Here is a 72,089-nt window from a genome sequence, read left to right as displayed (position 1 = left end):
ACAACCTCATGAATCCATCGACCATGCACGTCAGCAAGGGAGTGTTCAACCTTGTGGAGGGTGTGTAATGGTGTGGGGCGTGTGAACTTGGAGTGATATGGGACCCCTGATACGTCTAGATACGGCTCTGACAGGTGACACATATGTAAGCATTCTGTCTGATCACTTGCATCCATTCGTGTCCATTGTGCATTCCGACTTACTTGGGCAATTCCAGCAGGACAATGCGACACCCCACACGTCCAGAATTGCTTCATAGTGGCTTCGGGAACATTCTTCTGATTTTAAACGCTTCCACTGGCCGCGAAACTCCCCAGACACGTACATTACTGAGAATATCTCGGATGCCTTGCAACGTGCTGTTCAGAAGATGTTAAATCCAACCTCGTCGTCAAATATGGGTGTCTAGGAAAGCTTCATTATCGGATCGCTAGACAACATTCAAAGAAATCGTATTAATAAGTCTTATTACAAGAGGAAAAGATTACAAAACTTTGTCAGTTTCACAGAAGTGTCGCAAGCAAAGGGTGACATGAAAAATAAGCAATGTTGTTCAGTATAAACGATTCCCAAGTCTGTGTTACATAGATTTTACAAGCAAAGTAACTAGTGTCAATGCTGCTATCGGACTCGCTAATCTTGAACTCTTCAACTGGGCCGCGACCAGTCGGGAGCGTGGACGCCTTGACGTCCTGATGGGCTTGAAGCTGTCGCTACAGGGAACTTCACCTCCAGCCGTACCTCACCACCCGGTTTTCGCTCTGGTGGAAACGTGCCCGGAAAACCTCAAGAAGCGTACGCATCCACCTCCTGAGGCCCATAGCAAGATGTAGAAGGCGTCGGTTGCTGCGGCGCCGGCGGCTCCAGGTCCACCGGTAGGACGAGACGAGGCGGAGGAGGCGAAGGCTCCGTCTCCGTGGGGACGTCCCGCGTTGTCGTGATGACACCGTCTGGCGGCTGCTGTGGCCGCGCCGTCTTCGTGATACGTGAATCTGGGGGAAGAAGCAGGGAAGGATCACCGTACACATGACAGTGACGAAACTGATTGTGATGTCGGCGCTGCAATCCGTCTGGGCCTGAAATGAGGTACGCGCATGCGCCAAGTCGACGAAGGGTCTCGCCTCGCGCCCACCATCTGCTGCGGCTAAGAACCCTGTAAAAGACAATAACACACGGCACGAAACGGCACTTGCGACCTTCCTTCGGCGCCGGGCTCAGAGGAGGGTGGAACAGGTAGAGCGGTGTCCGATGGTGGCGGCTGTGACACGATTCCGCCGGCGATGGTCCATCTCGTGGATGCGAACGATAAGAGGCGAGAAACAGTTGCAATGCTTGATCCTAGTGTGTGCGGAGCGAAGCTTAGCAGTCTGCTGCTTGAGGGTTCTGACAAAACGTTCCGTACCGAGCGAGGTGGCGCAGTGGTTAGCACACTGGACTCGCATTCGGGAGGACGACGGTTCAATCCCGCGTCCGGCCATCCTGATTTAGGTTTTCCGTGATTTCCCTAGATCACTTCAGGCAAATGCTGGGATGGTTCCTTCGAAAGGGCACGGCCGATTTCCTTCCCCATACTTCCCGAATCCGAGCTTGTGCTCCGTCTCTAATGACCTCGATGTCGACGGGACGCTAAACACTAATCTCCTCCCTCCTCCACAAAACGTTCCGCTTCGCCGTTTGACTGTGGATGGGACGGTGCACTAGTTAGATGCTGTATGCCATTGGGTTGCGTTCACAGAATGTTTCAAATTCATTTGACATGAACTGAGTGAGCCGTGGGCTGCTCGTGTTCGCTTCACCTCGTATTTTACATCCTGTTTTTTTTCTTTTTTTTTTTTAACAATACCGCCACCTCGGTATGTTAGTTTCAATTTCGTTTGTCACTGCGTTGTTGCTTTGCTTGCCCGTGAGCGGCAGCAGCAGCGCTTACCGATATAGCCCTGCCGCATTATCATTGTTGTCTGCTATTACTTCCCGGTTCACGTCTGTCGTGCTGCGAGTAGGAACGCGCCTGCAGTGCAGTTCGGACCTGGCAATCGTAGAGTTGGGACGCGGCGGAAGTCAGTCGGATTGGAGCAGTAGTGAGGCTCGGATAGCCGTGACTCGCCCGACCGTCGCCGGCACACATGACTTGAACTGGAGACGGTCTCGGTTGATCGTCGGTTGGTCGTCGGTTGGTCGTCTTACCAGACGACGTGTATTTGCTCGCTGGTCGCTTACGGGTTGGCGGTGTGTGTCTCAACTTGTGGTTCGGCCGTGTCATTGCTCGGTCGCTGCTTTTAGCATTGGTTGCGATCTTCGTCTTAGTCTTTGTGAAATTGTGTGTAGCTTGTGATCTCAACTGCTCAGTTATTTTAGTGCTGTCTCCGTGCTGGTGTGCGAGCAGTCGGTCGGTTGGTGTGGATCAGCCAGGAAATCTCCGCGCGGCGCAGTGGGCTGGGCCCACTGCCGGTCTACACGCAGTGTCGGAGTGTGTGGGAGCTGTTCCGATTGCTACGAGGTTCGTGGCTCACCGACCCAGGACATTAAAGTTCAGTGGTTATTTAATGACCGAAGACAGTCGGTTCACATTGTGCCGTTGGTTTTCATGGTTGGCTGTTGGGGATATTCACGTGAGCAACAGCGAATGTTCGAGTTGGTGAAAGTTTGGCCACTATCAGGTGGAGTTTAATTGTACACTCCTGGAAATGGAAAAAAGAACACATCGACACCGGTGTGTCAGACCCACCATACTTGCTCCGGACACTGCGAGAGGGCTGTACAAGCAATGATCACACGCACGGCACAGCGGACACACCAGGAACCGCGGTGTTGGCCGTCGAATGGCGCTAGCTGCGCAGCATTTGTGCATCGCCGCCGTCAGTGTCAGCCAGTTTGCCGTGGCATACGGAGCTCCATCGCAATCTTTAACACTGGTAGCATGCCGCGACAGCGTGGACGTGAACCGTATGTGCAGTTGACGGACTTTGAGCGAGGGCGTATAGTGGGCATGCGGGAGGCCGGGTGGACGTACCGCCGAATTGCTCAACACGTGGGGCGTGAGGTCTCCACAGTACATCGATGTTGTCGCCAGTGGTCGGCGGAAAGTGCACGTGCCCGTCGACCTGGGACCGGACCGTAGCGACGCACGGATGCACGCCAAGACCGTAGGACCCTACGCAGTGCCGTAGGGGACCGCACCGCCACTTCCCAGCAAATTAGGGGCACTGTTGCTCCTGGGGTATCGGCGAGGACCATTCGCAACCGTCTCCATGAAGCTGGGCTACGGTCCCGCACACCGTTAGGGCCGTCTTCCGCTCACGCCCCAACATCGTGCAGCCCGCCTCCAGTGGTGTCGCGACAGGCGTGAATGGAGGGACGAATGGAGACGTGTCGTCTTCAGCGATGAGAGTCGCTTCTGCCTTGGTGCCAATGATGGTCGTATGCGTGTTTGGCGCCTTGCAGGTGAGCGCCACAATCAGGACTGCATACGACCGAGGCACAAAGGGCAAACACCCGGCATCATGGTGTGGGGAGCGATCTCCTACACTGGCCGTACACCACTGGTGATCGTCGAGGGGACACTGAATAGTGCACGGTACATCCAAACCGTCATCGAACCCATCGTTCTACCATTCCTAGACCGGCAAGGGAACTTGCTGTTCCAACAGGACAATGCACGTCCGCATGTATCCCGTGCCACCCAACGTGCTCTAGAAGGTGTAAGTCAACTACCCTGGCCAGCAAGATCTCCGGATCTGTCCCCCATTGAGCATGTTTGGGACTGGATGAAGCGTCGTCTCACGCGGTCTGCACGTCCAGCACGAACGCTGGTCCAACTGAGGCGCCAGGTGGAAATGGCATGGCAAGCCGTTCCACAGGACTACATCCAGCATCTCTACGATCGTCTCCATGGGAGAATAGCAGCCTGCATTGCTGCGAAAGGTGGATATACACTGTACTAGTGCCGACATTGTGCATGCTCTGTTGCCTGTGTCTATGTGCCTGTGGTTCTGTCAGTGTGATCATGTGATGTATCTGACCCCAGGAATGTGTCAATAAAGTTTCCCTTCCTGGGACAATGAATTCACGGTGTTCTTATTTCAATTTCCAGGAGTGTATTTTCGTTATTTGAAGTCCAAGTCCACCAGCCGGATTTTCTGCCCTGTGGCCGTTAGCGTTCCGGTTACCGGTCCTGGCCGCTGGCATAAAATCCAGGTAGTGTCCTTTCCGCCGGCCGCGGTGGTCTCGCGGTTCTAGGCGCTCAGTCCGGAGCCGCGCGACTGCTACGGTCGCAGGTTCGAATCCTGCCTCGGGCATGGATGTGTGTGATGTCCTTAGGTTAGTTAGGTTTAAGTAGTTCTAAGTTCTAGGGGACTGATGACCACATATGTTAAGTCCCATAGTGCTCAGAGCCATTTGAACCATTTGAACCTTTCCACACCGTGTTGTCGCTGTCCAACATGTATGTGTAGTTTTGATAGCTTATGCATACTTGGTTGTGGGCGGCTATGCCTTTTACGTTTTGGCTTTGGAGTTCCTTGTGTACTGGTCGGCTGGAAAGGAAGTCGTCTTGTCGGTGGGTCCGTTGACTGTCTCTTGGTTGGGTTACCGGCGGATCAGATATAGTTGCCCCGACTACCTGTCTCTCCTAAGCGAACGTTAATATTTCAAATGCAGACCGACCCCGGAAACTTCTCTGTGCCGTTGGCTGTACTGACTTTTCTCATTGGTGTTTGATTGTGTATTTTAATGGCTCATAGCCGATCGTTTAAGTTTGTATGCTTTTAGTTGGGTTTTAAATAATGGGCCTTCTGCCTTTTGAATTGTGTTTTTCAATTATGGACTTCCATCCGTGTTAAATTTAAATTTCCTTACTTACTAAGTCTTAGATTGTTTGGGCCTTCAGCCCCCTCTTTTAATATTAAGCATAAAGGTTTGGGCCTTCTGCCACTGAAAATTTATTGAAGTTGTGTTTTTAAATCTTGGGCCTTCAGCCGTTTTAAAAATTAAAGAGGTTGTGCCCTGAAGCCATAAGATTGTGTGACATTTTCAGTCGATAGTTAACCTCGGAAATTTGTACAGTAATGTTTGGACAACTGAAGTTGTGTGTGTTAGAGTGTAACTGACACCCGCTCATTTTTGGCCCCTTTCCACAATTCCAACTACCTTTTCTGTCCTGCGGATTTAACAAGGCGTTTCACTTACAGCCGTTGTTCAACACAGTCATTTCAGACAAACCTTCGAAGCAAAAAATAGAGGGCAACGCCTGAATTGTGCTACGTGACCTTGTCGAGTTCATTGCCACAGCAAAAGGAAACTTGCTGTAAGAGTGTTTCAAAAACGTCCCGCAAAGTCTATGTTCCCACGTTGCCATGGTGATTGCGACTTAGGCCAAGCAGAGAATTTTTGTGGCTGAGCGGAGTGATTTTGCGCACATCTACATCTACATCTACATCTACATCCATACTCCGCAAGCCACCTGACGGTGTGTGGCGGAGGGTACCTTCAGTACCTCTATCGGTTCTCCCTTCTATTCCAGTCTCGTATTGTTCGTGGAAAGAAGGATTGTCGGTATGTCTCTGTGTGGGCTCTAATCTCTCTGATTTTATCCTCATGGTCTCTTCGCGAGATATACGTAGGAGGGAGCAATATACTGCTTGACTCTTCGGTGAAGGTATGTTCTCGAAACTTTGACAAAAGCCCGTACCGAGCTACTGAGCGTCTCTCCTGCAGAGTCTTCCACTGGAGTTTATCTATCATCTCCGTAACGCTTTCGCGATTACTAAATGATCCTGTAACAAAGCGCGCTGCTCTCCGTTGGATCTTCTCTATGTCTTGTATCAACCCTATCTGGTACGGATCCCACACTGCTGAGCAGTATTCAAGCAGTGGGCGAACAAGCGTACTGTAACCTACTTCCTTTGTTTTCGGATTGCATTTCCTTAGGATTCTTCCAATGAATCTCAGTCTGGCATCTGCTTTACCGACAATCAACATTATATGATCATTCCATTTTAAATCACTCCTAATGCGTACTCCCAGATAATTTATGGTATTAACTGCTTCCAGTTGCTGACCTGCTGTTTTGTAGCTAAATGATAAAAGATCTATCTTTCTGTGTATTCGCAGCACATTACACTTGTCTACATTGAGATTCAGTTGCCATTCCCTGCACCATGCGTCAATTCGCTGCAGATCCTCCTGCATTTCAGTACAATTTTCCATTGTTACAACCTCTCGATACACCACAGCATCATCTGCAAAAAGCCTCAGTGAACTTCCGATGTCATCCACAAGGTCATTTATGTATATTGTGAATAGCAACGGTCCTATGACACTCCCCTGCGGCACACCCGAAATCACTCTCACCTCGGAAGACTTCTCTCCATTGAAAATAACATGCTGCGTCCTGTTATCTAGGAACTCCTCAATCCAATCACACAATTGGTCTGATAGTCCATATGCTCTTACTTTGTTCAATAAACGACTGTGGGGAACTGTATCGAACGCCTTGCGGAAATCAAGAAACACGGCATCTACCTGTGAACCCGTGTCTTTGGCCCTCTGAGTCTCGTGGACGAATAGCGCGAGCTGGGTTTCACATGACCGTCTTTTTCGAAATCCATGCTGATTCCTACAGAGTAGATTTCTAGTCTCCAGAAAAGTCATTATACTCGAACACAATACGTGTTCCAAAATTCTACAACTGATCGACGTTAGAGATATAGGTCTATAGTTCTGCACATCTGTTCGACGTCCCTTCTTGAAAACGGGGATGACCTGTGCCCTTTTCCAATCCTTTGGAACGCTACGCTCTTCTAGAGACCTACGGTACACCGCTGCAAGAAGGGGGGCAAGTTCCTTCGCGTACTCTGTGTAAAATTGAACTGGTATCCCATCAGGTCCAGAGGCCTTTCCTCTTTTGAGCGATTTTAATTGTTTCTCTATCCCTCTGTCGTCTATTTCGATATCTACCATTTTGTCATCTGTGCGACAATCTAGAGAAGGAACTACAGTGCAATCTTCCTCTGTGAAACAACTTTGGAAAAAGACATTTAGTATTTCGGCCTTTAGTCTGTCATCCTCTGTTTCAGTACCATTTTGGTCACAGAGTGTCTGGACATTTTGTTTTGATCCACCTACCGCTTTGACATGAGACCAAAATTTCTTAGGATTTTCTGCCAAGTCAGTACATAGAACTTTACTTTCGAATTCATTGAACGCCTCTCGCATAGCTCTCTTCACACTACATTTCGCTTCGCGTAATTTTTGTTTGTCTGCAAGGCTTTGGCTATGTTTATGTTTGCTGTGAAGTTCCCTTTGCTTCCGCAGCAGTTTTCTAACTCGGTTGTTGAACCACGGTGGCTCTTTTCCATCTCTTACGATCTTGCTTGGCACATACTCATCTAACGCATATTGTACGATGGTTTTGAACTTTGTCCACTGATCCTCAACACTATCAGTACTTGAGACAAAACTTTTGTGTTGAGCCAACAGGTACTCTGAAATCTGCTTTTTGTCACTTTTTCTAAACAGAAAAATCTTCCTACCCTTTTTAATATTCCTATTTACGGTTGAAATCATCGATGCCGTAACCGCTTTATGATCGCTGATTCCCTGTTCTGCGTTAACTTTTTCAAATAGTTCGGGTCTGTTTGTCACCAGAAGGTCTAATATGGTATCGCCACGAGTCGGTTCTCTGTTTAACTGCTCAAGGTAGTTTTCAGATAAAGCACTTAAAAAAATTTCACTGGATTCTTTGTCCCTGCCACCCGTTATGAACGTCTGAGTCTCCCAGTCTATATCCGGCAAATTAAAATCTCCACCCAGAACTATAACATGGTGGGGAAATCTACTCGAAATATTTTCCAAATTACATGTGTGATACTGTGAGGTCATGTGTTCTATTTGGGTGTGCACACCCTGCCAAACACAGTGTCGACGCGCTGTTTCGTACGAACAATCCCCCAGTGTCCTTGGTGAAGCAACTGCAACACTTCTTTTTGCAAAGCTTTGGGATCAACGCATGTCACTGTCCACTGCCATTCTGAACAAGAATCACTCCTTTCTATATAGCAAGGCTATGCCGACGAGCAAAGTGTCGGCGCACTACGGAGTTGTTTATCCTAGGGTCTAGGCAATGAGCGAGCGCAAGGTGTGCGAATGTATTTTAGCAAAATGTGCAGATCTGAATCAGCTTCCGTAACCTTTGCAATTTTCCTATAGTTCAGAGGAAAGGATTCAAGCAACTCAGAAGCGTCAAAGTCTGTTGAAAGATGTTAAAATGTGTGAATTCCTAAGGGACCAAACTGCTGAGTTCATCGGTCCCTAGACTTACGCATTACTTAAACTAGCTTAACCTCACTTATGCTAACAACAACAACACACACACACACACACACACACACACACACACACACACACACACAATCCTATATCCAAGGGAAGACTCTAACCTCCGGCGGGAGGGGCCGGCTCAAATGGCTCTGAGCACTTTGGGACTTAACATGTGAGGTCATCAGTCCCCTAGACTTTGAACTACATAAACCTAACTAACCTAAGAATATCACACACATCCATGCCCGAGGCAGTGTTCGAACCTGCGACCGTAGCGGTCGCGCGGTTCCAGACTGAAGCGAGGGGCCGGTCAAAGTCCGTGTCAGGGCTAATCGGAAGACGTGAAAGTGCGTCCACATTACCATGTTTAGCTGTCGTCCGATACACACTCTCGCACTGGGATTGAGACAACAACGAAGCCTATCTTTGCAGCTTTTGGGCGGTTCGCGCTGGATGCAACAAGAACTGCAATGGCTTGTGATCCGTTACTAAGCAGAATTTTCTGCCATACACGATGGCCAATGCCTCTTTCCCTACTTGTGAATAGTTACACTGAGCCTTGGACAACACTTATGGTGCGAAAGTAATAGACCTATCTTTGTTACCAATTCTGTGCGAAAGCACTGCACCTATTCCGTAAGAGGAAGCGTCGTCTTGCAAAACAACTTGTTTGTCAGAGTCAAAGTGAACCAAAGCGTCGATCACTGAGCAATGCTTCTTTCAGTTTTTGTAAAGCGTGTTGGCACTCATAGGTCCAAACAAAGGGGGACGTTCTTTCGACACAAGCGATGCAAAGGAGCTGCGATTTGTGCAGCATTCGGTATGAACCGAATATTATAGTTCATTTCTCCTAAGACTAACTGCAGTTCAGTGGTATTGCGTGGAACTGACAGGTCACGTATGGCTAACAAGTGTGATTGTAGACAATTTACACCGTGACTGTTTATGACATCACCAAGATACTGCTACACTTATCCAGTCTACAATTTGGTCGTGGAGCAGCTAACAAACGAAACAAACCATGCAAATTTGCAATACGATCTTCACGTGTACGACCTGCTTCGATAATATCGTCCAAGTAGTTTGAACAGTTGGGCACTTGTGCAGTCAGCTGTTCCAAATACCGTCGGAAAATGGCGGGTGCGGAAGCACTGTCAAAGGAAAAGGCAAATACCGAAATAAGCACGCACTTTTTGAGATTCTTCATCTAGTGGTATTTGAAGACACGTCGCGCAAATCAATTTTTAAAAAGTAGCGAGCAGCACTTAATTTGTCCATGAGATCCTCTGGGCGTGGCAATGGATAAATATCAATGACAGTTTGTGGGTTGACTAAGTCTACAGTCAACACAGAGGTTAATGCGAGCTGAAGGTTTGGGGAACAAAACCAATGGACTTGCCCATCGACTAGCTTGTACAGGCGCTATAGCTTCGCTGTCTTGCAATTCTTTAAGTTCAGCAGCGACTTTATCCCGTAATGCAATGGGAACAGTTCTGGACCGACAAAATTTCGGCTGCTCATTGTCTTTCTTACTAGTATGTGCAACGAAACTTGCAGACTTGTCTAAACCTTCCGGGAACTCTTTCAGCAAGCGAGCTACACTGTCTTTGGCGTTGAGTGCAGTCACTGACAACACATTGTCCTGAATTTGAAATCCCAACAAATCAAACGCATCAAGGCGAAATACACTCCTGGAAATTGAAATAAGAACACCGTGAATTCATTGTCCCAGGAAGGGGAAACTTTATTGACACATTCCTGGGGTCAGATACATCACATGATCACACTGACAGAACCACAGGCACATAGACACAGGCAACAGAGCATGCACAATGTCGGCATTAGTACAGTGTATATCCACCTTTCGCAGCAATGCAGGCTGCTATTCTCCCATGGAGACGATCGTAGAGATGCTGGATGTAGTCCTGTGGAACGGCTTGCCATGCCATTTCCACCTGGCGCCTCAGTTGGACCAGCGTTCGTGCTGGACGTGCAGACGGCGTGAGACGACGCTTCATCCAGTCCCAAACATGCTCAATGGGGGACAGATCCGGACATCTTGCTGGCCAGGGTAGTTGACTTACACCTTCTAGAGCACGTTGGGTGGCACGGGATACATGCGGACGTGCATTGTCCTGTTGGAACAGCAAGTTCCCTTGCCGGTCTAGGAATGGTAGAACGATGGGTTCGATGACGGTTTGGATGTACCGTGCACTATTCAGTGTCCCCTCGACGATCACCAGTGGTGTACGGCCAGTGTAGGAGATCGCTCCCCACACCATGATACCGGGTGTTGGCCCTGTGTGCCTCGGTCGTATGCAGTCCTGATTGTGGCGCTCACCTGCACGGCGCCAAACACGCATACGACCATCATTGGCACCAAGGCAGAAGCGACTCTCATCGCTGAAGGCGACACGTCTCCATTCGTCCCTCCATTCACGCCTGTCGCGACACCACTGGAGGCGGGCTGCACGATGTTGGGGCGTGAGCGGAAGACGGCCTAACGGTGTGCGGGACCGTAGCCCAGCTTCATGGAGACGGTTGCGAATGGTCCTCGCCGATACCCCAGGAGCAACAGTGTCCCTAATTTGCTGGGAAGTGGCGGTGCGGTCCCCTACGGCACTGCGTAGGGTCCTACGGTCTTGGCGTGCATCCGTGCGTCGCTGCGGTCCGGTCCCAGGTCGACGGGCACGTGCACCTTCCGCCGACCACTGGCGACAACATCGATGTACTGTGGAGACCTCACGCCCCACGTGTTGAGCAATTCGGCGGTACGTCCACCCGGCCTCCCGCATGCCCACTATACGCCCTCGCTCAAAGTCCGTCAACTGCACATACGGTTCACGTCCACGCTGTCGCGGCATGCTACCAGTGTTAAAGACTGCGATGGAGCTCCGTATGCCACGGCAAACTGGCTGACACTGACGGCGGCGGCGCACAAATGCTGCGCAGCTAGCGCCATTCGACGGCCAACACCGCGGTTTCTGGTGTGTCCGCTGTGCCGTGCGTGTGATCATTGCTTGTACAGCCCTCTCGCAGTGTCCGGAGCAAGTATGGTGGGTCTGATACACCGGTGTCAATGTGTTCTTTTTTCCATTTCCAGGAGTGTATATTCACATAATCGCGTGATTGTAGCACAATGAAAGTCACAATTCGTGTGTGCGAGCGATACATGGCAGGCAAAGTACATTTTCCGACAACTGGAATGTCTTTTCCATTCTAAGCCGTCAGTTGCGTGCTAGTTTTAGACAGTTGTGGGGAGCCTAACAGTTCATATGTGTTACACAATTCAGCAATGTAACAGAGGCATCCGTGTCCAACTAAAATTTCACCCGTCTTCCAGTAATATGCAAATAAAAAGTTTGATGAACTGGCGTAGCTTTGATGAAACTGTTTGTTGGCTAGTTTTGCTGAAGCCTGTAACATGCTTGCATTGATCACATGGGCCTTGTGACGAGATTTTTGTGAGTGAGTAGAATTCTTGTTTGTTCCGTGGCAAACATACGGATTTACGTAACCTTGCTTGCCACAAGCTTAACGCTGTGCTTGCCTGGATGGGAGATCTTGGCGTTTGTGACGTGAATAGCACCGTGTGCACGACTTAAATCTCTTCGCCTGTGTACGGAACTGTTTACGCGGGGTGGTGCAAGGGGGCTGTTGCTATCTACGCAGGTCGTAAGCAAGGGATGACAAATTGGTGGCTGCTCAGATGTGTCGGCCGCTGCGGCACCCGAATCGTACTGACCTACAATTTGTACTAAGTGCTGAAATGATGGGTCTGGCTGTTTCAAAACCTGTTCTCTGATATTAGTTACATTGTACATGATAACACCACGCAGCATTTCACCTCAATATAAAGCACGACAAGCACATCTGAATTTTCATTTCTTCGTCATAAGGTGCAAACGCGATAAGATTGTTCTGACCTTTTGTTGCAATTAAAGAATTGGCACCTAGCTGCCACCACATTCACTTGTTGATCATAATAGTTAGTTAGCGCATCTTCAGCCTGATCATAGGAAAGTTCACTCGGAGTGGCGTTAGGGATCGAATTCTGGACGAGGCGGAAGACTGCACTTCCTACCATGTACGTAAAGTAATGTAGTTTCACAGTACCTGGTACGTTATGAACTATTGCTACCACTCGAGCCAGTCCTCGAATTTTTTGTTAGACTGGTGTAAAGCTGGTATGACCGTCGGAGCCACAGTTGTTGCCTGTTGCATTGTATTGGCGGCCTCACTGGTGAGTAAGTAGCTGCTGTACCACGTTTAGCAGCGTGGCGATCTGCTGGGTCTGCATTGTCTACCGGTTGCAGCTGTGGCACCTGAGCAGGGGGTGGATTGTTCATACTAGAATAGACAAATGCAATAAACAAACAATGCAAGGAAGGAAAATAAGCACACAAGCAAAGAAAATTTCTGCAACGCCCGCCTGAAAACACGGATTAGCAAAAACACTACAAGATACTCCTAAAACATGTAAACACACCCCTGCAAAGAAAAGTCAAGGCAGAATTAAGGCGCCAGCAAAACACAGAAGCCCACAACAAAAGAAAATTCATGGCAGCCAGGCTCTGGGTTCTTCTTACGCCTCGTCGCCAAATGTTAAATCCAGCGTAGTCGTCAAATATGCCAACGGCCTTCCCGACAGATCACTGATGGTTGGTTGGTTGGTAGGTTTAAAGAGAGAGAGGACCAAACTACGAGATCATCGGTCCCTTTTCCCTAATAAAACAATGCCACAAGGGTGAGAATGAAACGGCCGAAACATACAACACAAAACGGAAAGAAAGGAAAAGCCACAAGAACAACGGGAAGGCAACGAATACTAAAACGAACTAAAGAGAACAAGAAAACAAGAGAGAGACGATAGAAACGGAAGGGAGTAAGACATGAAAGCAGATTACAGTGGCTGGACAACCACGTGAATAAAAAGGGAAAGCCAGTCACTCTGCAACACATTAAAACCTCCACCCTAGAAGCACTAGGGTGGAGGACACGGAGGGACAAAGGACATGCGCTAAAACCTACACAGAAGTATAAAACCAACTCTCACGAATAAAACGTAAACTACAGCTGCTGTAAAGGCATTGTCGCCTAACCCCGAAGGCAAGATGCTGGGAAAATTAAAAGTCTGCCGCAGAGCGGCTAAATGTGGGCGGTCCAGCAAGAGGCGGACGACTGTCATTTGGAAGCCACAGCGAGACTGAGGTGGGTCCTCGTGACGGAGTAGGTAACCATGCGTTAGCCACGTATGGCCAATGCGGAGCCGGCAGAGGACAACCGATTCCCTGCGAGAGGCCTGCATGGAAGACTTCCACATATTCATTGTCTCCTTAATGACACACAGTTGTTTGTGCGTGCTGTTATGCCATTCCGTCTCCCAAAGCCGGAAAACCCTGCGGTGTAAGACAGAACGCAGGTCAGCTTCGGAGATGTCTATCTCCAGAAGCGGTTTCCGTGTCGCCTGTTTGGCCAGCCTGTCGGCAAGTTCGTTGCCGGGGATTCCGACGTGTCCTGCGGTCCACACAAACACCACGGAACGGCGGGACTGTTCCAGGGCATAGATGGCCTCATGAATGGACGCTACCACAGGGTGGCGAGGTTAGCACAGGTCGATAGCTTGTAGGCTGCTCAATGAGTCAGTACACAGGAGAAATTACTCTCCAGGGCATGAGCGGATGTACTCAAGAGCACGAGATATGGCCGCCAGCTCTGCGGTGAAAACACGGCAGCCAACTGGCAAGGAGTGCTGCAAAACATGTCCTCCATGAACATACGCGAAGCCTCCGTGACCATCAGCTATTGAGCCGTAGGTGTAAACCATTTCAGAGCCCCGGAACACGTCAAGAATCGAGAGGAAGTGACAGCGGAGAGCGGCGGAATTAACGGAGTCCTTAGGGACATGCAAAAGGTCAAGGCAAAGCTGCGGCCGAGGCGTACTCCATGGAGGCGTACGTGAACGGACGGCAAGTAGAGGTGGTAAAGGGAAGGACTCCAGTTCGGAGAGAAGGGTCTGCAGATGAACCGCAATCGTTAGCCCCAATCTCGGCCGTCGATGTGGGAGATGGACTGCTGCGGGCAGGAAAACGAGACGGTAAGTCGAATGCTCAGGGGAACTACGAATGTGTGCTGCGTAACTGGCGAGCAGTTGCGCACGTCTGATCTGCAGTGGAGGGTCACCAGCCTCCACCAGTACGCTTGTCGCCTGACTCGTCCTAAAAGCTCCTGTCGCCAATTGAACCCCGCAGTGGTGCACAGGGTCGAGTGAATGAAATGCTGAAGGCGCTGCAGAACCATAAACCACATTCCCATAGTCAATTTGGGATCGGACAAGGGCTCTGTAGAGCTGCAGCAGCGTACAGCGATCTGCGCCAAAATTGGTGTTGCTCAGGCAACGGAGAGCAATGAGGTGCTGCCAGCATTTCTGCTTAAGCTGACGAAGATTGGGGAGCCAAGTCAACTGAGCGTCGAAAACCAGTCCTAGGAATTGATATGTCTCCACTACAGAGTGGATCGTCATTAAGATAAAGTGTGGATTCCAGATGAACAGTGCGACACCGACAGAAGTGTATGACACACGACTTTGCGGCTGAAAACCCGAAGCCGTGGGCTAGAGCCCATGACTGCGCCTTCTGGATGGCTCCCTGGAGGCGCCGCTCAGCAACAACAGTATTGGAGCAACAGTATGAAATTCAGAAGTTATCTGCACACAGAGAAGGCAAGATGGTGGGCCCGACTAGAGTGCTGCAACGCTCCATGTTTGACCGGTCACGGCTCGCCTGTTGACATGGGGACTGAGCCGCTCGTGTCCGGCCCCATAGGACTCGGCTCGGTCACGTACTCGCGCCATGTCTGTTGTCCGGATTCCGGACACGCGGATAACCGAGCATGACCGGTCACCGCTGACGGTTCACCTCACCTCGCCCCGGCTCGCTGCTCTGTACTTTACTGTACAAATCCAACGCCCCCCCCCTCTCTCTCTCTCTATTTCTGTCTCTCTCTCTCTCTCTCTCTCTCTCTCTCTCTCTTTCTTTTAATACAAAAGTAACGTTTCCAAGAACGGGTACGTTACACAACTAAATTCATTGAGCACTTTCTTTTATAATATTTAGTCCCGTCTTCCTAACGTCCGGGAATTTTGTTGTAAATAAAACATTGATCAGAAGAGACCAATCTGTGTTAATGTAATGAGATGTGTCAAATAGTGCACCTGATTATGCGAATCAGTCCACATATCAACTATCGCAGCACATGTTTTATTAATAACGTCCGCAATAACAGAAGGCATTATACTGTTTCGTATTGCATCAGTTTGTTCTTTGACATGTCTGCTTATAGTAGAGGGATGTGGCATGACATCTGCCACGTTAACTTTTCCATAATGCGCACCTAGATGTATTAATTCTTGGCCTAGTTCTCTGAAACCTTCACAGCAAACAGCATTAAAAGGTCTCATATCTTTAGCACACATTGCAACACACTTTGCTGTAATACTATTTTTTATTACTGCCGGTATTCCTGAAGGAGCTGTATCTTTGTGAGGTTTCTTGCAATTGTGTTTCTTTAAAAGAGTGGTTCCCGATTGGAAACACAATAATGTGGAGCAGTTTATGCACGATACGTATCCAGTAGACGCACTCTTTTCGTCTACAACCACCAAAAATATGCTCCGTACTTGGCTTTTTAGACCTTCCCGTCTCTTCAACTTGTAAACATTGATTTCAATCTTACGTCTTACTGCACTGGTTTCCTCGCACTGCATGATTGTAGAGAGAGAGAGACACACACCACAAATGAGAAGCCCGTACTGGCTGCAGTCTCACACGGATAATGACACGTGTAATGTGTTTGAAGTTGCGTGCTACGTATTCGGTCACGGCTTCTATGCTCGGTCACAAGCCCTAGTGCGGGCAGCCTATCTAGTTAGGATGTGCTCGCCCCATCTCGTATTTTGTGCTCGCTTACTCGGTCATGCAGGACTCTAGGCCCGACAGCCGCTGCTAGACCGTTAATGGCCACTAAAAATAGAGAGACACTCAATATAGAGCCCTGTGGGACTCCATTCTACTGGATATGGATGGAACTATGGGAGTCACCAACTTGGACATGGAAAGTACGGAGCGACAGGAAGTTTTGGATAAAAATCGGGAGTGGTCCCCGGAGACCCTACTCATACAATGCGGCAAGGATATGACGCCACTAAGTCGTGTCATATGCTTTACGTAAGCCAAAAAGGACTGCAATCAGGTGTTGCCGTCTGGAAAAGGCTGTTCGGATGGCAGACTCGATGGACACAAGATTATCAGTGATAGAGCGACCCTGGCAAAAGCCGCCCTGACATGGAGCCAGCAAGCCACGTGACTCCAGGACCCAACCCAACTGCTGACATACCATACATTCCAGCAGCTTACAAATAACGTTAGTGAGGCTGATGGGCCGATGGATATCCACATCAAGAGGGTTTTTAACGGGTTTGAGCACCGGAATGATGGTGCTCTCCCGCCATTGCGATGGAAATACGCCATCGCACCAGATCCGGTTGAAGATGACGAGAAGGTGTCGCTTGTAGTCAGATGAGAGATGTTTAATCATCTGGCTCTGGAAGCGATCAGGCCCAGGAGCTGTGTCGGGGAAATGTGCAACAGAACTGAGGAGTTCCCACTCTGTAAATGGGGCGTTATAGGATACACTGTGACGTGTAGTGATTGAGATGACTTTCCCTTCCAGTCGCTGTCTGAGAATGCGAAAGTCTGTGGGGTCGTCCTCTGATGCAGAGGCTCGAGCAAAGTGCTCGGCAATCACGTTTTCGCGTTTGCGTCAGTAGATAACACGCCATTTATTGTAACACTGGGGACAGCTGTTGGGGCCTGGTATCCGAAAAGACGTTTGATCTTTGCCCAGACTTGGGAAGGTGACTTGTGGCACCCAATGGTGGAGACGTATCTCTCCCAACACTCCTCCTTCCGTTGTTTGACAAGGTAGCGAACACGGGCATGGAGGCCTTTAAACGCTACGTGCTACTCAAGGGAAGGCTGCCGCTTATGCCGCTGTAGAGCTTCCCGACGGGGGCCGCGGGGGAGGAGGATTTGGAAGGGAGAGATTTGGGAGGCGGAGGTATAGACCCCGGATGGGGGGAGGAGGTGGAGGGGGGATAGGAGTGAGGATACCATGGAAGGAGTGGACACGACGGAGGCAAACAAAGTAGTCAACATCACGGGATGGAGGCGTTCATACTTCTTCCTGGCCTCAGAATAAGAGAGACGATCCAAAGTTTTGAGTTCTTGAATCTTCTTCTCCTTCTGATACGCGGACCAGTCTAAGGATCTAGGTGAGTGGAGGCCAGGACAACTAACGCACCGAGGTGGTGGGGTGCATGTATGTTCCTCATGAAGAGGACGTCCACAATCGCCACAAAGGGGCTCAGCCTCACACCGTGACGACATGTGCCCAAAGCGCAAACACCGAAAACAGCGCATAGGAGGCGGGACGTAAGGTCGCACGTCGCACCGGTAGCACATCACCTTTACCTTCTCCGGGAGAACGTCCCCCTCGAAGGCGAGGATAAAGGCCCCGGTGTCGGTGCGATGGTCTTTGAGGCCGCGCTGGACTCGCCGGACGAAATGCACGCCTCGGCGCTCCAGGTTGGCCCTGAGCTCCTCATCAGATTGCAGCAAGCGGTACCGATGAAAAATAACCTCCTGCGTCCTATTCAGTGCCAGATGCGGGACAATGGACACTGGGATGTCCCCTAGTTGGTCGCACGCCTGGAGCGGGCAATGTACAACCCTCAAAGGCCAAGATGAAGGCACCGGTGGCAACCTGATTATCCTTCGGACCCCAGTGGACACAGTGGGTGGAATGTACACCTCGCCACTCTAAACTGACATGCAGCTCATCGTCGCACTTCAAAAGAAGGTCTCTATGAAACATAATACCCTGGACCATATTTAAGCTCTTATGGGGCGTGATGGTTACAGAAATATCCCCCAGCTTGTCACAAGCGTGTAACTCCCGTGACTGGGCGGAGGATGCTGTTTTGATCAAGACTGACCCAGATCTCATTTTGGACAAGCCCTCCACCTTCCCGAACTTGTCCTCTAACTGCTCAACAAAAAACTAAGGCTTCGTCATGAAAGATTCCCCATCACCTCTCGAACATACAAGGTACCGCAGTGAATAAGATCCGCTGCCGTCCTTAGCCTGACGTTCCTCCCATGGTGTGGCCAGGGAGGGGAACGATTTGGGGTTGTACTTCTGTGCATTGAATTGAGATCGTGATCACTTAGAGACTGCTGGTGTTTCACCACCAGCAAGAGATGATGGACTATGCTTCTTCGCATGTCATCTGCCCTGATGCCACCCATTCTGCCCAGGGGCCCTCTCCACAGGCGCCACCAAGCCACAGAAAGGGCCACCTGGCAGGATGGCCATTGCCGGGAGTCCTGATGCTCCAGGAGGAAGGGCATCTATCCCTTGGCATACATGGGGATTTAACGGCGCAGACAACAGGGTACATAGTGGCCCCAACACAATGGACTGGCTACTGTGCTGGATGTCATGGTCATCGTCGACCCAGAAATCGGCACTGCATAGTGCCTGGTGGAAAACGCACACAGGAAGGTGTCCTCGCCCAAGAGATGGAGAATGGGCAGGACTGCAATTCGACGACGAGAAAGTGGGCTAAAGATCTCAATGCACATTGGACACAATGCACCTTGTAAGGCGCCCTTCCCCAGTTGGCTTTCTCTTCGGGAAAATTTTGAAGAATGGAAGTCAGACCATACAGGGGACCGTCACATAAAGACCGAAATATGTGAAACTCCTTTTAGTCGCCTCGTACGACAGGAAGGAATACCTAGGGCCTATTCTAACCCCCAGACCCGCAGGGGAGACAGATCACCGAAGTTAAGCGCTGTCAGGCTGGGCTAACACTTGGATGGGTGACAGAGCAAGTGGGATGCACTCAGCCCTTGTGAGGCAAACTGAGGAGTAGTACTTGATTGAGACGTAGCGGCTCTGGTCTCGTCAACTGACATACGGCCGGCAGAGCAGTGTGCTGACCACATGCCCCTCCATATCTGCATCGAGCGACGCCTGTTGTCCGAGGATGGCAAAGCGCCCGGTCGATACCGTTGGGCCTTCGTGGCCTGTTCGGACTGAGTTTAGCTCTTTTTAGTCGTCAAATATGGTGTGTCTAGCAAACCTGCTTTCTCGGATCCCCAGAAAACGTTCAAACAAATCATATTAATGAGTTTTATTACAAAAAGAAAAGATTACAATACAAACTTTGTCAATTACACAGACGTGTCGCAAGAAAAGGGCGACGTGCAAAATAAGAAATGTTCTTCAGTATAAACAATTCCCAAGTCCGTGTTATATAGATCGTACAAACAAAGTAACTAGTGTCGATGCAGCAGTAGAAGTCGCTAATCTTGAAGCTACTCTTCAACTGGGCCGCTAGCAGTCGGGCGCGGCGCTTATGTCCTCTTCGCATAGGGGCCGCTGCTGTCGCGTTGTCGTCCTGGAGAGTGGTCGGGCAGTGTGCTACTAGCTGACCTCTTCTCACAGCTACCTCTTCTCACAGCTGTCTCTTCTGTGTCGTTCCCGACTAGCTTGCCGGCGCTTACCTCTACCCCGTAACAGAAGAGATGTCCTCCGCCTCGTACTCATACTGATTTATGGATAGCCCTACATTGTGCCAGCTACCTCCGGCAATACTTCATACATTAGTCGAGTCCACACCACGTCGTGTTGCGGCAAAGCATACTTTTTCGTATATCACCGTATCCTGATGCTATTTTTCTTAATGATGATCAGGTTCAATGAGTTCATATATTGTTATGAGCTCTACTTTATCCACTAAGAAGGATTTTCGTAGTTATTTACATCAGGCATTAGCGCAGAATATTACTACCCAAACACAACGATAACGTGTTTGTACAGAGGACAACTAGCAAAGGCAGTCTTCACAGATTTATATTGTGTAACTATTGTTCTGCCTGTGACCCCGAAATTGAGATTTGAAAGGACAATCGCTTGTTGCAGTATGTAGACGCCTTGTATATAAATGCAGAATTTCATTCTTAGACATTCGGTATGCAAAGATGAAATCTCTAATGAGCAGGATAAAACAATGAGTCAGGCTGAATGAAACCTTACTATCATGAAATAAATCACTGATGCTCACCTAGTAAAAATGCTCACCTAAAAAAGTCACGTGGGCGTGATTACGACCATATCAAGGGATCTATTACACAACAGCTGGTGAAAGTAAATTTACTATTAATTTACTCCTGTGCAACTGCGTTCTGAAATTAGTATTAGCTGGTGACTGCAACTTATCTCGGAGATTTTAATGATTAATGAGTGTAGTAGGGACAGGAAACCTCGTAAAATTGTTCTACATGCCTTATCCGCGAGGAAAAACCGGACCGCTATATCTTTCCGTGGGAGCTGTTCAAGAGGGGAATGTCAGAGAGTGAATGTGAACGTGGTTCAATGAGCTGTCTGCCAGGCACTTACGTGTGACTTGCAGAGTAGCCATGCAGATGTAGAAGTGATCACACTGCCCGTATCTGCTTCTTCGCATGGAACATAATTTGATATCAGAAGTGGCGCTGGGTTTCTTTCCACGAATTACATTCCACCATCGACATACTTGCCCTTCATTTTAATTAACTAATTAACTAAATTGATGCCTGACCCGTTGGCCGTGCGGTCAAACGCACGGCTTTCCGGGCGGGAAGGATCGCCTGATCCCCGGTACCAATCCGACCGGCGGATTTGTGTCGAGGTCCGGTGAACCGGCCAGTCCGTGGATGGTTTTTAGGCGGTTTTCCATCTGCCTTGGCGAATGCGGGCTGGTTCCCCTTATTCCGCCTCAGCTGCACTATGTCGGCGATTGCTGTGCAATCAAGTTCTCCACGTACGCGTACACTACCGTTACTCTACCACGCAAACATAGGGATTACACTCGTCTAGTGTGAGACGTTCCCTGGGGCGTGCACGGGGGACCGAACCGCACAGTAACCCTGGGTTAGGTGTAGGACGGCGGAGGGGTGAAGTGGACTGCGGTAGTCGTCGTGGGGTTGTGGACCACTGCGGCTGCGGCGGGGACGGAGCCTCTCCGTCGTTTCTAGGTCCCCGGTTAACATACAGTACAATTAAATTGATTGAAAAATTGGCGATAAATAGTTCAGTTGAGTCACTTTCGGTATTCACGAACTGCTTCAGGTTATTCAAATAGATTCCCATACCACTGAACCAATTTGATTGACTAATTAATTACTTAAATTGATATCCTTCAATTTTCCTTGCCTCCGTCCTCCTCCTGTAAATATTGATGGATCTATTGCAATGTATGAAATATTGTGTAAGCAATTTAGACAGCATGTGGAATATTGTTTATTTAAAGAAATTTACGGGGTACAAGGTGGTGTATGAGTACAGTTTGTCAGGAAATCGATTGCAGTGTGTGTAGAATATTTAAACTCCCGCCGGAAGTTCGAGTACTCCCTCGGGCATGTGGTGTTCTTCGCGTGAGTTAGTTTGATCAGTGTGTAAGTCTAGGGGTCGATGTCCTGAGTAGTTCGGTCCCTTAGGAATTCACACACATTTGAACATTTTAATATTTAAATAACTCCGTCGCTTTTTGCATTCCGATCGTGTAAGGAAACGCGTAATTACACCGTCACAGATCGCTGAAACACACCTGAAGAAGTTTCTCGCACATGGCGACCCCCGCGCGCTGCCCCAGCCGCTCACCCCGGGGCCCGCGTCGCGTCGGCTGCCTGGCCGCTCAACACTGGCGACAGACAGCCTGAGGAGCGGCGGCGGCGGCGGCGGCGTGCAGTAGTTCTGAGCGCACCTCCTGTCGGCGTCCACAGCCACCTCACGTGGTCTGCACGCGTGAAGCAGTCTACCAGTACCTGCGCGCGCCCTTCCAGGGCGAATATCTGACAGGCAATCTATACAGAAATCTGCTCAAGTTAATAAACAATCAAAGCTCGATCACATGATCGTGATGCAGGGGATACAAGGCAGATGCGGTATCTGCTATCACACACACAAATTGACGATCTCACAAAGACAGTAGCAGGCTGACATGAAATAGAGTTTAAAAAAATATCGGTGCACACAAAGAGAGAGAGACAGAGCTGCAGTTTTTCCTTCCAGATGACATAGGAACTAGGATGTGATATTTCATTCCTCCGTGGGATCTAAGCTGCCTCGGCCTTCCTGGCGCATTTTCACGAACTGCTTCAGGAGTTATTAAATCTAGTGCTGAATATCTCATGTTGAACATGTCACAAATGTTGCTTCAGAAGACGTGCCACAGGAAATTGTTAATTAAATTGTTAGTATAGGTGTTTGAACAGTTTGCTCCACACAGTTTAAAACTACTTGAAATAAAAAAAAAAAAGATCGACAAAGCTCAGTAGTTTGCGTGAATAAACATCTGTGTTATGTTTTTGACGAGAAATTTCATTAAATAATCCATACCTACTATTATGTGACGTCACAATTGGAAGCGGTGATGTATGAAATGATACACTCCTGGAAATGGAAAAAAGAACACATTGACACCGGTGTGTCAGACCCACCATACTTGCTCCGGACACTGCGAGAGGGCTGTACAAGCAATGATCACACGCACGGCACAGCGGGCACACCAGGAACCGCGGTGTTGGCCGTCGAATGGCGCTAGCTGCGCAGCATTTGTGCACCGCCGCCGTCAGTGTCAGCCAGTTTGCCGTGGCATACGGAGCTCCATCGCAGTCTTTAACACTGGTAGCATGCCGCGACAGCGTGGACGTGAACCGTATGTGCAGTTGACGGACTTTGAGCGAGGGCGTATAGTGGGCATGCGGGAGGCCGGGTGGGCGTACCGCCGAATTGCTCAACACGTGGGGCGTGAGGTCTCCACAGTACATCGATGTTGTCGCCAGTGGTCGGCGGAAGGTGCACGTGCCCGTCGACCTGGGACCGGACCGCAGCGACGCACGGATGCACGCCAAGACCGTAGGATCCTACGCAGTGCCGTAGGGGACCGCACCGCCACTTCCCAGCAAATAAGGGACACTGTTGCTCCTGGGGTATCGGCGAGGACCATTCGCAACCGTCTCCATGAAGCTGGGCTACGGTCCCGCACACCATTAGGCCGTCTTCCGCTCACGCCCCAACATCGTGCAGCCCGCCTCCAGTGGTGTCGCGACAGGCGTGAATGGAGGGACGAATGGAGACGTGTCTTCAGCGATGAGAGTCGCTTCTGCCTTGGTGCCAATGATGGTCGTATGCGTGTTTGGCGCCGTGCGGGTGAGCGCCACAATCAGGACTGCATACGACCGAGGCACACAGGGCCAACACCCGGCATCATGGTGTGGGGAGCGATCTCCTACACTGGCCGTACACCACTGGTGATCGTCGAGGGGACACTGAATAGTGCACGGTACATCCAAACCGTCATCGAACCCATCGTTCTACCATTCCTAGACCGGCAAGAGAACTTGCTGTTCCAACAGGACAATGCACGTCCGCATGTATCCCGTGCCACCCAACGTGCTCTAGAAGGTGTAAGTCAACTACCCTGGCCAGCAAGATCTCTGGATCTGTTTCCCATTGAGCATGTTTGGGACTGGATGAAGCGTCGTCTCACGCCGTCTGCACGTCCAGCACGAACGCTGGTCCAACTGAGGCGCCAGGTGGAAATGGCATGGCAAGCCGTTCCACAGGACTACATCCAGCATCTCTACGATCGTCTCCATGGGAGAATAGCAGCCTGCATTGCTGCGAAAGGTGGATATACACTGTACTAGTGCCGACATTGTGCATGCTCTGTTGCCTGTGTCTATGTGCCTGTGGTTCTGTCAGTGTGATCATGTGATGTATCTGACCCCAGGAATGTGTCAATAAAGTTTCCCCTTCCTGGGACAATGAATTCACGGTGTTCTTATTTCAATTTCCAGGAGTGTAGTTGGAATGTCAAATTTCGACGTGAATTTATACCGTCACGGTTATAAAGTTTCGGAAATTGACAGCGAATACATAAAATTAGAGACAAATACCGTGAAAAGAATCCTGTGTAAAATCAATAAGACTGCGTGTTCTGTAGGAGGAGATTAAATTGATGCTACGTATACACATCTTAATAGTGAAGAGAGGCGGCATTCTAGAGACGTGACGTCAAGGCCATCTAGAGACGTGACGTCAAGGCCAAACGGCAATATTACCCCGCAAATGAGCAATACAACCTAACATCGGACCATGAAGTCTGTGTGCAAGAGGAAGCTTACCAGTGGCGGTGGTAACTGTGGTAAGGCACTTACATCTCCTCTGACAACGGACGTTAGTGTTTATTACCTCGTAGGTTGCCGCTGTCTGTCGGCTGTGGAGGATCATTTTTCGAACCGTAACCGAACGTAAACTTCGTAAACAGTACGTGTCATACACCTCTCGACACATATGTAGGGTTTGTGTTACAAAGAATCGCTGTTTTCTTTGGTGTGCAAGGTAGTCGTTTTATCCCTTTACAGATTGTCGACATAGTTTATTGTAGAGAAAACTGCATGGAGAATGCACTGGGGATATACTTCTTACATTGCAAGATTAAGAGCGTTGCATTCTGCTCGGCTAATAGGTCGGAAGCTGTACCGCCCTAGCGTTGTAGCGTGTTTTAAGTGCAGAACCGTGTAGCCTTAGGGATGCATGTGTTTATGTTCCACAATAATTTCCCTCTTACCAGTCTCGTCTTGGTACTGAGCTCAGACACTAGAACAATATTTCTGATTCTATAGCGCAGTTGATTTACGTGTAATGCTTCAAAGTACGTTCGTCTGGAGTCCGACCTTGCATAAACCACACGTTTCTTATTCATAACCATCTGTTATATCACCACAACACTCCCGTATCTACTGTTCACCGGTAGGGAGTGCTAACCTACTACACATGCGCTCATCTGGAGTGATCTTGTGCACATGAATGGGTGCCACGAGTAAATTGTATTCGGAATAGTGTTCGCTGAACATCATTATGGACTCTGGTCCTTCACGAGACGTGAAACGTAGCGGTCTACTTCTGGTCAGCTGGAAATTAAATCAGCGACAGTGTTGCAGCGAGACTTGCTCAAAAACAATACGAGGGGGTCTTTCAATCTCTAACTTCTTCCTAGGAATGCAAGAGTGCTCTGTACTCCCATCTGCCTGGGGAAAGAGGGGCAATCGTAATCGTGAGTTATGCCGTATGCTCTAAGTGCTAGAAATATGTAAATGGCTGAACGGCATACTTTAGTGTGTACATTAGAGAATTAACAGTTAATGGACGTACTGCACAGTCATCTATCTACATTCGCAGTGCTAAGCACAAAGTAGTGGAGGGGCGGTTTAGCGATGATACAGAAACTGGAAAACATGCTGCTGTGTCATTGGTCTGCGTTAAAATTACGGAAAAAAACTAGTAAAATGGAATAAACTGATCAAACTTTCAACTGTGACGCTTATTACAGTACATCGACGGTGTCTTTTGCATCCCATCCGTCCACTGGTGCACTGTCGATTACCACATAATGATTGACTGACAACACTTGTTTGAGATGAGGAAAGAGTCTCGGTGAAGGGGCAGCACCTCCCGGGGAAGGCCAGCACAGAAGTAGTGGTTGTGTACATGACCACAATATGAGTAAGCAGTCAAAATGGAACACTGAGTCATCTGCTACCCCGTCACTGTGAAACATGAGTTTAAATGCAGAGGTCATCATTCACATTCAGGCTAGTGTTTGGAAACGCTTCACAGTGCCACAAAACTCTTCCAGATTCCTAATGTTGTGACTTTCTTTCATTTCAGTCATGCAGTGTGTGCGTTGTGGACGCAGCAGCACACGATTTCCACCGTATGCTGCCCAGTTTCCTGTGAGAGCCACTGGATCGAAACACGTTAATGTCAGTTTAGAACCTGATACGCACCTCAGAGTCATGGTGCAAAAAACAAAAGGTATGGTGGTGTACAAAGCTGTAGTTGAAACCTGGTAGGGGAAGGCAGGATTCGGTCACGATTGTGGACGGGTCGTGATCAGTCACTACTGGTTGCCTTTCACAGTTATACACAATTTATTTTAAACCGGTAATTCCAGACTCAACAATAAATAATAATACCACACGTTACTAATGAACGAAAAAACAACTATGTAAATAATACTGTTTTCAGTGAGTTACAATTTAGCAAATCACCATCAAATACAGATACAGCAAGTAATGTTTTAAAAGCAAGCCACTATGATCTGGGCAGAAAGCTTTACACGCCAGAAATGGCAATAATTTGAGAATTGTTTAAAACTCGCTGCAACTTACGAATTTCAGGTAATGAAATATTAAAGGAAAGTCGCCAAAAACACACCAGAAGGCATCAGACGCCAGGAATGGCAGTAAATAAGTTTTTAAAGCCTTACTGCGTAAATACAAATTACCAAATTACCAAATTAGAATTTTAACACAAGTGATCACAATCGCGGCTAAAGGCCTTACACGCCAGGAACGGCAATAATATAAAAAATTTTGAAACCTGTTGTAAAACAGCAAACACAATAGCAAAGGTTAATTAAAAGAAAACAAGCAACTGATCACCAAATGGGTGAAATAAGATGATGGTAAACTTTGTAACACAACCCTTAACATCCACTGAACACTACACTGCTAGATTTATTCCAGAAGGCGATCGAAACTATTGACTGGACACATAAAACCTTTAATGTAGGCATTACCAGGTATTGTAATAAATAATACAATAATAAAACACAAGGACCGGTACATAAGTTCCTTAAAGAGTCTGAGGCAGATTATACCTGCAGAAGGCGTGGACTGAAGGAGCGTTACACTGAACTACTGGTCATCAGACATATTGTTTTTTGCACTACGACTTCAGAGTCTGTGTCACGTTCCAAACTGACATTAACACTTTCTGATCCATTGCATCTTACAGAAAACTAGACATCACACGGTGTAAATCATGTTGCTACTCTCACAACACATTAACATGTTCTGATCCATTGCCTCTCACAGAAAACTAGACATCACACGGTGTAAATCATGTTGCTACTCTCACAACACATTAACATGTTCTGATGCATTGCCTCTCACAGAAAACTAGACATCACACGGTGTAAATCATGTTGCTAATCTCACAACACATTAACATGTTCTGATCCATTGCCTCTCACAGAAAACTAGACATCACACGGTGTAAATCATGTTGCTACTCTCACAACACATTAACATGTTCTGATCCATTGCCTCTCACAGAAAACTAGACATCACACGGTGTAAATCATGTTGCTACTCTCACAACACATTAACATGTTCTGATCCATTGCCTCTCACAGAAAACTAGACATCACACGGTGTAAATCATGTTGCTACTCCCACAGCAAAACTCACACACACACACTCACAAACTGGATGATTTTAAATAAGAGACAGTTAAAGAGGCATTAAAAGATGTCAGAGACTGGATGGAGTGATCGGAAGAGATGGAGCTGTAACGAGGTACGATTTAATGGCCGACTGATGATGCATTCTAGAGATGGAGGGAGATGGTGCCGCAGGTCATCTGACCATTTTTTCGTTTTTCTAACAGTCGTGTGATACAGCGTGCGTTCGACTCATATGCAACCACGTGTTCTTTGTGTGACTTACAGCACTGTCTACTTGCAATCGTTAATATGGAACCTCTCGGTCATCATAGCACTTCCATCTCATGTGGGATGAAACGTGATCATCCCGTTTCGACACATACCTCTACACGAACTACGATTTCTCTGACGTACTCCATTCCCCTGTCGCATCTTGGGTATAAAATCGAGACTTCGGCTTCGTAACTGTAGTGACACTAAGTTAGAGACAGGTATTTGTGAGGTTCTGCAATCTTTCCGTATACATCTGCTTGACGGATGTCCTGTTTCCAGAGCTAGTGGCTGCATGACGTGTAATTTTAAATGTCAAACGCCGCTGCTATGCGTTTATGTTTCCTTGTAAGAGCTATTCTCCGTTACTAACAATCATTTCGTAAAGGACTGATACGAGCACAGTATAATTTCTGAACTGGGATCGGATGTGAACAATGGACGCTATACATCTCTGGAAAGCTACGTTGTGCATGTATCACACGGAATCGATATTTTAAAGAAGTAGTTTTTTCATTTTGCAGTGTCTTACGAAGCATATATGTCATGGGCTGGAAATAGATTTCTTGCATTGGAATGATAACAGCGTTACCTTCCATGCGACTAATAAGTCGGAAACTGCAGCAACTAAACATTATAGCTTGTCGTAAGTGCAGAACCATGATGCCTCAGGAGTGCGTTTGTTCGTGTTCTCTCTTACCAGTACCTTCCTGGTACTGATTCCAAACATTAGAACAATAGAACTGATAACGTAATTGAGTTATATAAAAATTCTTTGAACTACATCCGTCTGGAGATCTTTCGTGCATACAAGCCACCTTCTTCTAGTTCTTCTTAACAATCTGCTATTACATCAGAACACTTTCAAATCTACTACTCTACACCGACAAGGAGTGCTAACGTCCGCGACACGCGAGCATCTGCAGAAATCTTGTGCACTTGGACGAGTGCGGAACACCAGTTACGGACCCGGCAAGCTCCATACATTCACAAGACGCAGAACGCCACAGCCTACTCCTGCTCAGCTGCAGATTAAATCGGCGACGGTGCTGCAGGGCGGGTTGGTCAAAGACGGTGCGAGGGGGTTTTTCAGACTCTATCCCAAGAATGCGAGAATATCCTGTGACTCCCATCCGCACAGAAAAATATCGTAAATTACGCACTATTCTCGAGGTGCTAGAAACATGTAAACCACTGTCTGGTGTACTTTGATTATATATATATTCAAGAATTAACAATGACTGGAAGTACTGCACAGTCACCTACAGGGTGATCAAAAAGTCAGTATAAATTTGAAAACTGAATAAATCACGGAAAAATGTAGATAGAGAGGTACAAATTGGCACACATGCTTGGAGTTACATGGATTTTATTAGAAAAAAAAAATACAAAAGTTAAAAAAATGTCCGACCGATGGCGCCTCATCTGATCAGAATAGCAATAATTAGCATAACAAAGTAAGACAAAGCAAAGATGATGTTCTTTACAGGAAATGCTCAATATGCCACCATCATTCCTCAACAATAGCTGTAGTCGAGGAATAATGTTGTGAACAGCACTGTAAAGCATGTCCCGAGTTACGGTGAGGCATTGGCGTCGGATGTTGTCTTTCAGCATCCCTAGAGATGTCGGTTGATCAGGATACACTAGCGACTTCATTTAACCCTAAAGCCAATAATCGCACGGACTGAGATCTGGGGACCTGGGAGGCCAAGCATGACGTAGGTGGCGGCTGAGTACACGATCACCACCAAACAACGCGCGCTAGAGATCTTTCACGTAACTAGCAATATGGGGTGGTTCTAATAAAATCCCATGTCATTCCAAGCATGTGTGTCAATTTTTACCTATCTACATTATTCCGTGGTTTATTAAGTTTTCAAATTTATACTGACTTTTTGATCACCCATACTACATTCGCAATGGTACTCGCAAAGTAGAGGAGGGGTGCTTTAGCGATGATAGTGAAACTGGGAAGCATGATTTTGCAGCATTGGTCGGTTTTGACTTTATTCAATTGCTAAAATTGTTTGTACTATCAACTGTGGTGCTTACTATTACAGTACATTGGCGGTGTCTCTTCCATCCAATCTGTCCACTGGTACACTGTTGATTACCACATAATAATTGACTAACATCACTTGATTGAGATGGAGAAAGTGTCTTGGTAGAGGGGAACATCTTCTGGGTAAGGCTCAGTGATCGCGCAAATGACTGCAATATGAGGAATCATTCGAAATGGAACTTTGAGCCATCATCTATTCTGTCACTGTGCCAGATGACTTTAAATGTAGAGGCTGTCAATCACGTTTGGACAGCAGTTTGGAAAGGATCCACAATGCTGCAAAACTCTTTCAGTTTTCTTTTGTTGTGACTGTCTTATTCAAAATCATCCAGTGTGTGTGTGTGTGTGTGTGTGTGTGTGTGTGTGTGTGTGTGTGTCTGTGTGTGTGTGTAGTGGAACAAGGCAGGCGTCACCCTACTCCCCACCTGTTGCCAATATATCCAAGATGGCGGCGATGACGTCATCCAATATGGCGGCGATGACGTCATCCAAGATAGCGGATTTTGGTGGGAACTTTGAAATTTGGTGGGAAGAAGAAGGTCAATTTCGAATTTCGGTGTATATTCGGTCAATTTATGCCTATTCCCTCGTCATTTTTCGCATTTCTATCGATTTTATGTCAGATCTATCCATATGATCATGACATAACCTCTGGTTCCATGTTTTGAAATTGCTTGTAAATGTAGCACAGCTGCCAACACCTAGCCCAAATGCAGTGATCAAGACCGCGCGGGATTAGTCGAGCGGTCTGAGGCACTGCAGTCATGGACTGTGCGGCTGGTCCTGGCGGAGATTCGAGTGCTCCCTTGGGCATGGGTGTGTGTGTTTGTCCTTAGGATAATTTAGGTTAAGTAGTGTGTAATCTTAGGGACTGATGACCTTAGCAGTTAAGGCTCATAAGATTTCACACACATTTGAACATTTTTTTTAGAGTGATAAGGAGGTGTAATATAGCACTGTACTCGAATGTATCCAGTCACCTCCACATTCGGAGAGCGTTTGCTCTGTTTTCTGTATGTCTGTGTATATGCATGCCTCGCAAAAGGCTCCCAGGACCCTAAGTAGACCTGAGTTAGTGTTTGAACGTGGATCTGCCACACATTATATCCAGAGCAATGTTGAGATGCGGATCCACAATTTGCGTCGCACGGGATAGGGTTTGAGGGTGGAGTCGCCACGCACAATGTACAAAGTGCTGTCTTGGTGCAGATCCACAATATACCACATCCAAGTTTGCGTTTGGGTGTGGATCTGTCACAGACTATATACATCCACACCTATGTTCGGAGGTGGATCTACCACATATCATATCTGTGATAGAGTTCACGGGGACCAAACATGTGTTATGTCTGGACACGTATTCTATGTTCGAAGTTTGGTCCACAACCTTGATGGGAGGGGGCGGGGTGGGGGGGGGGAAGCTGGGTCCTGGGGGCCGTCTGTGAGGCATGAATCTACACAGACATATAGAAAACAGAGCAAACGCACTCTGAATGTGGAGGTGACTGTACGTAGTCTAGTACAGTGCTATATTACACCTCCCAATCAGTGCATTTGGGCTAGGTGTTGGCAGTTGTGAGGTTATGTCATAATCGCATGGATAGATCTAACATAAAATCGATAGAATTGCGAAAAATAACGAGGGAATAGGTATAAATTTACCGAAATGCGGGGTAATTGAGGAAGTACTTGGGTTTCTTCTGGTTCGCACAGAACAATTTGTACATGGGAACAAGTATGTGGAAAAAAGAATTATCTGAGAAAAGTCGATATCAAAATGAAGGGAATCAGGGAGGCAGTCAATTTTTTCCATCGAGGCTGCATTATATTGTATGTCTATTGTGGTAGTTTATTATAGTGAAACCGGGAAGAAAGATGTATGTCATCTGCTTGAAATGTATTTCTTATATTGGAGTATTAACAGCACTACATTCCATACTACTGATAGGCTGGAGAAGCAGGCGAGATACTCTAATAATAAGCATCACAGTTGATAGTGTGAATAATTTTAGCAATTTTACAGCAATTTCAACACCAACCAATGATCTGACAGCACATTTCCCAATTTCAGTATCATAGCTAAAGCTATAATGTTATTATAGCCCACTTTAAATGCAGAACGTTGTAGCCTTAGGAGTGTATGTGTTTATGTTCTCTCTTACCGATACCTTCCAGGAACCGATACTATACTCTAGCACATTAGTTTAGAGTTGATAAAAATGGCTCTAAGCACTACAAGACTTAAGATCTGAGGTCATCAGTCCCCTAGAACTTAGAACTACTTAAACATAACTAACCTAAGGAAATCTCACACATCCATGCCCCTGGCAGGATTCGAACCTGCGACCGCAGCAGCTGCATGGTTCCAGGCTGAAGCTCCTAGAACCGTATGGCCACTGCGGCTGGCTTTAGAGTTGATAGCTTGGTTTATTTAGGTAAAAATGCATCGAACTCCATCCATCTGGATCTCCATCGCGGATCAAAATAATTCGTTTCTTGTTCTTCTTAACTGTGTAGTATTACAACATGACCTCTGGAAATCTGTTACTATACATCGATAAGGAGTGCTAAGCTCCTTGACATGGGTGCATCTCGAGAAATATTGTGCACTTGGCCTGGCGAGGACTTGGTACGCTCCATTCATTCTTGAGATGTGGAATGTAGCGACCTATTTCTGGTAGGATGCAGATTAAATCAGTAGAAGTGCTGTTGGGTGGGCTGGTCAACGACAGTACGAGAGGGTCTTTCACAATCTGATTTTACCCTAATACAACGATAATGCTCTGTGACATCACCATAAATTGTGCACTATCCTCAGGGTGTTAGAAATATGTAGAGCATTTTCTGATATACTGTGATGATGTATGTGCTCGAGAATTAACATTGAATGGACGTATTGCACAGTCATCTGTCTACATTTGCTGTGATACTCATAATCTGGAGAAAGGGTGCTTTAGCTATGACACTGAAATTGGGAAATGTGCTGTCGGATCATTGGTTGGTGTTGAAATTGCTGTAAAATTGCTAAAATTGTTCACAATATCAACTATGATGCTTATTATTAGAGTACATCGATGTTGTCTTTTCCATCCCATCTTTCCACTGGAACACTATTGGTTACCACATAATGATTGACTGACATGGCTTGTTTGAGATGGAGAGAGAGTTTTGCCAGCTGGGCTATACCATCTGGGGTGGATAGCACCGAAACAGTGATCACGTACATGTCTGCAATATGAGGAATCAGTCGAAATGGAATGTAGAGTTATCAGCTATTCCGTCAGTGTGAGAGACGAATCTAAATGTAGAGCTCGAGAATCACCTTTTGACTGTAGTTTGGAGACTCTACACACTGCAAACACTCTTTTCCTAAATCCTCATGTTGTAACTGTCTTTTATTTAAGATCAGCCGATGTGTGGCATGTTATGGTATCTGCTGTAACAACATGATTTACACTGTGCAATGTCTAGTTTCCTGTAAAAGGCTGTGGATCAGAACTTCTTAATGTCAGTTTAGAATCTGGCACAGACTTCGAAGCCGTGGCGGAAAAACAAAATGTTTGGCAATGTACAAAAGCGTGTTGGAAAACAGTGTTTGAAACAACTAAACATGACCAGAGGGAGCGTCTTTTGCGACTTAGTATAATCTGTGGGATTCGATCATTCACCTAGAGTATAGGTGATGAAACTTTAAAGTGGACTCTGCAGTGTCTTTATTCGGTGAGGGACGGGGTTTACCGTTAGGAATGCTTGGAAGGCTGCATGCTGCGCTATTCTGGGGAGCATTGTGAAATCTCCCTCCCCACGCAGGAGCCCCACCACAGCCTTGCGTCATTGCACGAGCAAAGGTGAGTAGATCAGTTCTATATCGGATGAAGTTAGTGGAGCTTCTATAGTTCTTAATTTTTCTCTTTTTGTGGGTAGAGAATAACGATGATAGCATGTTGGGCTGGTAGATTTGAATCGACACGGATCTGCTTCGGTCTGTAGTATCTGTATCTAGTTCGGAGATGTACCACATTGCACACATTTCCACCGAATGGTCAAAACACAGTCTGTTCCACTAACTCAGGTCGTTATGTTTCTACACGGGTTGCAGAAGCTTGTGGGTATGTCTTTCTCCGACTTCTGCTCAGTTCCGACTTAAACTGGAACGATCACTTGCGCTAGGCTGTAGAAATGGGAGCAGTTGCGAGATGTGTTGGAATTTTACTGAAGCAGGTAGGTTTAGGAATGGTGACTCATTTCGAGATATGGGAGTGCCAGAAATCTGACTGAGTAGTGGTTGTAATGATTAAAGGAATTGTCAATAGGATCCAACATATGTACGTGCTTCAATGGAAAGAGCTGATTCCAAATCATGGGTATCATTTCTAGCGGATAGCACAACAATATATATCTGAGAAGCTAGTGTAAATTTACTTATGACCTCAATTAGCACACCATCTACTAATGTTTGTGATCCTTCTCAATCAACCATGGTCTATAGCTCAGGGGATATAAAGCGGAACCTCTGATATGGTCTCGAGACAGAATGCAATATAAATACCATAGAATTATCTAGCTAGGGTGGTGGGAGGGAGTCGCAAATACTGCTTACATACCACGTTCCTTAGCCGAATCACTTTCAAAATGCAGTAATTTTATCACTTGTTTGGTTCGTGGGCTACGTGTTGGTCTGATAATACACATTCCTATGATCACCATCACGGCATTTGTCCGGAAAAAAAACCCACCTCATTCAGAGGTAATGTCGTACCTTGATTCGTAAAGTGGGTATAGTTTTTAACATGGATATTTGTGTGCACCTGTAGAACCAAGATCGCTTGTGACAGTAACATACAGTAGTTGTTGGGATCGAGTTTTTTAACATCTGGTCGATAACGTCACTCTTTCTAAGACACAGTGGTAGCACTCGCAAGAGAAACTTAAGAGACATGTCCACCCATCGTTGATTTTCGGTCAGTATTTCGTATCATAGGCAATCACCTATTGACGAAGTATTGTACTTAGTAGTAGGGGGTGCATGATCGGTTCACCTTGAGCCTAAGGCTTATAAAGTATGTGTTTGTCTTTTGACATATGCAAAGGAAATGACTATGTCCATTCATGAGGAAGGTGTGGATTTGACGTCTAGTACTGTGATAGCAAAGGGTCATAAGAATGGTACTGATAATTCTATTTCCAGAGCCATAGCCATCAAAAGGGTGTATTTCCGAAACTGCACTCATTGTCGAATGTCACTCAACTGAGACCGCGATCGTAACATTTAGTTGTAAGTAGAGGGATTAAAGACATATGTGACCGATTTCTTAGGATGAATGATTTATAAATTGTTCAGTTGACTGCTTCTGCACATTTTGCAGTTTTATTTAATTGAGAGAAGATCAATTGCGGGGTGTGCATCTAGCATGGGAAAGACATGTTTGCCTCTGCTCTAGACATGAGGAACACCTTAGTTGATCTTATAAATTACAGGGATGATTTCGAATCTGTTACATCCCCAAGATTGGTATTTGCGTGCGGAAATCTCATTTTTCGTCTGTTTGTTTTTAGTTACTCAGTGGTCTAGAACATGCTCCACGTAGCTAAAGTTTCGAGTTTGTACAGAAATAATTCCCCATCTATATCTCTGGAATTATGTTGCTTGAGCGATCGATAGGATACTGCTGTGTGCGAACCAAGCGAAATTAGATATGTTCTTGTAATACCAGAGTCTGGAGATGGGTGTAGCAATGCGAGCAAGCTGACAGGTCTGGACCAGAAACAGTAACGCATTTGTACCGAGGGGGGCAATGAGCCAGTCTTTGCACAACTGTTCTAAGAGTGACTTAGATCCACTGATGGATTTTGTATGGCTAAGGATACGAATTGTATGTTTACTACATCAAGACAGTACGCAGTGATATACTGCTGGGTTGGAGATTGGTTTCACGCTCTAATATTCAAGCCCCTGTTGTCATTGGGATAGCAGTGTAATTGAGTAAGATTCTTTCCATATTTGACGATATGTATGGGACTTTGCGAGGTTTAGTTGTCAGTGCAATATGGCGATCAGTGTAAAATAGTTTATTGCGGCTGTATGTCCATCTGTAGAAGGAAAGAAACAGTAGACGCTGCTTCCCTAGAACTGAGGAGCATCGTGACATAGAACCAGTGTGAGTGTAGGCACACAATTTTTTTGGGTGCTGTGCAGATATAAAAGATAACTGCACTGTGTGTGAACACACATATTGCATTGTAAAGTTACTGTGGCTTATGTTGTGTAAAATGTATATATATTGCATTGCATAGTTACTGTGGTTTATGTTGTGGCATGACTAGAGAGGATGACTGTGAGGGACGTATAGATTTAGCACATCCATAACCATGAGGGTATGAGAGAGATTTTTTATGTGGAAAATTATGTACGCTATAGATATTGACATTACTTCCAAAAGCACAGCTGTCAAGAGGAGACATTACCTGTACATCAATCGGTCTCAGACTGTAGCTGCCATTGTAATATTTAACTGTGGTTACACTGGTGAGTATGTTCCTGGCTTCCAATATTAGAGTGAGTATCGTATGTATTTGATGCTCTGTAGACAACTTTCCGGGTTTAACTGTAAATGCTATTTAGCGGTCTGTGCAAAATAATTTCACCACTGAAAGTCCTGCCTGCAGAAAGAAAGAAAAGGTGGACGGTGCTTCGATACTGACGGCATCAGTTATCGGAGAGTAAATTTTGATAAGAGCCAAATATTACGCTCGATTCATTCACATCACGTGTGCTGAGATATAGGAACCTCTGCATAGCTGTGGGAACGTTTGTGTGTCTTGAAAGAAGGAAGAGTAACACATGATGGACTGGGGTATGACGTTAGGACCGCTGGGAAGAGTGCATTCGATGTTATTCTGCGCTATTTGCAGTTAAGCACGATTAGATACGTCTCATGTCACGCTAGGAGCAATGCTACTCAGTCATCAACGGTAAAGACACTTGCTGCCTTGAGGCGTCTCATTTACGAGACCAGCGTGAGCGTGCCTTGGAGTTATGTGATGTCAGTAAAACACTGGATGTGTACTTGAAAATAGAGACAACTTCCACCTGCATCCGGCGGCGGCTCGTGGCTGTGACAGCCTCTTCAGCGCCTTCAGTCCTGCCCGATCGCGTCAGCAATGGTGCCTAGGTGAACACATATTTGGAGAGGAATTCCTCAAGTTTCAAGTATGAAATGGATGTCGCCGCCTAATGTGTGTGGGCATCTGTACGTGGTTTAGCAGCTGATGGCCGCGTCACTTCGCAGGGCTGCAAGTAGCCTTATTTGCGGTCTGCAGGGGGTGGCAAGATGGTGTCTGCATACATTTTTTGCACGTTTGTTGCATTGTTTTGCAAGCAGGTCTGTAGACTGTGCTATGCATTATTTGGGTAGTTTATGGGTTGATTTCGTGTCTGCACATCTGTATACTGCATTATTTAGGAGGACTCTGCATGTCTGCACTGAAATTACTTCCGTAAATTAGGAGTTGTTTGCATGTCTGCAGAGCATTATTTAGGAGTAGTTTACAGGTCTGTGGGCTGTGTAGCATGACCCCAAACATGTGTTTCATATCTGTGATAAATATATTCCTTAAGTAAATTGTTCCAAAATAAATGAAGTACATTCCTTCCTCTCTCCAGCAGCCCAGTGCAGGCTGAGTCATTTTCGCGCCATTTTCCTCCTCCAGACCATCTTGGATTACTTCACAGGACGGATGACAGCACCCTCTGGTGGCAGTATTGTGTACTAGGCCAGTTGGAGTCTAGATCTGTGGTGGAGATATTGTCTGCAAAATAAAGACTTATATCCAGGACAGGGAGAGTCATTTTCCCATCATTTCCCACCCACCATCTTGGATTACATCACAGAATCGACGACAGTGACCTCTGGTGGTGGTACTGTGTGCTAGGTCAGTTGGAGTGCGGACCTCCTGGTGAACACACTGGATGTTGGTGCTGTCTCTAATTGTTTAAATAAAGACTGGTGCATGATTTCGACAATTGACAATTACCAAGCATGTTTGCAGAGTCCTTTATATGGATTATTATTTTGACAATTTGCGAATTGTTTGGCTCTCTGTACGTAAATATATTGCATTATTTACGAGTGGTTTGCATGTCTGTACGCAGTGGAATGCGTTATTTTGACAGTTTACAATTGGAAAGCGCATGTGCAAAGCATTATACATGAGTTATTTAGGATTAGTTTGCAGGTCTTTATGGTGTGTGGCATGTCAGAGCGTGTGATCTGTATCACTGTGATAAATATACTCCATCCCTAAATAAATTGTTCTAAAATAAATACACACCTTACCCCACGAATCCCTAGGAAGAGGTGCTGGTTGAGTGACTGAGTTTAGTGGAGGTGAGCTTTGTTTCCCACAATTTTCTTAGGTTGGCAGAGATAGCCGAAGTGACCTTTCTTTACTGCCAAAATTCAAACTTGGCGCCAGTTCATAGGATGAGGTGACAGTCAGGTGACTTAGGTTAGTGGAGGTAGCCCAAGTGTCTGATCTTCACTATTCAAGATTAAATCTAACTTTGGCACAGAAAGGGGTGAATTATACCGGCACTAAAGTCTTTGGTCACTTACCAAATAGTATCAAAAGTCTGACAGATAACCAACAAGTATTTAAGAAGAAATTAAAAGAATTTTTGAATGACAACGCCTTCTACGCCATAGAGGAATTTTTACATATAAATTAAAAAAATATTAAAAAATAAAAATAAAAAAATAAAGAAAAACAAAAAAACACAAAAATTAAGTTGTTATATTAACTTAAGTATGTTGTTAAATTAACCTAATTATGTCATGTACTGGAAAATTCGACTCGTTCCCCATCATTACGAAATATATTCATGATCCGTGGAACTAGTATTAATCTAATCTAATCTAATCTAATCTTTCCCACCATTTTCTTAGGTTAGTAGAAGTTGCATTGGTCTGATGGAATTTGAACTTCCCAGCTGTGGGAGCTTGGCAGGGGGGAGTGGCAAGGGGGCGTGGCACTTTCCCGCCATTTTGGATAACGGTAATTTGCGCCAGAATCACCCTTGGGGTTGGGTGACGTCATGGATGCCATCTTGGATAATGGTACTTTACGCCAGAATCCCCCTTGCCGCAGTACTTATGTGTGTTATTGTGGCAGCAGCAACAACAACATAATTTACACTGTGTGACGTCTAGTTTTCTGTGAGAGGCAATGGATCAGAACGTGTTAGTGTCAGTTTTGAACCTGACACAGACCCTGAAGTCATGGCAGAAAAAACAATATATATGACAGTGTAGAAAGTGTTACAGCAGAAAAAAACAACCTTTCAAACAATTACACAAGGTCGCAGAGAGTTTCTCTTGCTACTGGTGGCATAGTGTGTGGGATACGGTCGTCCTCCTACAGTATAGGCGTTGACAGTTTACACTGGTCTGTGCAATGGACCAAAACTTGTATATTTAATAGGGTCGCCACATGTGCTCGATGCAGGAAGACAATATTTGTTTTCGATTTATGGGAAGAGGGAGATGCCGTAAAAACTTTATCGAGTTCTCTATCGGATGAAGTTAGCAGAGCTTTTATAGTTTATCATTTTTCTCTATTGAATGGTACAGAATAAGGACGGTAGAACGTTGGGGTGATAGAAGTGAATGGACCCTGAGAGACGCACATCTGCTTCAACTGCAGAACCTGTATGATGTTGAGTCTTCCCAATTTTCCCGATAAGAAACACACCCGTAACTGTTTGTACAGTCTTTATGGTATCTCGTGTGTGTGTGTGTGTGTGTGTGTGTGTGTGTGTGTGTGTGTGTGTGTGTGTGTGTGTGTGTGTGTGTGCGCGCGCGCGCGCTCATAGTCCGCACGGATTCAGAAAACATCGTTTTTTTGGAACACAACTAGCTCTTTATACCCGTGAAATAATGACGGCTATCAACAGGGGATATCAATAGATTCCATATTTTTAGATTTCCAGAAGGCTTTCAACACCGTTCTTCACAAGCATCTTCTAATCGAATTACGTGCCTATGGAATATCGCCCAGTTGTGCGACTGGATTCGTGATTTCCTGTCAGAAAGGTCACAGTTCGTAGTAATAGACGGAAAGCCATCGAGTAAAACAAAACTATTACCCGGCGTTCCCAAAAAAAAGTGTTATAGGCCCTCCATTGTTCCTGATCTATATTAACGACAGGAAAAATCTGAAGAGCCTTATTGCATTATTTGCAGATGACGCTGTCATTTGCCGTCTTGTAATGTCATAAGCTGACGAAAACGAATTGCAAAATGATGTAGTTAGGGTATCTGTATGGCGCGAAAAGTGGCAATTCACCCTGAATAAAGAAAAGTGTGAAGTTATTCACATGAGTGCTAAAAGAAATCCACTAAATTTCAATTACAGGAAAAGTCACACAAGTCTTAATGCTGTAAATTCAACTAAATACACACATCAAAGAAAGTTTTGCATCAACCCGGTTAACATAACGCCTGAAGATAGATCGACTGTGGATATTGTATCACAGACACAGGCCCTTTGACTATTCAGAGATGTCGCTGAACCCGCCTAAAGATGTAAAAAACCATACATGAGCAGCGCCTATTTGACAGAGGGGGTGCTACAGCCGATCAGTTCCAGTCATTCCACCAGGTAGGACGTACACAGCTCGTGTTGTCTGTAGTTCAACCGTGCCTAGATGGTCAATACCGCGGTTCGATCGCATCCGCATTGATACTTTTTGTGCTGGAAAGGGCTCTCAACAATGGGAGTGTCCAGGCGTCTCGGAGTGAACCAAAGCAATGTTGTTCGGGAATGGAGGAGATACACAGAGACAGGAACTTTCGATGAAATGCCTCGATCAGGCCGCGCAAGGGCTACTACTGCAATGGATGACCGCTACGTACGGATTATGGCTGGGAGGAACCCTGACAGCAACGCCACGATGTTCAATAATGCTTTTCGTGCAGCCACAGGACGTCGTGTTATGACTCAAACTGTGCGCAGTAGGCTGCATGATGCAATGACGACCATGCCGAGGTCCATCTTTGCAACCACGGCACCACTCAGTGCGATACAGATGGGCCCAACGACATGCCCAATGAATCACTCAGGATTGGCATAATGTTCTCTTCATTGACGAGTGTCGCATATGCCTTCAACCAGACAATCGTCAGAGACATGTTTGGAGGCAACACGGTCAGGCTGAACGCCTTAGACACACTGTCCAGCGAGTGCTGCAAGGTGGAGGTACCCTGCAGTTTTGGGATGACATTATGTGGGGCTAATGTACGCCGCTGGTGGTCATGGAAGGTGCGATAACAGCTGTACGATACGTGGATGCCATCCTCCGACCGATAATGCAACCATATTGACAGCATATTGACGAGGCATTTGTCTTCATGGACGACAATTCGCACCCCTATCGTGCACATCTTGTGAACGATTTCCTTCAGGATAACGACATCGCTCGACTAGAGTGGCCAATATGTTTTGCAGACATGTACCCTATCGAACATGCCTGGGATAGTTTGATAAGAGCTATTTATGGACCACGTGACCCTCAAACCACTGTGAGGGATCTACACCAAATCACCGTTGATGTGTTGGACAATCTGTAGCAACAAAGCCTTGATGAACTTGGGGGCTGTATGCCAAGACGATTACAGGCATGCATCAATGTAAGAGGACGTGCTACTGGGTATTAGAGGTACCGGTGTGCACAGCAGTCTGGACCACCACCACTGAAAGTCTCGCTATATGGTGGTACGACATGCAACCTGTGGTTTTCGCGAGCAATAAGAAGGGCGGAAATGATGTTTATGTTGACCTCTATTCCAATTTTCTGTACAGGTTCCAGAACTCTCGGAACAGAGGTGATGCAAAAGTTTTTTGATGTGTGTACTTAGGGATTACAATTACAAATAGCCTAAATTGGAACGATCACATGGACAATTTTATGGCTAGAGCAAACCAAAGACTGCGATTCTTTGGCAGAACATTTAGAAGGAGCAACACGTCTACTACGGAGATTGCTTACACCACGCATGTCCACCCTATTCTGGAGTATTGCTGTGTGGTGTGGGATCCGCATCAGGTGGTACCGACGGATGACATCGAAAAAGTTCAAAGGAAGGGAGGCTCGTTTTGTATTATCGCGAAATAGATGAGATAGTGCCACAGATATGATACGTGAATTAGAGTGGCAATCATTTTTAAAAAAAGGCGTTTTTCGTTGCGACGGGATCTTCTCGTGAAATTTCAATCGCCAGTTTTCTCCTCCGATTGCGAAAACATTCTGTTGGCACCCAACTGCATAGGGAGAAATGATGATCACGATAAAATAAATCAGGGCTCGTACAGAAAAAATGAAATGCTCGGGTTTCCCGCGCGCAGTTTGATTTTGTATGGCGCAGGATACGAATGGCGTGTTTACTACATTGATAGGGTCTGCGGTGATCTATAGCTGGGTTGGAGATCGGTGTCACGCTGACATATTCAAGCCTTCATCGTTGATACTGTTAGTAACAAGTAATACTTTAAGATCTGATTTGGGGATTGGTGGCGTAGATGTGAACGTAGTTTCTTAGAGTTCCGTTCGAATGGCTGTAGATCAGTGACTGGACAGGTCTGTACTTAGGATTCATGAGACGCCTCTGAGCTAAAATATCTCTGCTGCCTCACCCCCACCACCCATCCAACCACCCACCGATATGAAATACAGGTATTTATTGAAGGTTGACTTGCAAACTTAAGAGTTATTTTTACAAAAATACAAACACTAGAAATTAATGTACTTTCACGCAATAAATATTAATGTAAACATTGAAATTGTGCTTTTACTGAAATTAAACAGAAACAATACAAACAATTTGTATTAAATTTAGAAAGGTGTCAGGATGCAAAACACTTATTACTGGAATAAGGAGTAGTTTTGTTTTTGCTCTGTCATTTGCAAACAAATTTACGACTTTTGCGTACTCGAGTTTCACTGTCAAGTCTGATTCCATAGCAGAGCCACCGATATAATTAAGACGATCCTGTTTTTGTAAAAAAAATACCTTACTGCTGAGTGTTCTAGAGTGTATTTGAAGAGCAATGTTCAGTTTTGGCTAAAGATTCGCCAAGTTGCTACCTTTCGGCATGTCGCAGAATCCTGAAAGAGTGTGACTCACTTTTATTCTTTACTTGAGAGGTGTAGCGTAAGAAGTGCAGTAACTTGAGTACAAATGCTTGTGGGAACGACGACGTCGCTGACCAGCTAGGGCAGCTGTGTGGACTCGCTCTGACTGTTTAGTGCGCTCAATCCTCGGTCGTGTCCACATGTCCCGTGACACTTGCGTCGACAACATCATTATTACTATATGTACGGGGTGTGTACCGCGTGTATTGTGTACTAACTGGGGTCCTGGAAACGACGGAGAGGCTTCTTGCCGCCGTAACCCTCAGTGGTTCACAACCCCACAGCATCACAGCAGTCCACCAACCTTGCCACCGGCCCTCACCGAACCCAGAGTTACTGTGCGGTTCGGCCCCCAGTGGAAACCCCCCCCCCCCCCCAGGAACGTCTCATACCAGACGAGTGCGAGTGGAACCCCAAATGTGTGCTTGGTAGTGTAATGATGGTGTACATGTGCGTGGAGACAGTGTTTGCGTAGAAATCGCCGACACAGTGTAACTAGGCGGAATAGGGGGAACCAGCACGAATTCGCCGAGGTAGGTGGAAAACCGCCTTAAAAACCATCCACAGGCTGCCCAGCAAACCGGACGTGACACGAATCGGCCGGAGTGATTCGTGCCGGGGACCGGCACGCCCTCCCGCTCGTGAAGCACGGCGTTAGCCCGCGCGGCTAGCCGGGGGCGGGCGTGTACCTCGTACTGCACACCCGTCCGTGTCCGAGTTCCTCCACTGGTGGCCCACAACGCAACACGCGAGCCGCCAAGGCAGCCACTGCGACCCGCCCACACCTCCTTCCTTGAAATCAATGTATGTGGTTGTGTGTACATGGACACGTTGGTGAATTATGCCGTACCCCATCTATGGGATATACAAGACACTATCATCTATCAGCGAGATGGCGCTCCCCATAATTGGGCTCGAGAAGCCCGGGGTTTCCTTAATGAAAGCTTCCCCAACAGGTGGATAGCCAGAGACATCCCAGTTCCGTGGCTCCCTAGATCACCTGACATTACCCCCTTAGATTTCTTTCTTTGGCGATATGTCTACAAAACAGCAGTTCCTGATATTGTGACAATGCAACACCGCATCAGAGAAGCCATTAGAACAATCACACCAAACGTGTTGCCGAATGTGTGACAAGAGATTAAATACTGCCTTGATATTTGGCGTGTTACCAGTAGCGCACATGGTGAAGTTATTTCAGTGTAATGTTCGAAAATGAATGAGATGAGACCTATGTGGTATAACAAATGTTTCATTTGTTGTATTCAGTGAACAGTTACATTGTTTTGGTATCAAGGTAAACGTTGATGGATTTATCAGAAAATCTCAAAAAAGAAGTGGAATGATTACAACATTTTGCTGTACTTTAGCCCACTAAATAGAATATGTGCTGAATAAGGAATATAGCGAGTGTAGAGAGAGACAGTTTTAATTATAGCTTGCATGCCAGGGTAAATATTGGGTGGTTATAATTAAAGTGCAATGTCTTATGGAGGTCCATTGCGGGCTGTAATTATCGTATGGAAACTAAACTTGTAGATATGTTAATGCGTTAATGTGAAGCCGATTTAAACGGGAAAAATAGTTTCAGTTTTCTCCTCAAGGTGCAAATCTGGCGCTGTAAACTGTATGACGGTATGACATCCACGCTGTCATCTGACAAGCCGTAACGTGAGTGAACAGTGTGGCTATCGAGACGAGATACGTGCACTGTGAGTGAAATTGAAATTTGCTGCCGCTCGCATGTTGCACTGAGATAGTATCGCTGACGGAAAGGTCTGGGGACAGGCCTGTTGTCAATACATGGTATAATGAAGATGGTAATAAAATTCGAAAACACGGCTGTGTTACAACTTCCTGGCAGATTAAAACTGTGTGCCGGACCGAGACTCGAACTTGGGACCTTTGCCTTTCGCGGCCAAGTACTCTACCGACTGAGCTACCCAAGCACGACTCACGGCCCGTCCACACAACTTTAATTCCGCCAGTACCTCGTCTCCTACCTTCTAAAATTCACAGAAGCTCTCCTGCTAACGGCTGAGCTTGATGTGGCATCTGGAAGGAGAAGGCCTCCTATACAGTGGACGTTACTGGTTACGTTGCTGTTGCTGTAACTGACCACGCAGTATGTGCTGTGGGAAGTGCTAGTGCATTTGCAGTGTCATCCATCCCATGATCAACAGTACAGAAAGTTTTGCGATATATTTATACCCTCTAATCCCCTCCCATGAACCACACACCTTGCACATGGTGCGGATGCTTACGTGCCTCAAGGATACAGATAGCCATACCGTATGTGCAGCCACAACGAAAGGGTATCTGTTGAGAGGCCAGACAAACGTGTGGTTCTTGAAGAGGGGTAGCAGCCTTTTCAGTAGTTGCAGGGGCAACAGTCATCATGATTGACTGATCTGGCCTTGTAACATCAGGCAAAACGGCCTTTCTGTGCTGGTACTGCGAACGGCTGCAAACAAGAGACTACAGCCGTAATTTTTCCCGATGGGATGCAGTTTTACTGTATGGTTAAATGATGGCGTCCTCTTGGGTAAAATATTCCAGAAGTCCAACAGTCCCCCATTCGGATCTCTGGGCGGGGACTACTCAGCAGGATGTCGTTATCAGGAGAAAGGAAACTGGCGTTCTACGAATTGGAGCGTGGAATGTCATATCCTTTAATCAGGCATGCAAGTGAAAAAATTTAAAAAGGGAAATGGATAGGTTAAAGGTAAATATGTTACAGTGAAAACCCGTTTTTAGTTAGAACGCGTTCTTACTAGTTAAAACTAGTGCATACTGAGCCAGTTCATCAAACCGCGTTTTGCCTAGTTAAAACTAGTTTTTTAAATGACTTTTGCTTTTGACCAGCAGTCAATTCTACATGTAACTAAGGCTATCAGTATCAACTAGTTTCAACTAGTACGAACGCTTCTTAACTAAACTAGACAGAACTAGTTTTCACTAAATTTATTCAGGGGCAAATATTAAAAGTAACTACTTCTCCGTTGAAATAAAAAAAATTGTATTGCGCAATATTTATTGAGAATATTGATAATACATCTAAGTCGTTAATATTAACTACAGCAATACAAAAATAACCACACACTGAAGAAACATTTTAAGGAAAATTACAGAGCCATTTTAACAGTATTAGTTACTAAAGTGGAAACAAAGTAATAATACAGTGAAAGTATATAAATTACTGATACATTTGACAGAAGTTGCCACAGTCTTAATAAAGGAGAAACGTGCCAAAAAAATTTAACAATTAAATTTTGATTATTTGTTATTGCAAGGCAAACTGTCGTGACATTTTGAGTTACAAAGTTTTCCTTTTTTCCTACAATAGCACCTTTTTGAAATATATGCCTTCTTACACACACACACACACACACACACACACACACACACACACACACACACACACACAGCGAACAAATTCTTGTCCTGCTCCTAAGGCTGCCATCTTGACAGCAGTTCTTAATGGTACCTTTGTCTGTGGCACGTCTTCCAGCAGCTAGAATTTCTCTTTGGACACGTCGAATTCGGATCTGGAAGAGAACTTTTAATTGGTTTGTTTGAAAGGCGATTAGGTACTTAATACATATAAAGTATATTACAATGTAAGTATTCAATTTTAAAATATGAATGAATTACTTGAATAGTCAGCGACGTTTTCAGAGCATTAAATCAATTAAGTAATGAATGTCTGACATTTGTCCTTGATTATTGAAATCAATTCAGAAATACATACCTGCAATACAATTTGTCGAGTATCCCATATTCCTTTCTAATCTTGTGCAAGCGCTGTTTATCATTCTGAAGAACAACTTCAATAAGATTGGGGAGATCTGCTTTTGCGCTGTCGATAACAGGAATCGGTATAATTATATTGTCACTGATTTCTACAATGGCGTGTATTCAATCTGAAGCCATCTTCATCCTTCTGGCCTGTTTCGTCAGGTTTTCATGAGCGTTTTCTCTAGTTGTTCGTATTTGAGATTGTCGTTTCGTAATAGCTTCAGCTTCTGGATCTTCGTGACAAGCTGGAGTTATCTGAGGCTCTGCACTCGTACTAGCTACGGCTTCTGGATCCTCTTGCTTGGCTGCTGCCGCTGTTGTTGTTGTTGTTTTTGTTGTTGTTGTTGGAGACTGTATACTTGTACTGGGCAAAGCTTCTGCATCTTCTTGTCTGGCTGCAGCTGTAACCCGTCCATTGCCACTAACCATAACCGCTATCTCCTCTGAGTCGTGTGAGGGTTCCAGTTCATCAGGTCTCTCATTTACTGCGTCTACCACAATTTTATTTAAATCCTCTTTAAGATCATCTTTTATCTCCTTAATAACGTCTAGAGCCAAACTCGAAGTCGTAGGCCCTACTCGTGGTTCTCTGCCAAACACAGCTATGTAAGGTGTTTGTTTGATACCAGAATAATATGTTCGATTTTTCATAAACTGTACAAAGCGAAGACCGTTTGACCAGTTGGTGGTAATGTTGTCTTTCATACATGAAGCCAATATTTTTTCAGTGTCTTTGTTGGCGCGTTCAACAAAACCTTGCCTTTGGCTGTGCATCTGTGGTCCGTGAACCAGTTTACACTCAGGCCAAAATACAGCCAGCTCGTTTATGACAGAACTAACGTATTCTGTGCCACTGTCAGAGTGTAAAATACAAGGAGCACCAAATGTCAAAAATATCGGCTAAATGATGTGCCATTTCCTCTGCCCTTTTGCTTTGCAGTGCACGTAACAAAATAAATTTTGTCATGTGGTCCTGATACACCATTATATACTTAAATCCGCGATCTTCTTGAGTCTCCATGTCGATCAGATCAACTTGGCAACGACTCTTCATTTCTGAATGAAGTTTCGACATGTTCCCCTTTTCTTAGTGCTCCTTTCGCGCTGACAAGTTTCACACATAGATAAATGGGTATCGTGTCCACTTTTATGTTTGCGTACTTTCTTGAAGTTTCAACGTTTAGTCTGTCTCCACCTCCATTACCGACGGCCTGATGAGCTGCTTCAATAATGTCGAAAATTTCTTCAACACGTAATGTAGTACTCCACAGGCTCGTTTCTTGTCACTGACTTGCTGGTCCCACAAATATTAATAACCTTGAATCGATTTAATCTTCTGTACTCCTTCTGTGTCTTTTTCTTATCTGATTGTGCTTCTTCAATATCGTCCACTAATTTATCGTAAGATTCTTTTGTCGTAACATTGTAGTGGTTTCCTCTTTTGCCGTGTTCTTGAATTTGTAACATCCTTCTCACAAATCCTTCTTTCCATCGACTTTCTTCATTTAAATGTGCCATGATAAATACGTACAAACTGATCTGTACGTGCTTAATCCCTCTACGGTGTTGTTTGTTGTGGCGAAAAGCGCCCAGTGGTGGGCTATTGTCGGTCGCTGCAGCTTTGCTCGGCGGGGGGGTTTTGGCGCCTGGAACTGTTCGTGTCGGCGCCTTCATGTTTTCACTACATGGAATGTGTTTGGATGTATGATCAAAATTCCAATAAATATTACGTTGCACAATACAAAAAAGCTATTTTTATTGCAATCAACACGTAGTTGCTCTTAATTTTAATATTCGCCTCTAAATAAATTTACTGAAAACTACTTCTGTCTAGTTTAGTTAGGAAGCGTTCTTACTAGTTGAAACTAGTTGATACTGATAGCCTTAGTTACAACTAAAATTTACTGCTGGTCAAAAGCGAAATCCAGATACAACAAGAATGAGATTTTCACTCTGCAGCGGCATGTGCGCTGATATGAAACTTCCTGGCAGATTAAAACTGTGTGCCGGACCGAGACTCGAAATCGGGACCTTTGCCTTTCGCAGGCAAGTGCTCTACCAATTGAGTCACCCAAGCACGACTCACGCACCGTCCTCACGTCTCCTACCTTCCAAACTTTACATAGCTCTTCTGCAAATCTTGCAGGAGAGCTTTTGTAAAGTTTGGAAGGTAGGAGACGAAGTACTGGCAGTAGTAAAGCTGTGAGGACGGAGCGTTAGTCGTGCTTGGGTAGCTCAGTTGGTAGAGCACTTGGCCGCGAAAGGCAATGGTCCCGAGTTCGAGTCTCGGTCCGGCACAGTTTTAATCTGCCAGGGAGTTTCAGTTAAAAATGGTTTTAACTAGGCAAAACACGTTTTGATGAAGTGGCTCAGTAAAAACTAGTTTTAACTAATAAGAACGGGTTCTAACTAAAAACGGGTTTCGACTGGAAAAGATATCTTGTGGATTAGTGAAGTTCAGTGGCAGGAGGAACAAGACTTCTGGTCACGTGAATACAGCGTGGTGGTTGTTGTTGTGGTCTTCAGTCCTGAGACTGGTTTGATGCAGCTCTCCATGCTACTCTATCCTGTGCAAGCTGCTTCACCTCCCAGTACCTACTTCAACCTACATCCTTCTGAATCTGCTTAGTGTATTCATCTCTTGGTCTCCCTCTACGATTTTTACCCACCCCACTGCCCTCCAATACTAAATTGGTGATCCCTCGATGTCTCAGGACATGTCCTACCAACCGATCCCTTCTTCTAGTCAAGTTGTCCCACAAGCTCCTCTTCTCCCCAATTCTACTCAATACCTCCTCATTAGTTATGTGATCTACCCATCTAATCTTCAGCATTCTTCTGTAGCACCACATTTCGAAAGCTTCTATTCTCTTCATGTCTAAACTATTTATCGTCCACGTTTCACTTCCATACATGGCTACAATCCATACAAATACTTTGAGAAACGACTTCCTGACACTTAAACCAATACTCGATGTTAACAAATTTCTCTTCTTCAGAAATTCTTTCCTTGCCATTGCCAGTCTACATTTTATATCCTCTCTACTCCGACCATCATCAGTTATTTTGCTCCCAAAACACCAAAATTCCTTTACTACTTTAAGTGTCTCATTTCGTAATCTAATTCCCTCAGCATCACCCGACTTCATTCGACTACATTCCATTATCCTCGTTTTGCTTTTGTTGATGTTCATCTTATACCCTCCTTTCAAGACACTGTCCACTCCGTTCAACTGCTATTCCAAGTCCTTTGCTGTCTCTGACAGAATTACAATGTAATCGGCGAACCTCAAAGTTTTTATTTCTTCTCCATGGATTTTAATACCTACTCCGAACTTTTGTCTCCTTTACTGCTTGCTCAATATACAGACTGAATAACATCGGGGATAGGCTACAGCCCTGTCTCACTCCCTTCCCAACCACTGTTTCCCTTTCATACCCCTCGACTCATAACTGCCATCTGCTTTCTGTACAAATTGTAAATAGCCTTTCGCTCCCTGTATTTTACCCCTGCCACCTTCAGAATTTGAAAGAGTATTCCAATCAACATTGTCAAAAGCTTTCTTTAAGTCTACAAAAGCTAGAAACGTAGGTTTGTCTTTCCTTAATCTTTCTTCTGAGATAAGTCGTAGGGTCAGTATTCAATCACGTGTTCCAACATTTCTACGGAATCCAAATTGATCTTCCCCGAGGTTGGCTTCTATCAGTTTTTCCATTCGTCTGTAAAGAATTCGCGTTAGTATTTTGCAGCTGTGGCTTATTAAACTGATAGTTCGGTAATTTTCACATCTGTCAACACCTGCTTTCTTTGGAATTGGAAATATTATATTCTTCTTGAAGTCTGAGGGTATTTCGCCTGTCTCATACATCTTGCTCACCAATTGGTAGAGTTTTGTCAGGACTGGCTCTCCCAAGGCTGTCAGTAGTTCTAATGAAATGTTGTCTACTCCGGGGGCCTTGTTTCGACTCAGGTCTTTCAGTGCTCTGTCAAACTCTTCACGCAGTATCATATCTCCCATTTCATCTTCATCTACATCCTCTTCCATTTCCATGATATTGTCCTCAAGTACATCGCCCTTGTATAGACCCTCTATATACTCCTTCCACCTTTCCGCTTTCCCTTCTTTGCTTAGAACTGGGTTTCCATCAAAGCTCTTGATATTCATGCAAGTGGTTCTCCTTTCTACAAAAGTCTCTTATTTTCCGGTAGGCAGTATCTGTGTTATCCCTAGTGAGATAAGCCTCTACATCCTTACATTTGTCCTCTAGCCATCCGTGCTTAGCCATTTTGCACTTTCTGTCGATCTCATTTTTGAGACGTTTGTATTCCTTTTGCCTGCTTCATTTACTGCGTTTTTATAATTTCTCCTTTCATCAATTAAATTCAATATTTATTCCGTTAGCCAAGGATTTCTACTAGCCCTCGTCTTTTTACCTACTTGATCCTCTGCTGCCTTTACTACTTCATCCCTCAGAGCTACCCATTCTTCTTATACTCCAGGGTTCTTCCATGTATACCACCTTCTTTCACGATTCTTGAACCTAGTGTTAGCTATCATTGAGTTATGTTCTGCACAAAATTCTACCAGGCGGCTTTCTCTTTCATTTCTCTCCCCCAACCCATATTGACCTATGTTTCCTTCTCTCCCTTTTCCTACTCTCGAATTCCAGTCACCCATGACTATTAAATTTCCGTCTTTCACTACCTGAATAATTTCTTTTATCTCATCATACATTTCATCAATTTCTTCATCATCTGCAGAGCTACTTGGCATATAAACTTGTACTACTGTAGTAGGCGTGGGCTTCGTGTCTATCTTGAACACAATAATGCGTTCACTATGCTGTTTGTAGTAGCTTACCCGTACGCCTATTTTTTTATTTATTATTAAACCTACACTGCATTACCCCTATTTTATTTTGTAATTATAACCCTGTGTTCACATTACAAAAAGTCTTGTTCCTCCTGCCACCGAACTTCACTAATTCCCAATATATCTAACTTTAACCAATCCATTTCCCGTTTTAGATTTTCTTACCTACCTGACCGATTAAGGTATCTGCCATTCCACGCTCCGATCCATAGAACACCAGTTTTCTTTCTCCTGATAATGACGTCCTCCTGAGTAGTCCCGGCCCGGAGATCTGAATGGGGGCCTATTTTATCTCCGGAATATTTTACCCAAGGGGATGCCATCATTTAATCATACAGTAAAGCTGCATGCCCTCGGGAAAAATTACGGCTGTCGCTTCCCCTAGCTTTCAGCAGTTCGCAGTACCAGAACAGCAAGGTCATTTTGGTTAGTGTTACAAGGCCAGATCAGTCAGTCATCCAGACTGTTGCCCCTGCAACTACTGAAAAGGCTGCTGCCCCTTTTCAGGAACCACACGTTTGTCTGGCCTCTCAACAGATACCCCTCCGCTGTGGTTGCACCTACGGTACGGCTATCTGTATCGTTGAGGCACGCAAGCCTCCCCACCAACGACAAGGTCCATCTTTCATGGGGGGAGGAATACATGGTTATAAATACAAAATCAAATCGGGGTAATGCAGTAGGTTTAATAATGAATAAAAAAATAGGAACGCGGATAAGCTACTACGAAGAGCAGAGTGAACCTATTAATGTAGCCGAGATGAACATGAAGCCCACACCTACCACAGTACAAGTTTATATGCCAACTACCACTGCAGATGATTAAGAGCCTGAAGAAATGTATAATGCGATAAAAGCAATTATTCAATTAGTCAAGGGAGACGAAAATTTAATGGTCATTTGGGAAAGGGATTCGTTAGTAGGAAAAGGAAGGAAAAGCAGTCGGTGAATGTGGATTGGGGGTCAGGAATGAAAGGGGAAGCCGCCTGGCAGAATTTTGCACAAAGCATAACTTGATCATAGCTAACACTTGGTTCAAGAATCATAAAAGAAGGTGGTATACACGGAAGAGGCCTGGAGACACTGGAAGATTTCATATAGATTATAAAATGGTACGACAGTGATTCTGGAACCAGATTTTAAATTTTAAGACAATTCCAGGGGCAGATGTCTATGACCACAATATACTGGTTTTGAACTGTAGATTAAAATTGAAGAAACTGCAAAAGGTAGGAATTTACGGAGATGGAACCAGCATAAACTGAACGAGACAGAGGTTATAGAGTGTTTCAGAGAAAGTATTAGTGAGCGATTGACAAGAACAGGGAAAAGAAATACAGTGGAAGAAGAATGAGTAGCTCTGAAAGAAGGAATAGTGAAGGCACCAAGTAAAAAGACGAGGGCTAGTAGAAATTCTTGGATAACAAAAGATATTGAATTTAATTGACGATATGACAAAATACAAAAATGCAGTAAATGAAGCAGGCAAAAAGGAATATAAACGTCTCAAAAGTGAGATCGACAGGAAGTGCAAAATTGCTAAGCAAGGATGGCTAGACGACAAATGTAAGAAGCATGTAGAAGCATGCATCACTACGAGTAAGATAGATACTGCCAACTGGAAAATTAAGGAGACTTTTTAGGAAAGAGAACCACCTGTATGATTATCATGATTCCTGAGATGGAAAACCCATCCTAAGCAAAGAAGGGAGAACATAAACGAGGAAGGGGTATATAGAGGGTCTTCAAAGGGGCGGTGTACTTGACAGTATTATGGAAACAAAAGAGGACGTAGATGAAGATGAAATGAGAGATATGATACTGCGTGAAAAATTTGACAGAGCACTAAAAGACCTAAATCGAAACAAGGCCCCTTGGGGACGACCAGCCATAATAAAAACTCATCTACAAGGGTTGGAACTTTAATAGTGGCAACTATTTATTTACAGCTCGTAGAAAATTGAAATATTTATCTAAGTTTTACTGACCTTCAAAGTAGCCACCAGCATTGTGTATAACCCGTTGCCAGCGATGTGGAAATCGTAGGATACTCTTAGCAGTGCCAGTTGTGTTGACAGAGAGGAGCGGTCTATTGCTGGACGAATTTGTAGCAGTTCTGAAGCGAATGCCATGAAGTGTTTCCTTCAATTTAGAAATCGAATTGAACTCACAAGGGCTTAAATCAGGGGAGTGCAGTAGGTGGTATAGCACTTAGCAGCCCCATCAGTCAAACAAATCAGTAACATCTTGCACTGTACATGCTTGAGCATTGTCCTGCAGGCAGAAAGTGTCATCGCTTCTGTCTCTAAGCTGGTTGTAGGTTGTGTTCCAAATTGAACAGCATAGTGACAGAAGCGATGACACTTTCTGCCTGCAGGACAATGCTCAAGCATGTACAGTGCAAAATGTTACTGATTTGTTTGACTGATGGGGCTGCTAAGTGCTATACCACCTACTGCGCTCCCCTGATTTAAGCCCTTGTGAGTTCAACTCGATTTCTAAATTGAAGGAAACACTTCACGGCATTCGCTTCAGAACTGCTACAAATTCGTTCAGCAACAGACCGCGCCGCTCGAACTGTCAACACAACTGGCACTGCTAAGAGTATCCTAAGACTTCCACATCGCTGGCAACGCGTTATACACAATCCTGGTGACTACTATCAAGGTCAGTTAAACTTTGAAACACGTATCTATTTTGTACGAACTATAAATAACTATTTGCCACTATTAAAGTTGAGTGTGTGCTTTAGTTTTCTTAGGTCTGTCCACATTCGTTCCTTTTAATGTGTGTCAGGGCACTGATGACTTCGATGTTGAGCGCCCATAAGCCCCAACACACCACCACACCACCACTATTAAAGTTCCAACGCTCGTATTTAGTGAGCAAGACGTAAGAGACAGGCGAAATACCCTCAGACTCCAAGAAGAATGTAATAATTTCAATCACAAAGAAAGCAGGTTTTGACAGGTGTGAAAATTACCAATCTATCAGTTTAATAAGTCACAGTTGCAAAATACTAACACGAATTTTTCACAGACGAATGGAAAAACTAGTAGAGGCCGACCTCGGGGTGCATCAGTTTGGATTCTGTAGAAATGTTAGAACACGTGGGGCAATACTGACCCTACGACTTCTCTTAGAACAAAGATTAAGGAAAGGGAAACCTACGTTTCTAGCATTTGTAGACTTAGAGAAAGCTTTTGACAATATTGACTGGAACACACTCTTTCAAATTCTGAAGGTGGCACCGGTTAACAACTTTTTACTCGAGTACCATTGCAGGAATCGTCGTTGCTCATTAGCGAGAAGCTGGATGGGGAACTTTCAGACTTATTCCAACATGTGCTCACCTCGACTTACTTTTTATTTAATGGACAATACTTTGAACAGACTGACGGCGTCGCAATGGGTAGTCCCCTGTCACCCATTGTGGCTAATCTTTTCATGGAAGACTTCGAGGAGAGAGGCCTCCAGACGTCGGATTTGAAACCTACGTGTTTTTGGCGATATGTGGACGACACCTTTGTTATCTGGCCTCACGGCTTTGTATCGTTGAACGTTTTTCTTCAGCATCATAACTCGCTTCATCCCGCATCAAGTTCACGATGGAGATGGAGAAAAACGGCGAACTTCCATTCCTGGACGTGTTGGTACGGAGAAAAGAAGATGGCACATTAGGTCACGCAGTGTACCGTAAACCAACGCACACGGACTTATACTTACAGGCCACCAACTGTCACCATCCTTCGCAACGAAGTGGCGTACTGATGACGTTGGTCCACAGAGCACGAGCCTTATCAGACTCTGACAGCTTATCCAATGAGCTACTCCATCTGCCTACCGCTTTCCAACAAAATTGATACTCCGAATGGGAAATTCGCCGTGCGTTACAACCGAAGCGGGTTACCCAACGTGAGGAAGTGGAACAAGGCGAAGAAAAAAGGGGAATGGTCATCTTGCCATACATCGGTGGTCTCTCTTCAAAAATAGGAAGATTATTGAAGAGGCATAACGTTAAATGTGTCTTTCGTCCGCCGGCAAAACTCAGAGCTCTCTTGCGCTCATCTAAGGACAGCCTTGGCCTAAGAAGACCCGGTGTTTACGAGATTCCTTGTAGATGTAGCATGCCGCACATCGGACAAACTTGTCGCACTCTAGAAGATAGATGTAAACACTGACGCTACATTCGTCTGGAGCAACCAGGAAAGTCTGCAGTGGCCCAGCATTGTCCCAGTACAGGCCATTCTATGAATTATCAACATACAAAAATTCTCGCATCGACGAGTTCGTACTGTGACAGTGTTATTAAGGAAGCAGTGGAAATACGTAGCTCGACGAATCTTGTAAACAGAGACACTGGCTTTCAGCTTAGTACAGCTTGGGATCCAGCACTGGCCATATTGAAGTCGCTTCGAGCAGAGAGGAGTACTATTGGTCATAAGACGAATGACGATTCGCCACCAACATAAATTTTTCTGTTGACAACGGGAGGATAATCAAGGCGCCTACGTGGACGCGCATTTTTGCTTGCGGCTTCCGACAGAGGTCGCTGGGGCGGCCGATGGCAGCGCAGAGCAGCGGCGGCAGCCTCCGCGCGTGCGTCGAAGTCTTTGGTTCTTCATCCTGTAGGTGGCGTTGCTGTCCTTCCAGCTATCGGTTGATATCGTCGCTATTGGCCATCGAATTTGGCGCCTCCACGCCTGCGCACTTCCTGCCCAAGACTGGCATAAATAGGGAGCTCTGGTCCTGCCTTAGAAGCGTGTTCGTCGCACCTGAAGATGTCGGCCAGTTGCGCTGACGAAATATTGTGGCGTTTTCACTATGACATCCGACGTCTCGCCTGAGAACCATATATATACATGATGTCCGTCGGGAAAGTCTGAAGCAACACAGGGTTATACCTATCACCGATGTTATTGAATCTGTATATTCAGCAAGCGTAAAAGAAACAAAAGATAAATTTGAAGTAAGAATTAAAACCCATAGAGAAGAAACAAAAACTCTGAGATTTGCCAACGACATTGTAATTCTGTCAGGGACAGCAAAGGACTTTGAAGAGCAGCTGAACGGAATGGACAGTGCCTTGAAAAAGAGGATATAAGATGAACTTCAACAGAAGTAAAAAGAGGATACTGGAATGTAGTCTAATTAAATCACGTGATGCTGAGAGAATTAGATTAGGAAATGAGACAAAGCAGTAGATGAGTTTTGCTATTTGGGGGGCAAAATAGCTGATGATGGTCGAAGTAGAGAGGATGAAAATTTAGACTGGCTTTTGGCAAGGAAAGCGTTTCTGAAGAAGGGACATTTGTTAACATCGAGTATAGATTTAAGTGACAGGAAGTCGTTTCTGAAAATATCTGTATAGAGTGTAGCCATATATGCAAGTGAAACATGGACGATAAACAGTTTAGACAAGAAGAGAATAGAACCTTTCGAAATGTGATGCTACAGAAGAATGCTGAAGGTTAGATGGGTAGATCACATAACTAATGATGAGGTATTAAATAGAATTAGGGAGAATAGAAATTTGTGGCACACCTTGACTAGAATAAGGGATTGGTTGGTAGGACATGTTCTGAGGCATCAAGGTATCTCCAGTCTAGTAATGGAGGGAAGCGTGGAGCAAAAAATCGTAGAGGGAGACCAAGAGATGAATACGCTTAACAGACTCAGAAGGATGGAGGTTGAAGTTATTCGGAGATGATGAGGCTTGCACATGATAGAGAAGCGTGGAGAACTGCATCAAAACAGTCTCTGAACTGGAGATCACAACGACAGCAACCACAGTAACACCCATACAGGATTCAGAAGTTGCAGCATCTGAAACCTCACGATCCACAGCAACGTTCTGAATTTTTTCTTGGGTTTCTGGCACAGATCGAAGTTGATATGTCATGTGGCCAGACAATATTCAGTGGAATGACGAAGCACATTTTACTTTACACGGAGCAATGAATAAACGGAACTGCTGAATTTGGGGCGATGTTAAAACGTGTGTTGTGTACGTAGAGCCGCTGCACTCGTCGTATGTGACTGGATGGTGTCGTCTCTTGACCCGTTCTTCTTTTCAAGAGAGTACACCAAGAGGGCCTGTCCGGTGTACTATGGCGTCTGCATGTTATCGAAACCTGCTGGTAGACAGAGCATGTCATTCCTGCTGTGGAAGAGCGCACCCATGTGGAAACCACTGTTTTCATGCAAGATGGAATAACCTCATGTCGCTCGCCCAGTGAAAGATCTGCTTAATGCAACATTCCAATAACGTGTTATTTTCACAGGTTTTCCAGATACATGGCCTGCAAGATCACCTGATCTGAATCCGTATGACTTTCTGCTCTGGGGGTTATCCACAAGAACGCCCTTACGAGTTGAAAATAGGGTTTCTACATAATAAGGAGGCCATTACACAGGAACACATGGCTTAGATTCCACCAGGACTGCTGCGAGCACCTGATGTTGACGTTATATTATGGATGTAGTCTCTCTTCGTCCTCTCCAGTGCTCATATTGAACAAATTGTGTAAGCAGCAGTTAATAATAAGATCAACATTATGGCTTCCTCACTTGTTTGACCTCGTCTGCCCACATTCCGTTCCTAATCCACTACACTTCTATTCGTATTTCTTGCAGATTTGCACCTATGGGTAAAACTGGAATTATGCCTTTCCGTTGTAAACCGGCTCCGCATTAACGCACTGGAATATCTATCAAATTCCACCGCCATATGACAATTACAGTCCACACTGGACGTCTGTGAGCAGCTGCACTTTAATAATACCCAAACACTACCTGACAAGTTTGGTGCATTGATCTCAACAGTTCCTTATGTCCAATCCTTATCTGTCAAGAAAGTGGAGTACCGCGTCAGCCAGCTCCTCGCCACCATGTCGTGAATCGGCTATCAATTCAGCAATACGTTCTACTGCTAACCATAGTTATTTGATATAGCACCACAGCTTAACTAATCATTGTGCGCAATATGAAGACTGGGGTCAACAATAACAATTTAATATTTAGCTGCAAAAATTACTGTCACTATTTGTTCAACTACTCTTCCCCATGATCCTTATTAAATCCTCTTATGTAGTGAAAGTCAAGTATGGCGTTTTTTCCTTCCCAGAATCTTTCTTTGTAACAGATGCCTGGCAAGAAATAATCCAAATTCAGCAATACGTTCCACGCCCATTAAGAAGCTGCCCTTCTGAACACTTTCACGTTCATCATCATCATCATCATCATCATCATCATCATCATCATCATCATCATCACGACGGAAAGGCAGAATTCGGGTACAAAGTTTGTTAACAACAGTAGTAACTCCTTGTAACATACGTTTTTATTTTAACGAATCATTCTCTTTATTTTGTTTTATCCCGTTCATAGCAACGTAGTTCCATATTTTTCAGATTTAAAAAAAAACAAAAAAACAAAAAAACAAAAAAGAAAGAAAGAAAAGTATCAGCACCGTGAAACGTTCCTCGACAATGCTGGGCAGTCCATTTTCCAATTACGTATGGTGAAAATGTAGTGTGTTCATCTTTAGTGTGTTTCCTCCTAGTCTTCTACAATTTCACTTGGAGAGTGCGTTTATTGTCTACCTGAATTCTTTGAGGATTTTATAAAAACGTCGAGAAAATATCTTCAATGCTTACTTTCTTTTCCTTTTGCTGGAGATCAATACTGAGCCCCACTTAATCGTTTCTTCAGTGATTACCAAAATATTGTAAAGCAGCACCCATTACCCCTGCCACCCTGGGCAGTTGCCTAGTTTGCACCACCCACCTCATCCCCTAAACACGACCGTGACCATGTGCATTCGCAGGTTGACGGTTGCCAGGTGCGTTAGAAGAAAGGAAGAGGGTGGTAACCTGAAAATGCGACATCATTCTGGAGCAGCAGCTCACGACCGGTGGATATTTTCTTTCAGTGATTAGCCCTCCATTCTTCAACGCACGACATATTCAGCAAGTTTTAAGCTTCACTGTTATCAGCAGGACAGTCATTCGTCTTCTAAGGAAAGCAGAACTGAGAGCAAGAAACACTGTTCTCAAACAGACATTGTCTACTTGCTACAGAGAAGCCTGCCCAGGCTTTGCTCCTGTTAATAGCGACACAACCCTCCACTTTTGGAGACGAGTGGTTTTCACTGGCGAAAACTTTCCTTTATGGCATCGACGGGAAAAGTACTTCTTTACCAGCCAAAAGGTGCTAATTATGATCCAAAATATATACTATAAGACAGAAAAAGACGCATCACGAAGTGGTTATCGGAATAGGACAGAAATCGGCAGATGTGTCGTACAAGTACAGACAAACAAATGAGTACTGTTACAGAAAATTTGGATAATATAATCAAGAGAAAGAGCTTCACGAACTGAGAAAGTCAGTAATGCGTTGGTCTACGTCTGGCCCTTATGCAAGCAGTTATTCGGCTTGCCACTGATTGACAGACTTTCTAGATGTCATCCTGAAGGACATCGTGTCAAATTCTGTCACACTGGCACGTTAGATCGTCAAAATCCCGAGCTGGTTGGAGCGCCCTGCGTGTAATGCTGTGAACGTTCTCTGCTGACGAGACATCTGACGACCTTGCTGGCCAATGTACGGTTCGGAAGGCGCGAAGACAGGCCGTAGAAACTCTCGCCCTATGAGGGCCGGCATTATCTTGCTGAAATGTAAACCCAGAGTGGCATGCCAGGAAGGGGAACAAAACAGAGCACACAGTGTGGTCGGCACACCGCTGTGCCGTAAGGGTGTCACGGTTGACAACCGAAAGGGTTCTGCTATGAAGTGAAATGAAATGCCACCCAGACCACCACTTCTGGTAGGTAGGCTGTGTGGCGGGCGGCAGTCAAGTTGGTATCCCATCACTGTCCAGGGCGTCGTCAGACACGTCTTCGCTGTTCATTCGGGCCTGGAATCTCACTGACCGGAGTAGAATTGTCTTCAGTGAGGAGTCCCAATTCGAACTAAGTCCCGATGGCCAGCGAGTACACATCTTGAGACACCCTGGAGTGTAGTGGTATATCGACCTGTCTTCCACACTCCGTACAGTCTGACACAGTGATAGCCTGGGATGACATTTAATTTCGTAGCAGGAGCCCTTTCGTTGTCACCTGTGACACCCTTACAGCACAATGGCACGTCGACTATACAGGCCTATTACAAATGATTGAAGCGATTTCATAAATTCACAGTAGCTCCATTCATTGACATATGGTCACGACACACTACAGATACATAGAGAAACTCAAAGTTTTGTTCGGCTGAAGCCGCACTTCAGGTTTCTGCCGCCAGAGCGCTCGAGAGCGCAGTGAGACAAAATGGCCTCAGGAGCCGAGAAAGCGTATGTCGTGCTTGAAATGCACTCACATCAGTCAGTCATAACAGTGCAACGACACTTCAGGACGAAGTTCAACAAAGATCCACCAACTGCTAACTCCATTCGGCGATGGTATGCGCAGTTTAAAGCTTCTGGATGCCTCTGTAAAGGGAAATCAACGGGTCGGCCTGCAGTGAGCGAAGAAACCGTTGAACGCGTGCGGGCAAGTTTCACGCGTAGCCCGCGGAAGTCGACGAATAAAGCAAGCAGGGAGCTAAACGTACCACAGCCGACGGTTTGGAAAATCTTACGGACAAGGCTAAAGCAGAAGCCTTACCGTTTACAATTGCTACAAGCCCTGACACCCGATGACAAAGTCAAACGCTTTGAATTTTCGGCGCGGTTGCAACAGCTCATGGAAGAGGATGCGTTCAGTGCAAAACTTGTTTTCAGTGATGAAGCAACATTTTTTCTTATTGGTGAAGTGAACACACAATGTGCGAATCTAGGCGGTAGAGAATGCTCACGCATTCGTGCAGCAAATTCGCAATTCACCAAAAGTTAACGTGTTTTGTGCAATCTCACGGTTTAAAGTTTACGGCCCCTTTTTCTTCTGCGAAAAAAACGTTACAGGAGACGTGTATCTGGACATGCTGTAAAATTGGCTCATGCCACAACTGGAGACCGACAACGCCGACTTCATCTTTCAACAGGATGGTGCTCCACCGCACTTCCATCATGATGTTCGGCATTTCTTAAACAGGAGATTGGAAAACCGATGGCTCGGTCGTGGTGGAAATCATGATCAGCAATTCATGTCATGGCCTCCACGCTCTCCCGACTTAAACCCATGCGATTTCTTTCTGTGGGGTTATGTGTAAGATTCATTTGTGAATGCCTAAAAAAACTGAGTTTTTGTATGTGTGTGCAAAGTATTGTGAAAATATCTCAAATAATAAAGTTATTGTAGAGCTGTGAAATCGCTTCAGTCATTTGTAATAACCCTGTATTCTATTCCCCTTTCTTCTGACCTTCGTGGCAAGCTCTTCTGTACTTGCATTTCAGCAAAATGACCTGCATGCATGTAGAGTCTCTGTTACTTGTATCGCGTTTTCCAAACCCTACCTGGGTCAGCAAGGTCACCAGATCTCTCCCCAGTGGAGAAAGTTTGGAGTATTATGGGCAGCGCCTTCCTAGCAGCTCGGTATTTTGACGATCTAACGCATAATTGGAAAGAATTTGGCTCGATATTCCTCAGGAGGACTCTATCGTTCCATGCCACGCTGAATAACTTCGCATAACGGCCAGAGGTGTACTAACGCGTTACTGACTTGCTCAGTTTGCGAAACTCTTTCTCTCCAATAAATTACGGAATTTTTCTGAATTTGTAATTATTAGCTTGTCTGTAGACGGCGTATCTCTATAGTCATCACGTGACAAAAATGGCAGGGACCCTCTCTCAGCCAATGAGAGCCCCAATCGACCAATGTGGATCAAGCACCTTTCCCCATTATCTGTCATAACTAGCTCAACTGCCCATAGCCCTTTACACTCGAGGTCTGAGCATCACGTGATAGAGGTGCAGATTTGTTATAAGCAATACCAGATTATCAATAGTAATTCTTTCTCTGTAGGTACAGCTGAACTGGATGAGCCCAGTCAGTTGTACTCTTTAGTGAAAGGGTTTCTAATTTGTAACATTCTTCCGCAATTTTTCTTAATTTCCCATATTTTTGGTATCTTCCCCAATTTTACGCATTTTTTCGCCAATTTTCGTAATTTTTTTCGGGCTTCCCTAAATTATAATTATTGTGTCGAATCACACAAGATCCACCCCACTGTTCCGACGTCGGGTCAATGTCTTCATGCCCTCAGGCGATCAGAACGAAGCATAGGTCTTATTTATTTATCATTGCTAAGTGATACAGATGTCTAACCAAATATGTAACATAAGAAATACCACACTCCAATAAACAAACCCCTTCCAAACCACCACTACATTACTATATTGTGTGACGACATAATAAAATACCGACGCCTCCAACGGAAGATACTGTTTCAGACGCTGTACAGCTCTATCAAATACGCACCTAAAGATACAACCGTCCAATAACTGAAACCACCTCAGCGAACATCAGTTCGCTGACGGTAGGCTACCCCTTTGACTGCAAACTGTGGATGGATAGCCGCGGAAACTGCTGCTTGGAATATGACCGCGGACATGCGGAGCAACTGCTGAGAACGTTGGGGTGTAGTCATCCCCAGCCTGGTGGCTCACACTGCTGCCGTATCAGTTTTGGCCGAAAAGTCTCCTGCCCGCTGTAATATAAAAGCAAACAGATCAGAACATGTCGGTGTAAATTCAAAGAACGCTACCTGGATGACGAGGATATCCTCCCCTGTGTTCACTGGATAATGCCAGCAGGGTACCGAACTCCCTGTGCGGTCGCGGCCACAGAGTCGCGAATGGGAGAGCACTGCATGTCTGCCTAACAGTACACCAGACTGTCTCCCCAAGCGTGGTGGAGAAATTTGCGTTATTTAAACAATACGTATCTGTGCACACGCAAGAGACCTAGTGGCTGCCACAAATAGCACTCAGTCACTGGGGGAGAGAACAGTCCGCCACAGCAGACCTGTCGTAATGTACCGATGCCCTTGCAGATAAATGTTGCTAACAAATTTAGCGCCGAGTACTCCCTTTCCCAACCCCTTTTCTCTAGACCAATCAGAAACAGGCTTGCTCTGCTACCGCCTACTATCATTCTTTTAAAACCTCTGTGGGCTACTGCCATTGTTGTGTCCATTTTCCATTTTATATGGCTTTATGACAGATGGATTACATATATAAGTTCTTTTACACAATCTGGTGATGCTACAAAAGGGTAAAATTCATCGTCGATGTTAAATAATTTCGCAGTCCGGTTTTTTGTTATGCTGAAATTGCATGGGTGACTCCATTTTCAGCCAGGTGGACTTCCATGTTGAGTGAAGATATGTGATTACGGTCTCTAAACAAAGTAAACCCTGCAATATTGTTTTGTATATGCGGCGGAAAACCAGAGTTTGATCATTGCTACTAACATTATTTGACTGATCCATAGAAATACAAAGACACACGCTGGACAGCTAGTACATTGTGCCATTTAAACATTTCTACAAAAATTTATCTGTGCATGAATATAATAGTTGTATTTTCCAACAGTTTATTGAATGTAACTTCTTCTACAATACAATAGCTGGCTGTACAATAGATGTACATCGATCTAGTCAGATGTGGTTCCTCTTAGTCGACTGGTACTTCGATCGGCGATGCAGTACAGCGGCTTCGGTGATACCTTCTCGGAGACTCTGCTACAGCGGTTGCCATTAGCAGTGGGCGAAGACTGGTCTTCCTTCGACTGGCCGGGCCTATATAGTGAGCTGGAGCCAATAGAAACCCAGTGCAGGAATCCGTGGCTGGCTACCTCGCGGTGACCTCTGCAAGGAAAGGTTCCTATTAATCGACTGGAATCTTTGGCGTGTTTACCTGATGTCTTCGGCTGTTGGTTTGTTTCCCTCATAGTGTGGCTGTTATGCGGTGCTGCCTGCCATTTAGGGGAACCCAATGGCAGACAGTACATGAGTGTCCTTCAGTTGTGAGCAGGACCAGTGCAGCTGACGTATTACCTCACTACACGTCAACCATACCGGGTATATCGGGAGAAAATTTAGCGACAAAATATAGTCCTGGAATCACGTTGACGGTGGGCTGTATCTTCCCGTGTTCCCAGACAGAATGTAAAAACATGTAACTCTCACAATATTACATCGCTATGTCAAAGTAAGACTCATGAACAGATGCGGAACTACTCCGAAGTAAACGCGTCCTCACCACACACAAACGAAACTGAGTGAAGACCACAGTGTAGGAAAAAGAAACTATTTACGTACGCGAAGTCATATACTCACAGAGTCACAGTACAATAAATCGCGAGCTTAGAGAGTTGCAGAGATTGAGGACCGTTTGTCGATAACACTATTCTCCAAAGACTGTGTGGATTCAAACAGCGCACAACACACGCACAATGAGCTCTGTAGAAACAGGCTGCACATACCCGATAACACTGCAATCGGCACCATATTTGTGATGAAATGCTGTTCCTCTCTGCAGGTGCTACTGCTGCAGCAGTGAACCATGAGGTTTCACGTCGCCATTGCGAGCCTGTGGTCAGCCGTGGGAATACTGAAGGCGGCAGCCATTCGTCACATCTCCGAATGTGTTGCCGCTACCTCTAAGCTGGTTGAGATAAAGTGTCGAAGCGGCCTACGCAAAGCTGGAAAATTGGGGGGACAGAGCGACCTGTGTGCGTCATTAGGAGTAACGGACAAGAAATTTCTTTCATCCCCACCTGTGTGTCAGAAGACTATGGCTCCAAGGCGGCCGTTAAGGAGCCATATCTGAACACCACCCACACACACTAGCGACGCGCTCCAATCGCAGGAGGATGTTTGGTTCAAAAATGGTTCAAATGGCTCTGAGCACTATGGGACTCAACTGCTGTGGTCATAAGTCCCCTAGAACTTAGAACTACTTAAACCTAACTAACCTAAGGACAGCACACAACACCCAGCCATCACGAGGCAGAGAAAATCCCTGACCCCGCCGGGAATCGAACCCGGGAACCCGGGCGTGGGAAGCGAGAACGCTACCGCACGACCACGAGATGCGGGCAGGAGGATGTTTCGATAAGGCTAACAGCGTGGCACCTGCCGAAAGTACAGAGAATTCTTTATTAATAAAAACGCACTGAAATTAATGATGCATTAAAACCACACCCTTTTACAACATCTACACATCCATCTCAAAGTGTCTGATGTATTCCAGTCTCATGAATCATAACAATAAAAAGACGTCACGGTCAACAACATCTAATCGAGTATTACTGCCCCAGAAGACAAATTGCAAGACCATCTTTGGACTACATGTCTTTATATGAAAGCTTTAATGGGTAATGGCCTAAGTCTCCTCGACAAACAATTACAACGTAACCTATCAGGAAGGTATAATTTGGTCTATATCGTAACCAGTAATGCAGTCACGAATTATCGTTGCGTTATCAGAATTATTTTCTAAATTTTTTGCCATACTCATCTACATCTACAGGATTACTCTGCTATTCATAATAAACGGCCTGGCAGAGGGTTCAATGAACCTCCTTAAATCTGTCTCTTTACCGGTCCACTCTCGAACGGCGAGCGAGAAAAACCAGCACAATTTTTTCTGTGCGAGCCCTGATTTCTCTTATTATATCGTGATGATCATGTCTCCCTATGTAGGTGGGTGCCAACATAATCTTTTCGCAATTGGAGGAGAAAACTGTGGTGTCACCGCCAGACACCACACTTGTTAGGTGGAAGCCTTTAAATCGGCCGCGGTCCGTTAGTATACGTCGGACTCGCGTGTCGCCACTATCAGTGATTGCAGACCGAGCGCCGCCACACGGCAGGTCTAGAGACACTTCCTAGCACTCGCACCAGTGGTACAACTGACTTTGCTAGCGATGGTTCACTGACAAAATACGCTCTCATTTGCCGAGACGATAGTTAGCATAGCCTTCAGCCACGTCATTTGCTACGACCTAGCAAGGCGCCATTACCAGTTACTATTGATACTGAATCATGTACAGTCAAGAGCGACGCTCCTCATTAATGGATTAAAGTTAAGTATTCCACCAGCAACGTCCGTTTTTCTAAAGTCTAATTTCCTTGTCCTGTTCCAGACCTCACGCCAGCCTGCGTGAGCTAAAACGCGTGCCTTTCGGCTTCCACTAATAATACGGTGCTGGCTCTCCTGCCAACCCACAACAAAAACTTGTGATTAAAATTTCATGAGAAGATCCCGCGCAACGAAAAACGCCTATGTTTTAATGATTGCCACTCCAATGTCTGTGGTACTATCTTCTCTATTTCGCGATAATACAAAATGAGCTGCCCTTCTTTGAACTTTTTCGATGTCATCCGTCGGTTCCACCTGATGCGGATACCACACCGCATAGCAGTACTCCAGGATAGGGCGGAGAAGTGTGGTGTAAGCAGTCGCTTTAGTAGACCTGCTACACCTTCTAAGTGTTCTGCCAATAAATCGCAGCCGGCCGGAGTGGCCGAGCGGTTCTTGGCGCTATAGTCTGGAACCGTGCGACCTCTACGGTTGCTGGTTCGAATCCTGCCTCGGGCATGGATGTGTGTGATGTCCTTCGGTTAGTTAGGTTTAATTAGTTCTAAGTACTAGGGGACTGATGACCTCAGAAGTTAAGCCCCACAGTGCTCAGAACCATTTGAGCCAATAAATCGCAGTCTTTGATTGCCTCTATCCACATTTTCTATGTGATCGTTCCAATGTAGGTTATTTGAAATTGCAATCTCTAAGTATTTAGTTGAAGTTACAGCCTTCAGATTTGTGCGACTTTTGGCGCAATCGAAATTCAGCGGATTTCGAGAGCTCGTTTCTCTGGATGGGGCAGGATAAGGTTACGATTCTGGATGGGGCCGTAATCAGTTACTCTCGGTTGCGCAGCAAATACGTAAACTTTAATTAAAGAAATTATAATTTTGAAACAATCTCTTAAAGTCACAATTGACTATGATAGCATAGAAAAAAATTCCACAATTTTAGCGCCGAAGGCCACCAACAAAAACCTCAAACAACAAACGGCTGAAGGCCTGAATTAAAAGTCTGAAGAACAATTCTAAATAGCACTTTTAAAATAAATAGCTTGCTTTTAAAACAGATTTGCTTAAAAAACTTACTGTAACACGGCTGAAGGCCTTATCACCAAAGAAGTGAAATTATTGCTCAGCTGAAGGTCATATCAATAATAAGAGAATTACAAATATCTTTAAAACAGACATCACAATCTAAGGAATCAAGACAAGCGGTTCTCAGCAAGTGTTCCAAGGGCCTGGGAAGGTAAATCAAACGTAAGGTAGGGTGAGACAGGCAGCCAAGAGTTGTACTCACGTAACAGGATGACAACGAAAACTACTGAAACTAGGGGCACAAACGCTCCGACCGACCGACTAACCAGTCTGCCTAACGTCCAATCACCGGTACAACGATGGAATAATTTTAGACAAGGGCGAAGAGACAGACAGCACTACGTCTTCAGAAAGCACCCAAGGCCGAAGGAAACACCAGGACCGACGTAGTAGACCTCGCCCCCCCCCCCCCCCCCCCACACACACAAAAATATGCACAGTACAATACAAGAGGTTGTCAAACTACACGCCGCGTCGGACAGCATCAACACGACGAGGAAAGGCACACCACCTCCAGGGCAGGTAACTGGGGCGTTAGCGGCCACAAGGCAGAAAATACCACTGGTTGTACTTCACTAACAAGAATAATACTAAATTCAGTGATGAATAATAAATAGAGAAAGACGGCTGCAATATTTCACCGCCTCTAAACACTTTACTTGTTGGCGCCAGGGTCAGCGGCCCTGGAAGCAACAACCCGCCTGCAAAAGCCGAGATCTCAGAATAGTCAAGGTTGCATTAGCAGTTAACTCTTCACTCAAACGTCCAGGGTTCGGTGTGCAACGAAGTCGTCGCTCTCGCAGCCACCCCTCCTCGATCCGGCAGCGGCAGCACGCCGCCAGCAACCCCGGCTTGCTCCTCGCGCTGCACGGACCTGCTCGCTGCTGCACCCCCAAACGACCTCATGTCCGTTCACCCTCCCACTCACACCAAATCCAGTACGCAGACAGCATTAAAACAACTGCTCATTCAAAACCACAAGATACACATGGAGCCCGGGAAACAATTACGACAACAACTCACAATACTAAAACGAGTCACTATGAAACAACATGGACGAATTAGAAGTCGGCACAAACACAGATAAGCCAGAAGCGGTCGGAAGAAAAAATGTACGTCGTCCACTGCGACGACCGACCGAACGACCAACCAACGGTCGTCTCCACTCAAGTCAGGCACAGGAAAGATCCCAATATAAATCATCGACTGACAACTTATTTCCATGAGATCACTTCGACGGCCACAAAAACACACACACACACACACACACACACACACACACACACACACACACACACACACACACACACACACACACGTGAAAGTTGCACTACTCAAATATCACGACCCATTCAACTAAACCTTGCTGGATCCGGTCCTTGACGTGGTCGTGCACTCTCGCGACCACACCCTTCCGCCGGACAGTGGATGTGTGTCGCGAGCCGTCGGGCGAGCACTGGCTGTCCGGCCCTCACTGCTGCTCTGTCCAACTCCTCTTGTTCGACACACGACGGCCCGGAAATACTACAGGCTGCTCCAAAGATGGTACCACAGTAAGCGCTATCGATAAGCGCTGCTGCTGCTGCCACTCACGGACAGACAACACGAGCAAAAGTAGCGGCGCCAGCGAACACACTAAGAAAACGAGGCGCCACTATCGCTATTACAAGTTGCCAGGCTATGATCCTGATCGGTTACCGCTTAGCAGCCAGCTATTGTTGCTCGAGCATCAGATTAGCGAAGCTGTTACTTCACATCTCCAAGAGAAACAAGAATATTCATATCTTCAGTATCATCGTCGTCCAATTGTTTTGATTGTGATTATTGCGTCTGCTGACTCATCAAGTAAATATAATAGTCGTAGTGATGGGAGTGCAATAAAAATAAAGGTAATTGCGGGTAATGCTGTTCAGATAGTTTCAATTAAATGTCCATGATGTATATTTCGGTTTGTATAGCCCTCTGTGGATCGGAGTGTGGAAACAGATCCCTTCATCTGGCAGGTAGGTTAGAAAATTTAAAAAAGGAAATGGACAGGTTGAAGATATAGCAGAAATTAGAGAGGTTTGGTGGCAGGAGGATGAGGGCTTCTGGTCCGGCGAATAAAGGGTTATAAATACAAAGTCAAATATGGGTAATGCAGGAATGGTTTAGTAACGAATAAGATGGGTGGTTGTTTGAGGTTTAAGGGACCAAACAGCAAGGTCATCAGTCCCTTGTTTCAAATATGCTCCATTCCGCTAATGCGACATCTCAGGAAAGTCAGAACAATAAAACGGAAAAAGGTAAATACGTAAAAGGGCAGACATGTTGTCATTGGTAAAAACAAAATGAGGGAAGTCGGCAAGAGAACGAACCCAGCGCTATGCTGAAGCAGCATAGGCAAGACCACCTGTGACTTAAAAGGTGCAACCGCTAGAATGTAGAAATACGTATGGGAAAAGGAGACTAACTAATCCTTAAAAAACAAAGAGTTAAAAACAGAGTAAAAGGGGAAGAAAAGAGGATCTTGGTCAGGGAGGTGAATCGGTAATCTCCCAACACGGCTTACAGTGGGAGACACCCAAACACTCACCGCCCTGCCCCAACACCAGAGAGAGATTAAAAACCTTAAAACTGAGAATAAGAACCACTTTCCCGGAGGAAACCGAGAACCAGAGAGACCATCCAGGAAACGTCAGCCAACATCAAAGGTAAAGTGTGGGGGAGTCTGTACTTAGCACGCAGAGCCAAAAGAAGGGGGCATTCGACCAAAATGTGGGCTGCTGACTGGAGGGCTCCACAACCACAAAGTGGGGGTGGCTCATCACGCAAAAGAAAACCATGGATCAGCCTGGTATGGCCAATGCGGAGAAGACACAGTATGGTTGAGTCCTTTCGGGAGAGGCGAAAGGAAGAACGCCACGGGCCTGGTGTCACCTTAATCGCACGAAGTTTATTAGACAGGGGAGTAGCCTCCCAAGAATTGTCCCATGACTGTGCGAAGTGTGATTTGATGTGAAGCCGTAAATCCGCTGCAGGAGGCGTTACAGAAAACGGGGGGTAAGTGACTGCTCCCCCAGCCAAACGATCAGCGAGCTCATTACCCGGGATACCCACAGGGCCAGGGACCCAAAGGAAAGTCAATGGAAAAAGCAGCAAGGTGAATATCAGCGAGATGGTCATGGATGGCAGAGACCAAGGGATGGCGCGAAAAACACCGGTCAATAGCAAGAAGGCCACTCATCGAGTCCATACATAACAAAACGCGGTTGTGTTGGGACTGTTTAACAAAGCTAAGGGTCTGGGAAATTGCCATTAATTCCGCAGTAAACACCCCATATGTGGGTGGCAGCAGATGATTTTCCGTTCCAATAGAGGACTTGAAGGCATACCCAACATGATCAGCAGATTTAGAGCCATCAGTGTAAAAAACAACATCACGAAACTCCCATAAAATTTGGCGGAAAAAGGAACGGAACACCACCGGGGGGATGGAATCTTTCGCACCTCCGTGGAGATCCATCCGAATTTGAGGCCGAGGAACTAACCAAGGAGGGGTGGAGGGGAGGGAGCGAGGAAGACAGGAAAAAGAAGGAAGCTGAAAATCACGGCAAAGAGACGCAAGCGGAGCCCAACCGGTAAACCCGCCCAAGGGCGGGAGTCGGGTGGGCGACGTCCATGGTCTGGGAACAGGATAGAATAGAAAGGATGAGTGGAGAGGAACGGATAGTGAGTGCATAAGACACCAAAAGCTGGGACCGCCGAACAGAAAGGTGGGGGGGGGGGGGGATCCCAGCTTCAACCAGGAGACTATCAACAGGGCTAGTAGGGAAGGCACCGGTGGCCAAACGGATACCACGATGGTGGACTGGATCCAGCACGTGCAGTGTGGAAGGAGCAGCTGAACCATAAACTTGACAACCACAGTCCAAGCGAGACAGAACTAGAGCATGATAAAGACGGAGAAGGAGGGACAGTCCGCACCCCAATAGGAGTGGGCAAGGAAGCGAAGGACATTGAGTTTACGGAAACATCCTACCTTCAGGAGTCTCATATGGGGCAGCCAA

Source organism: Schistocerca cancellata, unplaced genomic scaffold, assembly GCF_023864275.1.
Source record: "Schistocerca cancellata isolate TAMUIC-IGC-003103 unplaced genomic scaffold, iqSchCanc2.1 HiC_scaffold_1076, whole genome shotgun sequence".
Classification (NCBI taxonomy): domain Eukaryota; kingdom Metazoa; phylum Arthropoda; class Insecta; order Orthoptera; family Acrididae; genus Schistocerca; species Schistocerca cancellata.
Note: the sequence above shows the minus strand (reverse complement) of the source record.